Source organism: Scyliorhinus torazame, chromosome 2, assembly GCF_047496885.1.
Source record: "Scyliorhinus torazame isolate Kashiwa2021f chromosome 2, sScyTor2.1, whole genome shotgun sequence".
Lineage (NCBI taxonomy): Eukaryota > Metazoa > Chordata > Chondrichthyes > Carcharhiniformes > Scyliorhinidae > Scyliorhinus > Scyliorhinus torazame.
This window is the reverse complement of record NC_092708.1, coordinates 406,118,289-406,188,714: the sequence shown is the minus strand read 5'-3', so window position 1 is coordinate 406,188,714 and position 70,426 is coordinate 406,118,289. Positions and strand designations below refer to the sequence as shown.

General features: G+C 55.2%; 1 protein-coding gene across 1 annotated transcript; it reads left to right on the top strand.

Annotated features, from left to right (window-relative positions):
* The first annotated feature begins 29,568 nt into the window (after positions 1–29,568).
* ift43 (intraflagellar transport 43 homolog (Chlamydomonas)) lies at positions 29,569–64,191 on the top strand. Its single transcript, XM_072494641.1, has 5 exons — positions 29,569–29,721; positions 50,886–50,958; positions 54,290–54,365; positions 57,853–57,915; positions 63,939–64,191. The coding sequence occupies exons 2-5, from the start codon at positions 50,936–50,938 to the stop codon at positions 64,059–64,061; spliced, it is 285 nt and encodes a 94-aa protein (XP_072350742.1). The 5' UTR covers positions 29,569–29,721; positions 50,886–50,935; the 3' UTR covers positions 64,062–64,191.
* Positions 64,192–70,426: the final 6,235 nt, after the last annotated feature.

The following is a 70,426-nucleotide window of genomic DNA, read 5'->3' as shown; positions in this document are numbered from 1 at the left end:
ACAGCAGTGTTAACCTGGGTCCCTGGCACTGTGAGACAGCAGTGTTATACCGAGTCCCTGGCACTGTGAGACTGCTGTCTTAACCCGGGTCCCTGGCACTGTGAGACAGCAGTGTTAACCCGGGTCCCTGGCACTGTGAGACAGCATTGTTAACCTGGGTACCTGGCACTGTGAGACAGCAGTGTTATCCCGGATTCCTGGCACTGTGAGACAGCAGTGTTATCACCGGTCCCTGGCACTTTGAGGCAGCAGTGTTAACCCGGATCCCTGGCACTGTGAGACAGCAGTGTTAACCCGGGTCCCTGGCACTGTGAGGCAGCAGTGTTAACGCGGATCCCTGGCACTGTGAGACAGCAGTGTTAACCCGGGTCCCTGGCACTGTGAGGCAGCAGTGTTAACCCGGATCCCTGGCACTGTGAGACAGCAGTGTTAACCCGGATCCCTGGCACTGTGAGACAGCAGTGTTAACCCGGGTCCCTGGCACTGTGAGACAGCAGTGTTAACCCGGGTCCCTGGCACTGTGAGGCAGCAGTGTTAACCCGGGTCCCTGGTGCAGTGTGACAGCAGTGCCATCCTGGGTCACTGGCAGTGTGAGACAGCAGTGTTAACCCAGGTCCCTGGCACTGTGAGACAGCAGTGTTAACCCGGGTCCCTGGCAGTGTCAGGCAGCAGTGCTAACCCGGGTCCCTGGCGCTGTGAGACAGCATTGTTAACCTGGGTCCCTGGCACTGTGAGACAGCAGTGTTAACCCGGGTCCCTGGTACTGTGAGACAGCAGTGTTAACACGGGTCCCTGGGACTGTGAGACAGCAGTGTTAACCCGGGTCCCTGGTACTGTGAGGCAGCAGTGTTAACCCGGGTCCCTGGCACTGTGAGACAGCAGTGTTAACCCGAGTCCCTGGCACTGTGAGACAGCAGTGTTAACCCGGGTCCCTGGCACGTTGAGGCAGCAGTGTTAACCCGGTTCCCTGGCACTGTGAGACTACAGTGTTAACCCGGGTCGCTGGCACTGTGAGACAGCAGTATTAACCCGGGTCCTTGCCACTGTGAGGCAGCAGTGTTAACCCTGGTCCCTGCCACTGTGAGGCAGCAGTGTTAACCCGGGTCCCTGGCTCTGTGAGACAGCAGTGTTAACCCGGGTCCTTGCCACTGTGAGGCAGCAGTGTTAACCCTGGTCCCTGGCACTGTGAGGCAGCAGTGTTAACCCGGGTCCCTGGCTCTCTGAGACAACAGTGTTAACCCTGGGACCTGGCACTGTGAGGCAGCAGTGTTAACCCTGGTCCCTAGTACTGTGAAGGAGCAGTGTTAACCCGAGTCCCTGGCACTGTGAGGCAGCAGTGTTAACCCAGTACCCTGGCACTGTGAGACTGCAGTGTTAACCCGGGTCCCTGGCACTGTGAGAGAGCAGTGTTAACCCGGGTTCCTGGTGCTGTGAGACAGCAGTGTTAACCTGGGTCCCTGCTGCTGTGAGACAGCAGTGTTAACCCGGATCCCTGGCACTGTGAGACAGCAGTGTTAACCCGGGTCCCTGGCACTGTGAGACAGCAGTGTTAACCCGGGTCCCTGGCACTGTGAGGCAGCAGTGTTAAACCGGGTCCCTGGTGCTGTGTGACAGCAGTGCTAACCCGGGTCACTGGCAGTGTGAGACAGCAGTGTTAACCCAGGCCCCTGGCACTGTGAGACAGCAGTGTTAACCCGGGTCCCTGGCAGTGTCAGGCAGCAGTGCTAACCCGGGTCCCTGACGCTGTGAGACAGCAGTGTTAACCCCGGTCCCTGGGACTGTGAGACAGCAGTGTTAACCCGGGTCCCTGGTACTGTGAGGCAGCAGTGTTAACCCGCATCCCTGGTACTGTGAGGCAGCAGTGTTAACCCGGGTCCCTGGCACTGTGAGACAGCAGTGTTAACCCGGGTCCTTGCCACTGTGAGGCAGCAGTGTTAACCCTGGTCCTTGCCACTGTGAGGCAGCAGTGTTAACCCGGGTCCCTGGCACTGTGAGGCAGCAGTGTTAGCCAGGGTCCCTGGCTCTGTGAGACAGCAGTGTTAACCCGGGACCTTGCCACTGCGAGGCAGCAGTGTTAACCCTGGTCCTTGCCACTGTGAGACAGCAGTGTTAACCCGGGTCCTTGCTACTGTGAGGCAGCAGTGTTAACCCGGGTCCCTGGCGCTGTGAGACAGCAGTATTAACCCGGGACCCTGGCACTGTGGGACAGCAGTGTTAACCATGGTCCCTGGCACTGTGAGTCAGCAGTGTTAACACGGGTCCCTTGCACTGTGAGGCAGCAGTGTTAAACAGGGTCCCTGGCACTGTGAGGCAGCAGTGTTAACCCAGGTCCCTGGCACTGTGAGACAGCAGCGTTAACCTGGGTCCCTGGCACTCTGAGGCAGCAGTGTTAATCCGGTTCCCTGGCACTGTGAGACTGCAGTGTTCACCCGGGTCCCTGGCACTGTGAGACAGCAGTGTTAACCTGGGTCCCTGGCACTGTGAGACATCAGTGTTATCCCGGGTCCCTGGCACTGTGAGACAGCTGTGTTAACCCGGGTCCCTGGCACTGTGAGACAGCAGTATTAACCCGGGTCCCTGGCGCTGTGAGACAGCAGTGCTAACCCGGGTCCCTGGCACTGTGAGGCAGCAGTGTTAAACCGGGTCCCTGGTGCTGTGTGACAGCAGTGCTAACCCCGGTCACTGGCACTATGAGACAGCAGTGTTAACCCGGGTCCCTGGCACTGTGAGGCAGCAGTGTTAACCCGTGTCCCTGGCACTGTGAGACAGCAGTGCGAACCCGGGTCCCTGGCACTGTGAGACAGCAGTGTTAACCCGGGTCCTTGACACTGGGAGACAGCAGTGTTAACCCGGGTCCCTGGCACTGTGAGACAGCAGTGTTAACCCGGGTCCCTGGCACTGTGAGACAGCAGTGTTAACCCGGGTCCCTGGCACTGTGAGGCAGCAGTGTTAACCCGTGTCCCTGGCACTGTGAGACAGCAGTGCGAACCCGGGTCCCTGGCACTGTGAGACAGCAGTGTTAACCCGGGTCCTTGACACTGGGAGACAGCAGTGTTAACCCGGGTCCCTCGCACTGTGAGGCAGCAGTGTTAACCCGGGTCCCTGGCACTGTGATGCAGCAGTGTTAACCTGGGTCCCTGGCACTGTGAGACAGCAGTGTTAATCCGGGTCCCTGGAACTGTAAGACAGCAGTGTTAACCCGGGTCCTTGACACTGGGAGACAGCAGTGTTAACCCGGGTCCCCGGCACTGTGAGACAGCAGTGTTAACCCGGGTCCCTGGCGCTGTGAGACAGCAGTGTTAACCTGGGTCCGTGCTGCTGTGAGACAGCAGTGTTAACCCTGGTCCCTGGCACTGAGACAGCAGTGTTAACCCGGGCTCCTGGCATTGTGAGACAGCAGTGTTAAACCGGGTCCCTGGCACTGTGAGACAGCAGTGTTAACCCGGGTCCCTGGCACTGTGAGACAGCAGTGTTAACCCGGGTTCCTGGCTCTGTGAGGCAGCAGTGTTAACCCGGGTCCCTGGCACTGTGAGACAGCAGTGTTAACCCAGGTCCCTGGCACTGTGAGGCAGCAGTGTTTACCCGGGTTTCTGGCTCTGTGAGGCAGCAGTGTTAACCCGGGTCCCTGGCATTGTGACACGGCAGTGTTAACCCGGGTCCCTGGCACTGTGAGGCAGCAGTGTTAACCCGTGTCGCTGGCACTGTGAGACAGCAGTGCTAACCCGGGTCCCTGGCACTGTGAGACAGCAGTGTTAACCCGGGTCCTTGACACTGGGAGACAGCAGTGTTAACCCGGGTCCCTGGCACTGTGAGACAGCAGTGTTAACCCGGGTCCCTGGCACTGTGAGACAGAAGTGTTAACCTGGGTCCCTGCTGCTGTGAGACAGCAGTGTTAACCCGGGTCCCTGGCACTGTGAGACAGCAGTGTTAACCCGGGTCCCTGGCACTGTGAGACAGCAGTGTTAACCCGGGTCCCTGGCGCTGTGAGACAGCAGTGTTAAACCGGGTCCCTGGTGCTGTGTGACAGCAGTGCTAACCCGGGTCCCTGGCGCTGTGAGACAGCAGTGTTAACCCGGATCCTTGCCACTGTGAGGCAGCAGTGTTAACCCTGGTCCTTGCCACTGTCAGGCAGCAGTGTTAACCCGGGTCCATGGCGCTGTGAGGCAGCAGTGTTAACCCGGGTCCCTGGCACTGTGAGACAGCAGTGTTAACCCGGGTCTCTGGCACTGTGAGACAGCAGTGTTAACCCGGGTCCCTGGCGCTGTGAGACCGCAGTGTTAACCCGGGTCCTTGCCACTGCGAGGCAGCAGTGTTAACCCGGGTCCCTAGCACTGTGAGACAGCAGTGTTAAACCGGGTCCCTGGCACTGTGATGCAGCAGTGTTAACCTGGGTCCCTGGCACTGTCAGACAGTAGTGTTTACCCGGGTCCCTGCCACTGTGAGGCAGCAGTGTTAACCCGGGTCCTTGCCACTGTCAGGCAGCAGTGTTAACCAGGGTCCATGGCACTGTGAGGCAGCAGTGTTAACCCGGCTCCCTGGCACTGTGAGAGAGCAGTGTTAACCCGGGTCCCTGGCGCTGTGAGACAGCAGTGTTAACCCGGGTCCCTGGCACTGTGAGACAGAAGTTTTAACCTGGGTCCCTGCTGCTGTGAGACAGCAGTGTTAACCCGGGTCCCTGGCACTGTGAGACAGCAGTGTTAACCCGGGTCCCTGGCACTGTGAGACAGCAGTGTTAACCCGGGTCCCTGGCGCTGTGAAACAGCAGTGCTAACCCGGGTCCCTGGCGCTGTGAGACAGCAGTGTTAACCCAGGTCCCTGGCACTGTGAGACAGCAGTGTTAACCCGGGTCCCTGGCGCTGTGAAACAGCAGTGCTAACACGGGTCCCTGGCGCTGTGAGACAGCAGTGTTAACCCGGGTACCTGGCTCTGTGAGACAGCAGTGTTAACCCAGGTCCCTGGCACTGTGAGACAGCAGTGTTAACCCGGGTCCCTGGCACTGTGAGACAGCAGTGTTAACCCGGGTCCCTGGGACTGTGAGACAGCAGTGTTAACCCGGGTCCCTGGTACTGTGAGGCAGCAGTGTTAACCCGGGTCCCTGGTACTGTGAGGCAGCAGTGTTAACCCGGGTCCCTGGCACGGTGAGGCAGCAGTGTTAACCCCGTTCCCCGGCACTGTGAGACTGCAGTGTTAACCCGGGTCGCTGGCACTGTGAGACAGCAGTGTTAACCCGGGTCCTTGCCACTGCGAGGCAGCAGTGTTAACCCGGGTCCCTCGCACTGTGAGACGGCAGTGTTAACCCGGGTCCCTGGCACTGTGAGACAGAAGTGTTAACCTGGGTCCCTGCTGCTGTGAGACAGCAGTGTTAACCCGGGTCCCTGGCACTGTGAGACAGCAGTGTTAACCCGGGTCCCTGGCACTGTGAGACAGCAGTGTTAACCCGGGTCCCTGGCGCTGTGAAACAGCAGTGCTAACCCGGGTCCCTGGCGCTGTGAGACAGCAGTGTTAACCCAGGTCCCTGGCACTGTGAGACAGCAGTGTTAACCCGGGTCCCTGGCGCTGTGAAACAGCAGTGCTAACACGGGTCCCTGGCGCTGTGAGACAGCAGTGTTAACCCGGGTACCTGGCTCTGTGAGACAGCAGTGTTAACCCAGGTCCCTGGCACTGTGAGACAGCAGTGTTAACCCGGGTCCCTGGCACTGTGAGACAGCAGTGTTAACCCGGGTCCCTGGGACTGTGAGACAGCAGTGTTAACCCGGGTCCCTGGTACTGTGAGGCAGCAGTGTTAACCCGGGTCCCTGGTACTGTGAGGCAGCAGTGTTAACCCGGGTCCCTGGCACGGTGAGGCAGCAGTGTTAACCCCGTTCCCTGGCACTGTGAGACTGCAGTGTTAACCCGGGTCGCTGGCACTGTGAGACAGCAGTGTTAACCCGGGTCCCTGGCGCTGTGAGACAGCAGTGTTAACCCGGATCCTTGCCACTGTGAGGCAGCAGTGTTAACCCTGGTCCTTGCCACTGTGAGGCAGCAGTGTTAACGCTGGTCCTTGCCACTGTGAGGCAGCAGTGTTAAGCCGGGTCCCTGGCGCTGTGAGGCAGCAGTGTTAACCCGGGTCCCTGGCACTGTGAGACAGCAGTGTTAACCCTGGTCCTGGCGCTGTGAGACCGCAGTGTTAACCCGGGTCCTTGCCACTGCGAGGCAGCAGTGTTAACCCGGGTCCCTGGCACTGTGAGACAGCAGTGTTAACCCTGGTCCTTGCCACTGTGAGGCAGCAGTGTTAACCCTGGTCCTTGCCACTGTGAGGCAGCAGTGTTAAGCCGGGTCCCTGGCGCTGTGAGGCAGCAGTGTTAACCCGGGTCCCTGGCACTGTGAGACAGCAGTGTTAACCCTGGTCCTGGCGCTGTGAGACCGCAGTGTTAACCCGGGTCCTTGCCACTGCGAGGCAGCAGTGTTAACCCGGGTCCCTCGCACTGTGAGACAGCAGTGTTAACCCGGGTCCCTGCCACTGTGAGGCAGCAGTGTTAACCCGGGTCCTTGCCACTGTCAGGCAGCAGTGTTAACCAGGGTCCATGGCACTGTGAGGCAGCAGTGTTAACCCGGCTCCCTGGCACTGTGAGACAGCAGTGTTAAACCGGGTCCCTGGCACTGTGATGCAGCAGTGTTAACCTGGGTCCCTGGCACTGTGAGACAGCAGTGCTAACCCGGGTCCCTGGAACTGTGAGACAGCAGTGTTAACCCGGGTCCTTGACACTGGGAGACAGCAGTGTTAACCCGGGTCCCCGGCACTGTGAGACAGCAGTGTTAACCCGGGTCCCTGGCGCTGTGAGACAGCAGTGTTAACCTGGGTCCCTGCTGCTGTGAGACAGCAGTGTTAACCCTGGTCCCTGGCACTGTGAGACAGCAGTGTTAACCCGGGCTCCTGGCATTGTGAGACAGCAGTGTTAAACCGGGTCCCTGGCACTGTGAGACAGCAGTGTTAACCCGGGTCCCTGGCACTGTGAGACAGCAGTCTTAACCCGGGTTCCTGGCTCTGTGAGGCAGCAGTGTTAACCCGGGTCCCTGGCACTGTGAGACAGCAGTGTTAACCCAGGTCCCTGGCACTGTGAGGCAGCAGTGTTTACCCGGGTTTCTGGCTCTGTGAGGCAGCAGTGTTAACCCGGGTCCCTGGCATTGTGACACGGCAGTGTTAACCCGGGTCCCTGGCACTGTAAGGCAGCAGTGTTAACCCGTGTCCCTGGCACTGTGAGACAGCAGTGCTAACCCGGGTCCCTGGCACTGTGAGACAGCAGTGTTAACCCGGGTCCTTGACACTGGGAGACAGCAGTGTTAACCCGGGTCCCTGGCACTGTGAGACAGCAGTGTTAACCCGGGTCCCTGGCACTGTGAGACAGCAGTGTTAACCCGGGTCCCTGGTGCTGTGAGACAGCAGTGTTAACCCGGGTCCCTGGCGCTGTGAGACCGCAGTGTTAACCCGGGTCCTTGCCACTGCGAGGCAGCAGTGTTAACCCGGGTCCCTAGCACTATGAGGCAGCAGTGTTTACCCGTGTGCCTGCCACTGTGAGGCAGCAGTGTTAACCCGGGTCCTTGCCACTGTCAGGCAGCAGTGTTAACCAGGGTCCATGGCACTGTGAGGCAGCAGTGTTAACCCGGCTCCCTGGCACTGTGAGACAGCAGTGTTAACCCGGGTCCCTGGCACTGTGAGACAGCAGTGTTAACCCGGGTCCCTGGCACTGTGAGACAGAAGTGTTAACCTGGGTCCCTGCTGCTGTGAGACAGCAGTGTTAACCCGGGTCCCTGGCACTGTGAGACAGCAGTGTTAACCCGGGTCCCTGGCACTGTGAGACAGCAGTGTTAACCCGGGTCCCTGGCGCTGTGAAACAGCAGTGTTAACCCGGGTACCTGGCTCTGTGAGACAGCAGTGTTAACCCAGGTCCCTGGCACTGTGAGACAGCAGTGTTAACCCGGGTCCCTGGCAGTGTCAGGCAGCAGTGCTAACCCGGGTCCCTGGCGCTGTGAGACAGCAGTGTTAACCCGGGTCCCTGGGACTGTGAGACAGCAGTGTTAACCCGGGTCCCTGGTAGTGTGAGGCAGCAGTGTTAACCCGGGTCCCTGGTACTGTGAGGCAGCAGTGTTAACCCGGGTCCCTGGCACGGTGAGGCAGCAGTGTTAACCCCGTTCCCTGGCACTGTGAGACTGCAGTGTTAACCCGGGTCGCTGGCACTGTGAGACAGCAGTGTTAACCCGGGTCCCTGGCGCTGTGAGACAGCAGTGTTAACCCGGATCCTTGCCACTGTGAGGCAGCAGTGTTAACCCTGGTCCTTGCCACTGTGAGGCAGCAGTGTTAACCCTGGTCCTTGCCACTGTGAGGCAGCAGTGTTAAGCCAGGTCCCTGGCGCTGTGAGGCAGCAATGTTAACCCGGGTCCCTGGCACTGTGAGACAGCAGTGTTAACCCGGGTCTCTGGCGCTGTGAGACAGCAGTGTTGACCCGGATCCTTGCCACTGTGAGGCAGCAGTGTTAACCCTGGTCCTTGCCACTGTGAGGCAGCAGTGTTAACCCTGGTCCTTGCCACTGTGAGGCAGCAGTGTTAAGCCAGGTCCCTGGCGCTGTGAGGCAGCAGTGTTAACCCGGGTCCCTGGCACTGTGAGACAGCAGTGTTAACCCGGGTCTCTGGCACTGTGAGACAGCAGTGTTAACCCTGGTCCTGGCGCTGTGAGACAGCAGAGTTAAACCGGGTCCCTGGCACTGTGAGACAGCAGTGTTAACCCGGGTCCCTGGTGCTGTGTGACAGCAATGCTAACCCGGGTCCCTGGCACTCTGAGACAGCAGTGTTAACCCGGGTCCTTGACCCTGGTAGACAGCAGTGTTAACCCGGGTCCCTGGCACTGTGAGACAGCAGTGTTAACCCGGGTCCCTGGCACTGTGAGACAGCAGTGCTAACCCGGGTCCCTGGCACTGTGAGACAGCAGTGTTAACCCGGGTCCCTGGCAGTGTGAGGCAGCAGTGTTAACCCGGGTCCCTGGCACTGTGAGGCAGCAGTGTTAACCTGCTTCCTTGGCACTGTGAGACTGCAGTGTTAACCCGGGTCCCTGGCACTGTGAGAGAGCAGTGTTAACCCGGGTCCCTGGCGCTGTGAGACAGCAGTGTTAACCTGGGTCCCTGCTGCTGTGAGACAGCAGTGTTCACCCGGGTCCCTGGCACTGTGAGACAGCAGTGTTAACCCGGGTCCCTGGCACTGTGAGACAGAAGTGTTAACCTGTGTCCCTGCTGCTGTAAGGCAGCAGTGTTAACCCGGGTCCCTGGCACTGTGAGACAGCAGTGCTAACCCGGGTCCCTGGCACTGTGAGACAGCAGTGTTAACCCGGGTCCTTGACACTGGGAGACAGCAGTGTTAACCCGGGTCCCTGGCACTGTGAGACAGCAGTGTTAACCCGGGTCCCTGGCACTGTGAGACAGCAGTGTTAACCCGGGTCCCTGGTGCTGTGAGACAGCAGTGTTAAACCGGGTCCCTGGTGCTGTGTGACAGCAGTGCTAACCCGGGTCCCTGGCGCTGTTAGACAGCAGTGTTAACCCGGATCCTTGCCACTGTGAGGCAGCAGTGTTAACCCTGGTCCTTGCCACTGTCAGGCAGCAGTGTTAACCCGGGTCCATGGCGCTGTGAGGCAGCAGTGTTAACCCGGGTCCCTGGCACTGTGAGACAGCAGTGTTAACCCGGGTCTCTGGCACTGTGAGACAGCAGTGTTAACCCGGGTCCCTGGTGCTGTGAGACCGCAGTGTTAACCCGTGTCCTTGCCACTGCGAGGCAGCAGTGTTAACCCGGGTCCCTAGCACTATGAGGCAGCAGTGTTTACCCGTGTGCCTGCCACTGTGAGGCAGCAGTGTTAACCCGGGTCCTTGCCACTGTCAGGCAGCAGTGTTAACCAGGGTCCATGGCACTGTGAGGCAGCAGTGTTAACCCGGCTCCCTGGCACTGTGAGACAGCAGTGTTAACCCGGGTCCCTGGCACTGTGAGACAGCAGTGTTAACCCGGGTCCCTGGCACTGTGAGACAGAAGTGTTAACCTGGGTCCCTGCTGCTGTGAGACAGCAGTGTTAACCCGGGTCCCTGGCACTGTGAGACAGCAGTGTTAACCCGGGTCCCTGGCACTGTGAGACAGCAGTGTTAACCCGGGTCCCTGGCGCTGTGAAACAGCAGTGTTAACCCGGGTACCTGGCTCTGTGAGACAGCAGTGTTAACCCAGGTCCCTGGCACTGTGAGACAGCAGTGTTAACCCGGGTCCCTGGCAGTGTCAGGCAGCAGTGCTAACCCGGGTCCCTGGCGCTGTGAGACAGCAGTGTTAACCCGGGTCCCTGGCGCTGTGAGACAGCAGTGTTAACCCGGGTCCCTGGGACTGTGAGACAGCAGTGTTAACCCGGGTCCCTGGTAGTGTGAGGCAGCAGTGTTAACCCGGGTCCCTGGTACTGTGAGGCAGCAGTGTTAACCCGGGTCCCTGGCACGGTGAGGCAGCAGTGTTAACCCCGTTCCCTGGCACTGTGAGACTGCAGTGTTAACCCGGGTCGCTGGCACTGTGAGACAGCAGTGTTAACCCGGGTCCCTGGCGCTGTGAGACAGCAGTGTTAACCCGGATCCTTGCCACTGTGAGGCAGCAGTGTTAACCCTGGTCCTTGCCACTGTGAGGCAGCAGTGTTAACCCTGGTCCTTGCCACTGTTAGGCAGCAGTGTTAAGCCAGGTCCCTGGCGCTGTGAGGCAGCAGTGTTAACCCGGGTCCCTGGCACTGTGAGACAGCAGTGTTAACCCGGGTCTCTGGCGCTGTGAGACAGCAGTGTTAACCCGGATCCTTGCCACTGTGAGGCAGCAGTGTTAACCCTGGTCCTTGCCACTGTGAGGCAGCAGTGTTAACCCTGGTCCTTGCCACTGTGAGGCAGCAGTGTTAAGCCAGGTCCCTGGCGCTGTGAGGCAGCAGTGTTAACCCGGGTCCCTGGCACTGTGAGACAGCAGTGTTAACCCGGGTTTCTGGCACTGTGAACAGCAGTGTTAACCCTGGTCCTGGCGCTGTGAGACAGCAGAGTTAAACCGGGTCCCTGGCACTGTGAGACAGCAGTGTTAACCCGGGTCCCTGGTGCTGTGTGACAGCAATGCTAACCCGGGTCCCTGGCACTCTGAGACAGCAGTGTTAACCCGGGTCCTTGACCCTGGGAGACAGCAGTGTTAACCCGGGTCCCTGGCACTGTGAGACAGCAGTGTTAACCCGGGTCCCTGGCACTGTGAGACAGCAGTGCTAACCCGGGTCCCTGGCACTGTGAGACAGCAGTGTTAACCCGGGTCCCTGGCAGTGTGAGGCAGCAGTGTTAACCCGGGTCCCTGGCACTGTGAGGCAGCAGTGTTAACCTGCTTCCTTGGCACTGTGAGACTGCAGTGTTAACCCGGGTCCCTGGCACTGTGAGAGAGCAGTGTTAACCCGGGTCCCTGGCGCTGTGAGACAGCAGTGTTAACCTGGGTCCCTGCTGCTGTGAGACAGCAGTGTTCACCCGGGTCCCTGGCACTGTGAGACAGCAGTGTTAACCCGGGTCCCTGGCACTGTGAGACAGAAGTGTTAACCTGTGTCCCTGCTGCTGTGAGACAGCAGTGTTAAACCGGGTCCCTGGCACTGTGAGACAGCAGTGTTAACCCGGGTCCCTGGCGCTGTGAGACAGCAGTGCTAACCCGGGTCCCTGGCACTGCGAGGCAGCAGTGTTAAACCGGGTCCCTGGTGCTGTGTGACAGCAGTGCTATCCCCGGTCACTGGCAATGTGAGACAGCAGTGTTAACCCGGTCACTGGCAATGTGAGACAGCAGTGTTAACCCGGGTCCCTGGCACTGTGAGACAGCAGTGTTAACCCGGGTCCCTGGCGCTGTGAGACAGCAGTGTTAACCCGGGTCCCTGGCACTGTGAGGCAGCAGTGTTAACCCGTGTCCCTGGCACTGTGAGACAGCAGTGCTAACCCGGGTCCCTGGCACTGTGAGACAGCAGTGTTAACCCGAGTCCTTGACACTGGGAGACAGCAGTGTTAACCCGGGTCCCTGGCACTGTGAGACAGCAGTACTAACCCGGGTCACTGGCAATGTGAGACAGCAGTGTTAACCCGGGTTCCTGGCATTGTGAGACAGCAGTGTTAACCCTGGTCCCTGGCACTGTGAGGCAGCAGTGTTAACCCGGGTCCCTGGCACTGTGAGGCAGCAGTGTTAACCCGGGTCCCTGGCACTGTGAGACAGCAGTGTTAACCCGGGTCTCTGGCACTGTGAGACAGCAGTGTTAACCCGGGTCTCTGGCACTGTGAGACAGCAGTGTTAACCTTGGTCCCTGGCGCTGTGAGACAGCAGTGTTAAATCGGGTCCCTGGTGCTGTGTGACAGCAGTGCTAACCCGGGTCCCTGGCACTGTGAGACAGCAGTGTTAACCCGGGTCCCTGGCACTGTGAGGCAGCAGTGTTAACCCGGGTCACTGGCACTGTGAGGCAGCAGTGGTAAACCGGGTCCCTGGTGCTGTGTGACAGCAGTGCTAACCCGGGTCACTGGCAATGTGAGACAGCAGTGTTAACCCGGGTTCCTGGCATTGTGAGACAGCAGTGTTAACCCGGGTCCCTGGCGCTGTGAGACAGCAGTGTTAACCCGGGTACCTGGCTCTGTGAGACAGCAGTGTTAACCCAGGTCCCTGGCACTGTGAGACAGCAGTGTTAACCCGGGTCCCTGGCAGTGTCAGGCAGCAGTGCTAACCCGGGTCCCTGGCGCTGTGAGACAGCAGTGTTAACCCTGGTCCTGGCGCTGTGAGACAGCAGAGTTAAACCGGGTCCCTGGCACTGTGAGACAGCAGTGTTAACCCGGGTCCCTGGTGCTGTGTGACAGCAATGCTAACCCGGGTCCCTGGCACTCTGAGACAGCAGTGTTAACCCGGGTCCTTGACACTGGGAGACAGCAGTGTTAACCCGGGTCCCTGGCACTGTGAGACAGCAGTGTTAACCCGGGTCCCTGGCACTGTGAGACAGCAGTGCTAACCCGGGTCCCTGGCACTGTGAGACAGCAGTGTTAACCCAGGTCCCTGGCAGTGTGAGGCAGCAGTGTTAACCCGGGTCCCTGGCACTGTGAGGCAGCAGTGTTAACCTGCTTCCTTGGCACTGTGAGACTGCAGTGTTAACCCGGGTCCCTGGCACTGTGAGAGAGCAGTGTTAACCCGGGTCCCTGGCGCTGTGAGACAGCAGTGTTAACCTGGGTCCCTGCTGCTGTGAGACAGCAGTGTTAACCCGGGTTCCTGGCACTGTGAGACAGCAGTGTTAACCCGGGTCCCTGGCACTGCGAGGCAGCAGTGTTAAACCGGGTCCCTGGTGCTGTGTGACAGCAGTGCTAACCCCGGTCACTGGCAATGTGAGACAGCAGTGTTAACCCGGTCACTGGCAATGTGAGACAGCAGTGTTAACCCGGGTCCCTGGCACTGTCAGACAGCAGTGTTAACCCGGGTCCCTGGCGCTGTGAGACAGCAGTGTTAACCCGGGTCCCTGGCACTGTGAGGCAGCAGTGTTAACCCGTGTCCCTGGCACTGTGAGACAGCAGTGCTAACCCGGGTCCCTGGCACTGTGAGACAGCAGTGTTAACCCGAGTCCTTGACACTGGGAGACAGCAGTGTTAACCCGGGTCCCTGGCACTGTGAGACAGCAGTGCTAACCCGGGTCACTGGCAATGTGAGACAGCAGTGTTAACCAGGGTTCCTGGCATTGTGAGACAGCAGTGTTAACCCTGGTCCTTGCCACTGTCAGGCAGCAGTGTTAACCCGGGTCCCTGGCGCTGTGAGGCAGCAGTGTTAACCCGGGTCCCTGGCACTGTGAGACAGCAGTGTTAACCCGGGTCTCTGGCACTGTGAGACAGCAGTGTTAACCCGGGTCTCTGGCACTGTGAGACAGCAGTGTTAACCTTGGTCCCTGGCGCTGTGAGACAGCAGTGTTAAACCGGGTCCCTGGTGCTGTGTGACAGCAGTGCTAACCCGGGTCCCTGGCACTGTGAGACAGCAGTGTTAACCCGGGTCCCTGGCACTGTGAGACAGCAGTGCTAACTCGGTTCTCTGGCACTGTGAGACAGCAGTGCTAACCCGGGTCCCTGGCACTGTGAGGCAGCAGTGTTAACCCGGGTCACTGGCACTGTGAGGCAGCAGTGTTAAACCGGGTCCCTGGTGCTGTGTGACAGCAGTGCTAACCCGGGTCACTGGCAATGTGAGACAGCAGTGTTAACCCGGGTTCCTGGCATTGTGAGACAGCAGTGTTAACCCGGGTCCCTGGCGCTGTGAGACAGCAGTGTTAACCCGGGTACCTGGCTCTGTGAGACAGCAGTGTTAACCCAGGTCCCTGGCACTGTGAGACAGCAGTGTTAACCCGGGTCCCTGGCAGTGTCAGGCAGCAGTGCTAACCCGGGTCCCTGGCGCTGTGAGACAGCAGTGTTAACCCGGGTCCCTGGGACTGTGAGACAGCAGTGTTAACCCGGGTCCCTGGTACTGTGAGGCAGCAGTGTTTACCCGGGTCCCTGGCACGGCGAGGCAGCAGTGTTAACCCCGTTCCCTGGCACTGTGAGACTGCAGTGTTAACCCGGGTCGCTGGCACTGTGAGACAGCAGTGTTAACCCGGGTCCCTTGCGCTGTGAGACAGCAGTGTTAACCCGGATCCTTGCCACTGAGAGGCAGCAGTGTTAACCCTGGTCCTTGCCACTGTCAGGCAGCAGTGTTAACCCGGGTCCCTGGCGCTGTGAGGCAGCAGTGTTAACCCGGGTCCCTGGCACTGTGAGACAGCAGTGTTAACCCGGGTCTCTGGCACTGTGAGACAGCAGTGTTAACCCGGGTCTCTGGCACTGTGAGACAGCAGTATTAACCTTGGTCCCTGGCGCTGTGAGACCGCAGTGTTAACCCGGGTCCTTGCCACTGCGAGGCAGCAGTGTTAACCCGGGTCCCTAGCACTGTGAGGCAGCAGTGTTAACCCGGGTCCCTGCCACTGTGAGGCAGCAGTGTTAACCCGGGTCCCAGGCACTGTGAAGCAGCAGTGTTAACCCGGGACCCTGGCACTGTGAGACAGCAGTGTTAACCAGGGTCCATGGCACTGTGAGGCAGCAGTGTTAACCCGGCTTCCTGGCTCTGTGAGGCAGCAGTGTTAACCCGGGTCCCTGGCACTGTGAGACAGCAGTGTTAACCCGGGTCTCTGGCACTGTGAGACAGCAGTATTAACCTTGGTCCCTGGCGCTGTGAGACCGCAGTGTTAACCCGGGTCCTTGCCACTGCGAGGCAGCAGTGTTAACCCGGGTCCCTAGCACTGTGAGGCAGCAGTGTTAACCCGGGTCCTTGCCACTGCGAGGCAGCAGTGTTAACCCGGGTACCTAGCACTGTGAGGCAGCAGTGTTAACCCGGGTCCCTGCCACTGTGAGGCAGCAGTGTTAACCCGGGTCCCAGGCACTGTGAAGCAGCAGTGTTAACCCGGGACCCTGGCACTGTGAGACAGCAGTGTTAACCAGGGTCCATGGCACTGTGAGGCAGCAGTGTTAACCCGGCTTCCTGGCTCTGTGAGGCAGCAGTGTTAACCCGGGTCCCTGGCACTGTGAGACAGCAGTGTTAACCCGGGTCTCTGGCACTGTGAGACAGCAGTATTAACCTTGGTCCCTGGCGCTGTGAGACCGCAGTGTTAACCCGGGTCCTTGCCACTGCGAGGCAGCAGTGTTAACCCGGGTCCCTAGCACTGTGAGGCAGCAGTGTTAACCCGGGTCCCTGCCACTGTGAGGCAGCAGTGTTAACCCGGGTCCCAGGCACTGTGAAGCAGCAGTGTTAACCCGGGACCCTGGCACTGTGAGACAGCAGTGTTAACCAGGGTCCATGGCACTGTGAGGCAGCAGTGTTAACCCGGCTTCCTGGCTCTGTGAGGCAGCAGTGTTAACCCGGGTCCCTGGCACTGTGAGACAGCAGTGTTAACCAGGGTCCATGGCACTGTGAGGCAGCAGTGTTAACCCGGCTTCCTGGCTCTGTGAGATAGCAGTGTTAACCCGGGTCCCTGGCGCTGTGAGACAGCAGTGTTAACCCGTGTCCCTGGCACTGTGAGACGGCAGTGCTAACCCGTGTCCCTCACACTGTGAGACAGCAGTGTTAACCCGGGTCCTTGACACTGGGAGACAGCAGTGTTAACCCCGGTCCCTGGCACTGTGAGACAGCAGTGCTAACCCGGGTCACTGGCAATGTGAGACAGCAGTGTTAACCCGGGTTCCTGGCATTGTGAGACAGCAGTGTTAACCCTGGTCCTTGCCACTGTCAGGCAGCAGTGTTAACCCGGGTCCCTGGCGCTGTGAGGCAGCAGTGTTAACCCGGGTCCCTGGCACTGTGAGACAGCAGTGTTAACCCGTGTCTCTGGCGCTGTGAGACAGCAGTGTTAACCCGGGTCCCTGGCACTGTGAGACAGCAGTGTTAACCCGGGTCCCTGGCGCTGTGAGACAGCAGTGTTAACCCGGGTCTCTGGCACTGTGAGACAGCAGTGTTAACCTTGGTCCCTGGCGCTGTGAGACAGCAGTGTTAACCCGGGTCTCTGGCACTGTGAGACAGCAATGTTAACCCGGGTCTCTGGCACTGTGAGACAGCAGTGTTAACCTTGGTCCCTGGCGCTGTGAGACAGCAGTGTTAAACCGGGTCCCTGGTGCTGTGTGACAGCAGTGCTAACCCGGGTCCCTGGCACTGTGAGACAGCAGTGTTAACCCGGGTCCCTGGCACTGTGAGACAGCAGTGCTAACTCGGGTCCCTGGCACTGTGAGACAGCAGTGCTAACCCGGGTCACTGGCAATGTGAGACAGCAGTGTTAACCAGGGTTCCTGGCATTGTGAGACAGCAGTGTTAACCCTGGTCCTTGCCACTGTCAGGCAGCAGTGTTAACCCGGGTCCCTGGCGCTGTGAGGCAGCAGTGTTAACCCGGGTCCCTGGCACTGTGAGACAGCAGTGTTAACCCGGGTCTCTGGCACTGTGAGACAGCAGTGTTAACCCCGGTCTCTGGCACTGTGAGACAGCAGTGTTAACCTTGGTCCCTGGCGCTGTGAGACAGCAGTGTTAAACCGGGTCCCTGGTGCTGTGTGACAGCAGTGCTAACCCGGGTCCCTGGCACTGTGAGACAGCAGTGTTAACCCGGGTCCCTGGCACTGTGAGACAGCAGTGCTAACTCGGTTCTCTGGCACTGTGAGACAGCAGTGCTAACCCGGGTCCCTGGCACTGTGAGGCAGCAGTGTTAACCCGGGTCACTGGCACTGTGAGGCAGCAGTGTTAAACCGGGTCCCTGGTGCTGTGTGACAGCAGTGCTAACCCGGGTCACTGGCAATGTGAGACAGCAGTGTTAACCCGGGTTCCTGGCATTGTGAGACAGCAGTGTTAACCCGGGTCCCTGGCGCTGTGAGACAGCAGTGTTAACCCGGGTACCTGGCTCTGTGAGACAGCAGTGTTAACCCAGGTCCCTGGCACTGTGAGACAGCAGTGTTAACCCGGGTCCCTGGCAGTGTCAGGCAGCAGTGCTAACCCGGGTCCCTGGCGCTGTGAGACAGCAGTGTTAACCCGGGTCCCTGGGACTGTGAGACAGCAGTGTTAACCCGGGTCCCTGGTACTGTGAGGCAGCAGTGTTAACCCGGGTCCCTGGTACTGTGAGGCAGCAGTGTTAACACGGGTCCCTGGCACGGTGAGGCAGCAGTGTTAACCCCGTTCCCTGGCACTGTGAGACTGCAGTGTTAACCCGGGTCGCTGGCACTGTGAGACAGCAGTGTTAACCCGGGTCCCTGGCGCTGTGAGACAGCAGTGTTAACCAGGATCCTTGCCACTGAGAGGCAGCAGTGTTAACCCTGGTCCTTGCCACTGTCAGGCAGCAGTGTTAACCCGGGTCCCTGGCGCTGTGAGGCAGCAGTGTTAACCCGGGTCCCTGGCACTGTGAGACAGCAGTGTTAACCCGGGTCTCTGGCACTGTGAGACAGCAGTATTAACCTTGGTCCCTGGCGCTGTGAGACCGCAGTGTTAACCCGGGTCCTTGCCACTGCGAGGCAGCAGTGTTAACCCGGGTCCCTAGCACTGTGAGGCAGCAGTGTTAACCCGGGTCCCTGCCACTGTGAGGCAGCAGTGTTAACCCGGGTCCCAGGCACTGTGAAGCAGCAGTGTTAACCCGGGACCCTGGCACTGTGAGACAGCAGTGTTAACCAGGGTCCATGGCACTGTGAGGCAGCAGTGTTAACCCGGCTCCCTGGCTCTGTGAGGCAGCAGTGTTAACCCGTGTCCCTGGCACTGTGAGACAGCAGTGCTAACCCGTGTCCCTGGCACTGTGAGACAGCAGTGTTAACCCGGGTCCTTGACACTGGGAGACAGCAGTGTTAACCCCGGTCCCTGGCACTGTGAGACAGCAGTGCTAACCCGGGTCACTGGCAATGTGAGACAGCAGTGTTAACCCGGGTTCCTGGCATTGTGAGACAGCAGTGTTAACCCTGGTCCTTGCCACTGTCAGGCAGCAGTGTTAACCCGGGTCCCTGGCGCTGTGAGGCAGCAGTGTTAACCCGGGTCCCTGGCACTGTGAGACAGCAGTGTTAACCCGTGTCTCTGGCGCTGTGAGACAGCAGTGTTAACCCGGGTCCCTGGCACTGTGAGACAGCAGTGTTAACCCGGGTCCCTGGCGCTGTGAGACAGCAGTGTTAACCCGGGTCTCTGGCACTGTGAGACAGCAGTGTTAACCTTGGTCCCTGGCGCTGTGAGACAGCAGTGTTAACCCGGGTCTCTGGCACTGTGAGACAGCAATGCTAACCCGGGTCTCTGGCACTGTGAGACAGCAGTGTTAACCTTGGTCCCTGGCGCTGTGAGACAGCAGTGTTAAACCGGGTCCCTGGTGCTGTGTGACAGCAGTGCTAACCCGGGTCCCTGGCACTGTGAGACAGCAGTGTTAACCCGGGTCCCTGGCACTGTGAGACAGCAGTGCTAACTCGGGTCCCTGGCACTGTGAGACAGCAGTGCTAACCCGGGTCCCTGGCACTGTGAGGCAGCAGTGTTAACCCGGGTCACTGGCACTGTGAGGCAGCAGTGTTAAACCGGGTACCTGGTACTGTGAGGCAGCAGTGTTAACCCGGGTCCCTGGTACTGTGAGGCAGCAGTGTTAACCCGGGTCCCTGGCACGGTGAGGCAGCAGTGTTAACCCCGTTCCCTGGCACTGTGAGACTGCAGTGTTAACCCGGGTCGCTGGCACTGTGAGACAGCAGTGTTAACCCGGGTCCCTGGCGCTGTGAGACAGCAGTGTTAACCCGGATCCTTGCCACTGTGAGGCAGCAGTGTTAACCCTGGTCCTTGCCACTGTCAGGCAGCAGTGTTAACCCGGGTCCCTGGCGCTGTGAGGCAGCAGTGTTAACCCGGGTCCCTGGCACTGTGAGACAGCAGTGTTAACCCGGGTCTCTGGCACTGTGAGACAGCAGTGTTAACCCGGGTCCTTGCCACTGCGAGGCAGCAGTGTTAACCCGGGTCCCTAGCACTGTGAGGCAGCAGTGTTAACCCGGGTCCCTGCCACTGTGAGGCAGCAGTGTTAACCCGGGTCCCAGGCACTGTGAGACAGCAGTGTTAAGCCGGCTCCCTGGCACTGTGAGACAGAAGTGTTAACCTGGGTCCCTGCAGCTGTGAGACAGCAGTGTTAACCCGGGTCCCTGGCACTGTGAGACAGCAGTGTTAACCCGGGTCCCTGGCACTGTGAGACAGCAGTGTTAACCCGGGTCCCTGGCGTTGTGAGACAGCAGTGTTAACCCGGGTACCTGGCTCTGTGAGACAGCATTGTTAACCCAGGTCCCTGGTACTGTGAGACAGCAGTGTTAACCCGGGTCCCTGGCAGTGTCAGGCAGCAGTACTAACCCGGGTCCCTGGCGCTGTGAGACAGCAGTGTTAACCCGGGTCCCTGGCGCTGTGAGACAGCAGTGTTAACCCGGATCCTTGCCACTGTGAGGCAGCAGTGTTAACCCTGGTCCTTGCCACTGTGAGGCAGCAGTGTTAACCCTGGTCCTTGCCACTGTGAGGCAGCAGTGTTAACCCGGGTCCCTGGCACTGTGAGACAGCAGTGTTAACCCGGGTCTCTGGCACTGTGAGACAGCAGTGTTAACCTGGGTCTCTGGCACTGTGAGACAGCAGTATTAACCCTGGTCCTGGCGCTGTGAGACCGCAGTGTTAACCCGGGTCCTTGCCACTGCGAGGCAGCAGTGTTAACCCGGGTCCCTAGCACTGTGAGGCAGCAGTGTTAACCCGGGACCCTGCCACTGTGAGGCAGCAGTGTTAACCCGGGTCCTTGCCACTGTCAGGCAGCAGTGTTAACCAGGGTCCATGGCACTGTGAGGCAGCAGTGTTAACCCGGCTCCCTGGCACTGTGAGACAGCAGTGTTAACCCGGGTCCCTGGGACTGTGAGACAGCAGTGTTAACCCGGGTCCCTGGCACTGTGAGACAGCAGTGTTAACCAGGGTCCATGGCACTGTGAGGCAGCAGTGTTAACCCGGCTCCCTGGCACTGTGAGACAGCAGTGTTAACCCGGGTCCCTGGTACTGTGAGGCAGCAGTGTTAACCCGGGTCCCTGGTACTGTGAGGCAGCAGTGTTAACCCGGGTCCCTGGCACGGTGAGGCAGCAGTGTTAACCCCGTTCCCTGGCACTGTGAGACTGCAGTGTTAACCCGGGTCGCTGGCCCTGTGAGACAGCAGTGTTAACCCGGATCCTTGCCACTGTGAGACAGCAGTGTTAACCCGGGTCCCTGGCGCTGTGAGACAGCAGTGTTAACCCGGATCCTTGCCACTGTGAGGCAGCAGTGTTAACCCTGGTCCTTGCCACTGTCAGGCAGCAGTGTTAACCCGGGTCCCTGGCGCTGTGAGGGAGCAGTGTTAACCCGGGTCCCTGGCACTGTGAGACAGCAGTGTTAACCCGGGTCTCTGGCACTGTGAGACAGCAGTGTTAACCCGGGTCCTTGCCACTGCGAGGCAGCAGTGTTAACCCGGGTCTCTGGCACTGTGAGACAGCAGTGTTAACCCGGGTCCTTGCCACTGCGAGGCAGCAGTGTTAACCCGGGTCCCTAGCACTGTGAGGCAGCAGTGTTAACCCGGGTCCCTGCCACTGTGAGGCAGCAGTGTTAACCCGGGTCCTAGGCACTGTGAAGCAGTAGTGTAAACCCGGGACCCTGGCACTGTGGGACAGCAGTGTTAACCAGGGTCCATGGCACTGTGAGGCAGCAGTGTTAACCCGGCTCCCTGGCACTGTGAGAGAGCAGTGTTAACCCGGGTCCCTGGGACTGTGAGACAGCAGTGTTAACCCGGGTCCCTGGTACTGTGAGGCAGCAGTGTTAACCCGGGTCCCTGGCACTGTGAGACAGCAGTGCTAACTCGGGTCCCTGGCACTGTGAGACAGCAGTGCTAACCCGGGTCCCTGGCACTGTGAGGCAGCAGTGTTAACCCGGGTCACTGGCACTGTGAGGCAGCAGTGTTAAACCGGGTACCTGGTACTGTGAGGCAGCAGTGTTAACCCGGGTCCCTGGTACTGTGAGGCAGCAGTGTTAACCCGGGTCCCTGGCACGGTGAGGCAGCAGTGTTAACCCCGTTCCCTGGCACTGTGAGACTGCAGTGTTAACCCGGGTCGCTGGCACTGTGAGACAGCAGTGTTAACCCGGGTCCCTGGCGCTGTGAGACAGCAGTGTTAACCCGGATCCTTGCCACTGTGAGGCAGCAGTGTTAACCCTGGTCCTTGCCACTGTCAGGCAGCAGTGTTAACCCGGGTCCCTGGCGCTGTGAGGCAGCAGTGTTAACCCGGGTCCCTGGCACTGTGAGACAGCAGTGTTAACCCGGGTCTCTGGCACTGTGAGACAGCAGTGTTAACCCGGGTCCTTGCCACTGCGAGGCAGCAGTGTTAACCCGGGTCCCTAGCACTGTGAGGCAGCAGTGTTAACCCGGGTCCCTGCCACTGTGAGGCAGCAGTGTTAACCCGGGTCCCAGGCACTGTGAGACAGCAGTGTTAAGCCGGCTCCCTGGCACTGTGAGACAGAAGTGTTAACCTGGGTCCCTGCAGCTGTGAGACAGCAGTGTTAACCCGGGTCCCTGGCACTGTGAGACAGCAGTGTTAACCCGGGTCCCTGGCACTGTGAGACAGCAGTGTTAACCCGGGTCCCTGGCGTTGTGAGACAGCAGTGTTAACCCGGGTACCTGGCTCTGTGAGACAGCATTGTTAACCCAGGTCCCTGGTACTGTGAGACAGCAGTGTTAACCCGGGTCCCTGGCAGTGTCAGGCAGCAGTACTAACCCGGGTCCCTGGCGCTGTGAGACAGCAGTGTTAACCCGGGTCCCTGGCGCTGTGAGACAGCAGTGTTAACCCGGATCCTTGCCACTGTGAGGCAGCAGTGTTAACCCTGGTCCTTGCCACTGTGAGGCAGCAGTGTTAACCCTGGTCCTTGCCACTGTGAGGCAGCAGTGTTAACCCGGGTCCCTGGCACTGTGAGACAGCAGTGTTAACCCGGGTCTCTGGCACTGTGAGACAGCAGTGTTAACCTGGGTCTCTGGCACTGTGAGACAGCAGTATTAACCCTGGTCCTGGCGCTGTGAGACCGCAGTGTTAACCCGGGTCCTTGCCACTGCGAGGCAGCAGTGTTAACCCGGGTCCCTAGCACTGTGAGGCAGCAGTGTTAACCCGGGTCCCTGCCACTGTGAGGCAGCAGTGTTAACCCGGGTCCTTGCCACTGTCAGGCAGCAGTGTTAACCAGGGTCCATGGCACTGTGAGGCAGCAGTGTTAACCCGGCTCCCTGGCACTGTGAGACAGCAGTGTTAACCCGGGTCCCTGGGACTGTGAGACAGCAGTGTTAACCCGGGTCCCTGGCACTGTGAGACAGCAGTGTTAACCAGGGTCCATGGCACTGTGAGGCAGCAGTGTTAACCCGGCTCCCTGGCACTGTGAGACAGCAGTGTTAACCCGGGTCCCTGGTACTGTGAGGCAGCAGTGTTAACCCGGGTCCCTGGTACTGTGAGGCAGCAGTGTTAACCCGGGTCCCTGGCACGGTGAGGCAGCAGTGTTAACCCCGTTCCCTGGCACTGTGAGACTGCAGTGTTAACCCGGGTCGCTGGCCCTGTGAGACAGCAGTGTTAACCCGGATCCTTGCCACTGTGAGACAGCAGTGTTAACCCGGGTCCCTGGCGCTGTGAGACAGCAGTGTTAACCCGGATCCTTGCCACTGTGAGGCAGCAGTGTTAACCCTGGTCCTTGCCACTGTCAGGCAGCAGTGTTAACCCGGGTCCCTGGCGCTGTGAGGGAGCAGTGTTAACCCGGGTCCCTGGCACTGTGAGACAGCAGTGTTAACCCGGGTCTCTGGCACTGTGAGACAGCAGTGTTAACCCGGGTCCTTGCCACTGCGAGGCAGCAGTGTTAACCCGGGTCTCTGGCACTGTGAGACAGCAGTGTTAACCCGGGTCCTTGCCACTGCGAGGCAGCAGTGTTAACCCGGGTCCCTAGCACTGTGAGGCAGCAGTGTTAACCCGGGTCCCTGCCACTGTGAGGCAGCAGTGTTAACCCGGGTCCTAGGCACTGTGAAGCAGTAGTGTAAACCCGGGACCCTGGCACTGTGGGACAGCAGTGTTAACCAGGGTCCATGGCACTGTGAGGCAGCAGTGTTAACCCGGCTCCCTGGCACTGTGAGAGAGCAGTGTTAACCCGGGTCCCTGGGACTGTGAGACAGCAGTGTTAACCCGGGTCCCTGGTACTGTGAGGCAGCAGTGTTAACCCGGGTCCCTGGTACTGTGAGGCAGCAGTGTTAACACGGGTCCCTGGCACGGTGAGGCAGCAGTGTTAACCCCGTTCCCTGGCACTGTGAGACTGCAGTGTTAACCCGGGTCGCTGGCACTGTGAGACAGCAGTGTTAACCCGGGTCCCTGGCGCTGTGAGACAGCAGTGTTAACCCGGATCCTTGCCACTGAGAGGCAGCAGTGTTAACCCTGGTCCTTGCCACTGTCAGGCAGCAGTGTTAACCCGGGTCCCTGGCGCTGTGAGGCAGCAGTGTTAACCCGGGTCCCTGGCACTGTGAGACAGCAGTGTTAACCCGGGTCTCTGGCACTGTGAGACAGCAGTGTTAACCCGGGTCTCTGGCACTGTGAGACAGCAGTATTAACCTTGGTCCCTGGCGCTGTGAGACCGCAGTGTTAACCCGGGTCCTTGCCACTGCGAGGCAGCAGTGTTAACCCGGGTCCCTAGCACTGTGAGGCAGCAGTGTTAACCCGGGTCCCTGCCACTGTGAGGCAGCAGTGTTAACCCGGGTCCCAGGCACTGTGAAGCAGCAGTGTTAACCCGGGACCCTGGCACTGTGAGACAGCAGTGTTAACCAGGGTCCATGGCACTGTGAGGCAGCAGTGTTAACCCGGCTCCCTGGCTCTGTGAGGCAGCAGTGTTAACCCGTGTCCCTGGCACTGTGAGACAGCAGTGCTAACCCGTGTCCCTGGCACTGTGAGACAGCAGTGTTAACCCGGGTCCTTGACACTGGGAGACAGCAGTGTTAACCCCGGTCCCTGGCACTGTGAGACAGCAGTGCTAACCCGGGTCACTGGCAATGTGAGACAGCAGTGTTAACCCGGGTTCCTGGCATTGTGAGACAGCAGTGTTAACCCTGGTCCTTGCCACTGTCAGGCAGCAGTGTTAACCCGGGTCCCTGGCGCTGTGAGGCAGCAGTGTTAACCCGGGTCCCTGGCACTGTGAGACAGCAGTGTTAACCCGTGTCTCTGGCGCTGTGAGACAGCAGTGTTAACCCGGGTCCCTGGCACTGTGAGACAGCAGTGTTAACCCGGGTCCCTGGCGCTGTGAGACAGCAGTGTTAACCCGGGTCTCTGGCACTGTGAGACAGCAGTGTTAACCTTGGTCCCTGGCGCTGTGAGACAGCAGTGTTAACCCGGGTCTCTGGCACTGTGAGACAGCAATGCTAACCCGGGTCTCTGGCACTGTGAGACAGCAGTGTTAACCTTGGTCCCTGGCGCTGTGAGACAGCAGTGTTAAACCGGGTCCCTGGTGCTGTGTGACAGCAGTGCTAACCCGGGTCCCTGGCACTGTGAGACAGCAGTGTTAACCCGGGTCCCTGGCACTGTGAGACAGCAGTGCTAACTCGGGTCCCTGGCACTGTGAGACAGCAGTGCTAACCCGGGTCCCTGGCACTGTGAGGCAGCAGTGTTAACCCGGGTCACTGGCACTGTGAGGCAGCAGTGTTAAACCGGGTCCCTGGTACTGTGAGGCAGCAGTGTTAACCCGGGTCCCTGGTACTGTGAGGCAGCAGTGTTAACCCGGGTCCCTGGCACGGTGAGGCAGCAGTGTTAACCCCGTTCCCTGGCACTGTGAGACTGCAGTGTTAACCCGGGTCGCTGGCACTGTGAGACAGCAGTGTTAACCCGGGTCCCTGGCGCTGTGAGACAGCAGTGTTAACCCGGATCCTTGCCACTGTGAGGCAGCAGTGTTAACCCTGGTCCTTGCCACTGTCAGGCAGCAGTGTTAACCCGGGTCCCTGGCGCTGTGAGGCAGCAGTGTTAACCCGGGTCCCTGGCACTGTGAGACAGCAGTGTTAACCCGGGTCGTTGGCACTGTGAGACAGCAGTGTTAACCCGGGTCCTTGCCACTGCGAGGCAGCAGTGTTAACCCGGGTCCCTAGCACTGTGAGGCAGCAGTGTTAACCCGGGTCCCTGCCACTGTGAGGCAGCAGTGTTAACCCGGGTCCCAGGCACTGTGAGACAGCAGTGTTAAGCCGGCTCCCTGGCACTGTGAGACAGAAGTGTTAACCTGGGTCCCTGCAGCTGTGAGACAGCAGTGTTAACCCGGGTCCCTGGCACTGTGAGACAGCAGTGTTAACCCGGGTCCCTGGCACTGTGAGACAGCAGTGTTAACCCGGGTCCCTGGCGTTGTGAGACAGCAGTGTTAACCCGGGTACCTGGCTCTGTGAGACAGCATTGTTAACCCAGGTCCCTGGTACTGTGAGACAGCAGTGTTAACCCGGGTCCCTGGCAGTGTCATGCAGCAGTACTAACCCGGGTCCCTGGCGCTGTGAGACAGCAGTGTTAACCCGGGTCCCTGGCGCTGTGAGACAGCAGTGTTAACCCGGATCCTTGCCACTGTGAGGCAGCAGTGTTAACCCTGGTCCTTGCCACTGTGAGGCAGCAGTGTTAACCCTGGTCCTTGCCACTGTGAGGCAGCAGTGTTAACCCGGGTCCCTGGCGCTGTGAGGCAGCAGTGTTAACCCGGGTCCCTGGCACTGTGAGACAGCAGTGTTAACGCGGGTCTCTGGCACTGTGAGACAGCAGTGTTAACCTGGGTCTCTGGCACTGTGAGACAGCAGTATTAACCCTGGTCCTGGCGCTGTGAGGCAGCAGTGTTAACCCGGGTCCCTAGCACTGTGAGGCAGCAGTGTTAACCCGGGTCCCTGCCACTGTGAGGCAGCAGTGTTAACCCGGGTCCTTGCCACTGTCAGGCAGCAGTGTTAACCAGGGTCCATGGCACTGTGAGGCAGCAGGGTTAACCCGGCTCCCTGGCACTGTGAGACAGCAGTGTTAACCCGGGTCCCTGGCACTGTGAGACAGCAGTGTTAACCAGGGTCCATGGCACTGTGAGGCAGCAGTGTTAACCCGGCTCCCTGGCACTGTGAGACAGCAGTGTTAACCCGGGTCCCTGGTACTGTGAGGCAGCAGTGTTAACCCGGGTCCCTGGTACTGTGAGGCAGCAGTGTTAACCCGGGTCGCTGGCCCTGTGAGACAGCAGTGTTAACCCGGATCCTTGCCACTGTGAGACAGCAGTGTTAACCCGGGTCCCTGGCGCTGTGAGACAGCAGTGTTAACCCGGATCCTTGCCACTGTGAGGCAGCAGTGTTAACCCTGGTCCTTGCCACTGTCAGGCAGCAGTGTTAACCCGGGTCCCTGGCGCTGTGAGGGAGCAGTGTTAACCCGGGTCCCTGGCACTGTGAGACAGCAGTGTTAACCCGGGTCTCTGGCACTGTGAGACAGCAGTGTTAACCCGGGTCCTTGCCACTGCGAGGCAGCAGTGTTAACCCGGGTCTCTGGCACTGTGAGACAGCAGTGTTAACCCGGGTCCTTGCCACTGCGAGGCAGCAGTGTTAACCCGGGTCCCTAGCACTGTGAGGCAGCAGTGTTAACCCGGGTCCCTGCCACTGTGAGGCAGCAGTGTTAACCCGGGTCCTAGGCACTGTGAAGCAGTAGTGTAAACCCGGGACCCTGGCACTGTGAGACAGCAGTGTTAACCAGGGTCCATGGCACTGTGAGGCAGCAGTGTTAACCCGGCTCCCTGGCACTGTGAGAGAGCAGTGTTAACCCGGGTCCCTGGCACTGTGAGACAGCAGTGTTAAGCCGGGTCCCTGGCACTGTGAGACAGAAGTGTTAACCTGGGTCCCTGCTGCTGTGAGACAGCAGTGTTAACCCGGGTCCCTGGCACTGTGAGACAGCAGTGTTAACCCGGGTCCCTGGCACTGTGAGACAGCAGTGTTAACCCGGGTCCCTGGCGCTGTGAGACAGCAGTGCTAACCCGGGTCCCTGGCGTTGTGAGACAGCAGTGTTAACCCGGGTACCTGGCTCTGTGAGACAGCATTGTTAACCCAGGTCCCTGGCATGTGAGACAGCAGTGTTAACCCGGGTCCCTGGCAGTGTCAGGCAGCAGTACTAACCCGGGTCCCTGGCGCTGTGAGACAGCAGTGTTAACCCGGGTCCCTGGCGCTGTGAGACAGCAGTGTTAACCCGGATCCTTGCCACTGTGAGGCAGCAGTGTTAACCCTGGTCCTTGCCACTGTGAGGCAGCAGTGTTAACCCTGGTCCTTGCCACTGTGAGGCAGCAGTGTTAACCCGGGTCCCTGGCGCTGTGAGGCAGCAGTGTTAACCCGGGTCCTTGGCACTGTGAGACAGCAGTTTTAACCCGGGTCTCTGGCACTGTGAGACAGCAGTGTTAACCTGGGTCTCTGGCACTGTGAGACAGCAGTATTAACCCTGGTCCTGGCGCTGTGAGACCGCAGTGTTAACCCGGGTCCTTGCCACTGCGAGGCAGCAGTGTTAACCCGGGTCCCTAGCACTGTGAGGCAGCAGTGTTAACCCGGGTCCCTGCCACTGTGAGGCAGCAGTGTTAACCCGGGTCCTTGCCACTGTCAGGCAGCAGTGTTAACCAGGGTCCATGGCACTGTGAGGCAGCAGTGTTAACCCGGCTCCCTGGCACTGTGAGACAGCAGTGTTAAACCGGGTCCCTGGCACTGTGAGACAGCAGTGTTAACCCGGGTCCCTGGCGCTGTGAGGCAGCAGTGTTAACCCGGGTCCTTGGCACTGTGAGACAGCAGTTTTAACCCGGGTCTCTGGCACTGTGAGACAGCAGTGTTAACCTGGGTCTCTGGCACTGTGAGACAGCAGTATTAACCCTGGTCCTGGCGCTGTGAGACCGCAGTGTTAACCCGGGTCCTTGCCACTGCGAGGCAGCAGTGTTAACCCGGGTCCCTAGCACTGTGAGGCAGCAGTGTTAACCCGGGTCCCTGCCACTGTGAGGCAGCAGTGTTAACCCGGGTCCTTGCCACTGTCAGGCAGCAGTGTTAACCAGGGTCCATGGCACTGTGAGGCAGCAGTGTTAACCCGGCTCCCTGGCACTGTGAGACAGCAGTGTTAAACCGGGTCCCTGGCACTGTGAGACAGCAGTGTTAACCCGGGTCCCTGGCACTGTGAGGCAGCAGTGTTAACCTGGGTCCCTGGTACTGTGAGACAGCAGTGTTAACCCGGGTCCCTGGCGCTGTGAGACAGCAGTGCTAACTCGGGTCCCTGGCACTGTGAGACAGCAGTGCTAACCCGGGTCCCTGGCACTGTGAGGCAGCAGTGTTAACCCGGGTCACTGGCACTGTGAGGCAGCAGTGTTAAACCGGGTCCCTGGTGCTGTGTGACAGCAGTGCTAACCCGGGTCACTGGCAATGTGAGGCAGCAGTGTTAACCCGGGTCGCTGGCACTGTGAGGCAGCAGTGTTAACCCGGGTCCCTGGCTTTCTGAGACAGCAGTGTTAACCTGGGTCCCTGGCACTGTGAGGCAGCAGTGTTAACCCGGGTCCCTGGCTCTGTGAGACAGCAGTGTTAACCCGGGTCCCTGACAGTGTGAGGCAGCAGTGTTAACCCGTGTCCCTGGCACTGTGAGACTGTAGTGTTAACCCGGGTCCCTGGCTCTGTGAGACAGTAGTGTTAACCCGGGTCCCTGACTGTGAGGCAGCAGTGTTAACCCGGGTCCCTGACAGTGTGATGCAGCAGTGTTAACCCGGGTCCCTGGCACTGTGAGACAGTAGTGTTAACCCGGGTCCCTGACAGTGTGAGGCAGCAGTGTTAACCCGGGTCCCTGGCACTGTGAGACAGCAGTGTTAACCCGGGTCCCTGGCAGTGTGAGGCAGCAGTGTTAACCCGGGTCCCTGGCACTGTGAGACAGTAGTGTGAACCCGGGTCCCTGGCTCTGTGACACAGCAGTGTTAACCCGGGTCCCTGGCAGTGTGAGGCAGCAGTGCTAACCGCCCAGTTAGGCTGTTGGTATTTGAAGGGGTTCATTTCTGTCAAGTGCACTTGTGTTTATAAAGCTGGCTGGCACAGACGCCTGTCTCTGTACGATGTTAATCTCACACTTCCTCTTCCCCCCACCCTCCCCTGCAGCAGCAGGCTGAGACCCAGGAGCCCCGAGGACTCGGACGATGGCGGAGGTGAGCTTTTCGATGTGATGTTGACCAGGGGTTCGGTTGCGCTGATTAAGCTGAACAGCACAATCTGGCAATGCTGATAGTGCCGGAGTTAGATATAATTGTTCAATTTTCTCTCTGCATCAACAGGGGGAAATAAGTTGCAAGCAGCTGAATCCATGCTGCAAATAACACATTACCATCAAGAGCACGTCATTTCCACACTTTAATTTGCCGCGTATTTACTGATAAGGCCCTGCTATATATCAATCAATATTTGTGAGATGGAATTTTCGTTTGTGTTTCTAGCTGCAGGGATTGTCTTGCCTCAATTCCGTCTGATAGATGTTCGGAGGGGGAGGGGCTGGTGCTACAATCATGGAAGGAATGGAAGAAAGCTTTTCATAAAGTGGGTCGGAATGAGATTTAAATTTGTGACCTGATGCAAATTGGTTGGCATCTAACACAAGGAAGGCATCTGTCTTCGGAGCGAGAGATGACACTTGTGTCAAGTGTGGGGCTGAAGTGCTAAACTCGAGTGATGAAGAGATTTGATGAGATTAAATGCTGGATATAGGCAGAGAGAGAGAGCGGGAGAATCTGGGGCCTGCCATACATCGGGACCTTCGGGAGCTGAAGGTGTATTCCTGATGATCAGACCCGAGGCTGAGGGCCTGCTTTCACCCTGAACCCATGGTCACAATTCACTGGCGACGTCACCACCATTGAGCTTTACTTCAAACGGCAATCCTTTACCTTCCATTGATTGTGGAGTCAGGAGCTTTACTCTGTATCTAACCCCGTGCTGTACCTGTCCTGGGAGTGTTTGATGGGGACAGTGTAGAGGGAGCTTTACTCTGTATCTAACCCCGTGCTGGACCTGTCCTGTGAGTGTTTGATGGGGACAGTGTAGAGGGAGCTTTACTCTGTATCAAACCCCGTGTTGTACCTGTCCTGTGAGTGTTTGATGGGGACAGTGTAGAGGGAGCTTTACTCTGTATCGAACCCCGTGCTGTACCTGTCCTGGGAGTGTTTGATGGGGACAGTGTAGAGGGAGCTTTACTCTGTATCGAACCCCGTGCTGTACCTGTCCTGGGAGTGTTTGATGGGGACAGTGTAGAGGGAGCTTTACTCTGTATCAAACCCCGTGTTGTACCTGTCCTGTGAGTGTTTGATGGGGACAGTGTAGAGGGAGCTTTACTCTGTATCGAACCCCGTGCTGTACCTGTCCTGGGAGTGTTTGATGGGGACAGTGTAGAGGGAGCTTTACTCTGTATCTAACCCCGTGCTGTACCTGTCCTGGGAGTGTTTGATGGGGACAGTGTAGAGGGAGCTTTACTCTGTATCAAACCCCGTGTTGTACCTGTCCTGTGAGTGTTTGATGGGGACAGTGTAGAGGGAGCTTTACTCTGTATCGAACCCCGTGCTGTACCTGTCCTGGGAGTGTTTGATGGGGACAGTGTAGAGGGAGCTTTACTCTGTATCTAACCCCGTGCTGTACCTGTCCTGGGAGTGTTTGATGGGGACAGTGTTGAGGGAGCTTTACTCTGTATCTAACCCCGCGCTGCACCTGTCCTGGGAGTGTTTGATGGGGACAGTGTAGAGGGAACTTTACTCTGTATCTAACCCCGTGCTGTACCTGTCCTGGGAGTGTTTAATGGGGACATTGTAGAGGGAGCTTTACTCTGTATCTAACCCCATGTTGTATCTGTCCTGGGAGTGTTTGATGGGGACAGTGTAGAGGGAGCTTTACTCTGTATCTAACCCCGTGCTGTACCTGTCCTGGGAGTGTTTAATGGGGACAGTGTAGAGGGAACTTTACTCTGTATCTAACCCCATGCTGTATCTGTCCTGTGAGTGTTTGATGGGGACAGTGTAGAGGGAGCTTTACTCTGTATCTAACCCTGTGCTGTACCTGTCCTGGGAGTGTTTGATGGGGACAGTGCAGAGGGAGCTTTACTCTGTATCTAACCCCGTGCTGTACCTGTCCTGGGAGTGTTTGATGGGGACAGTGTAGAGGGAGGTTTACTCTGTATCTAACCCCGTGCTGTACCTGTCCTGGGAGTGTTTGATGGGGACAGTGTAGAGGGAGCTTTACTCTGTATCTAACCCCGTGCTGTACCTGCCCTGGGAGTGTTTGATGGGGACAGTGTAGAGGGAGCTTTACTCTGTATCTAACCCCGTGCTGTACCTGTCCTGGGAGTGTTTGATGGGGACAGTGTAGAGGGAGCTTTACTCTGTATCTAACCCCGTGCTGTACCTGCCCTGGGAGTGTTTGATGGGGACAGTGTAGAGGGAGCTTTACTCTGTATCTAACACTGTGCTGTACCTGTCCTGGGAGTGTTTGATGGGGATAGTGTAGAGGGAGATTTACTCTGTATCTAACCCCGTGCTGTACCTGCCATGGGAGTGTTTGATGGGGACAGTGTAGAGGGAGCTTTACTCTGTATCTAACCCCGTGCTGTACCTGTCCTGGGAGTGTTTGATGGGGACAGTGTAGAGGGAGCTTTACTCTGTATCTAACCCCGTGCTGTACCTGTCCTGGGAGTGTTTGATGGGCACAGTGTAGAGGGAGCTTTACTCTGTATCTAACCCCGTGCTGTACCTGTCCTGGGAGTGTTTGATGGGGACAGTGTAGAGGGCGCTTTACTCTGTATCTAACTCCGTGCTGTACCTGCCCTGGGAGTGTTTGATGGGGACAGTGTAGAGGGAGATTTACTCTGTATCTAACCCCGTGCTGTACCTGCCCTGGGAGTGTTTGATGGGGACAGTGTAGAGGGAGCTTTACTCTGTATCTAACCCCGTGCTGTACCTGTCCTGGGAGTGTTTGATGGGGACAGCATAGAGGGAGCTTTACTCTGTATCGAACCCCGTGCTGTACCTGTCCTGGGAGTGTTCATAGGGACAGTGTAGAGGGAGCTTTACTCTGTATCTAACCCCGTGCTGTACCTGTCCTGGGAGTGTTTGATGGGGACAGTGTAGAGGGAGCTTTACTCTGTATCTAACCCCGTGCTGTCCCTGTCCTGGGAGTGTTTGATGGGGACAGTGTAGAGCGAGCTTTCCTCTCTATCTAACACTGTGCTGTATCTGTCCTGGGAGTGTTTGATGGGGATAGTGTAGAGGGAGCTTTACTCTGTATCTAACCCCGTGCTGTACCTGCCCTGGGAGTGTTTGATGGGGACAGTGTAGAGGGAGCTTTACTCTGTATCTAACCCCGTGCTGTACCTGTCCTGGGAGTGTTTGATGGGGACAGTGTAGAGGGAGCTTTACTCTGTATCTAACCCCGTGCTGTACCTGTCCTGGGAGTGTTTGATGGGCACAGTGTAGAGGGAGCTTTACTCTGTATCTAACCCCGTGCTGTACCTGTCCTGGGAGTGTTTGATGGGGACAGTGTAGAGGGAGCTTTACTCTGTATCTAACCCCGTGCTGTACTTGTCCTGGGAGTGTTTGATGGGCACAGTGTAGAGGGAGCTTTACTCTGTATCTAACCCCGTGCTGTACCTGTCCTGGGAGTGTTTGATGGGGACAGTGTAGAGGGAGCTTTACTCTGTATCTAACTCCGTGCTGTACCTGTCCTGGGAGTGTTTGATGGGGACAGTGTAGAGGGAGCTTTACTCTGTATCTAACCCCGTGCTGTACCTGTCCTGGGAGTGTTTGATGGGGACAGTGTAGAGGGAGCTTTACTCTGTATCTAACTCCGTGCTGTACTTGCCCTGGGAGTGTTTGATGGGGACAGTGGAGAGGGAGCTTTACTCTGTATCTAACCCCGTGCTGTACCTGTCCTGGAAGTGTTTGAAGGGGACAGTGTAGAGGGAGCTTTACTCTGTATCTAACCCCGTGCTGTACCTGTCCTGGGAGTGTTTGATGGGGACAGCATAGAGGGAGCTTTACTCTATATCTAATCCCGTGCTGCACCTGTCCTGGGAGGGTTTGATGGGGACAGCGTAGAGGGAGCTTTACTCAGTATCTAACCCCGTGCTGTACCTGCCCTGGGAGTGTTTGATGGGGACAGCATAGAGGGAGCTTTACTCTGTATCTAACCCCGTGCTGTACCTGTCCTGGGAGTGTTTGATGGGGACAGTGTAGAGGAAGCTTTACTCTGTATCTAACCCCGTGCTGTACCTGTCCTGGGAGGGTTTGATGGGGACAGTGTAGAGGGAGCTTTGCTCTGTATCTAACCCCGTGCTGTACCTGTCCTGGGAGTGTTTGATAGGGACAGTGTAGAGGGAGCTTTACTCCGTATCTAACCCCGTGCTGTACCTGTCCTGGGAGTGTTTGATGGGGACAGTGTAGAGGGAGCTTTACTCTGTATCTAACCCCGTGCTGTCCCTGTCCTGGGGGTGTTTGATGGGGACAGTGTAGAGGGAGCTTTACTCTGTATCTAACCCCGTGCTGTCCCTGTCCTGGGAGTGTTTGATGGGGACAGTGTAGAGGGAGCTTTACTCTGTATCTAACCCCGTGCTGTACATGTCCTGGGAGTGTTTGATGGCGACAGTGTAGGGGGAGCTTTACTCTGTATCTAACCCCGTGCTGTACCTGTCCTGGGAGTGTTTGATGGGGACAGTGTTGAGGGAGCTTTACTCTGTATCTAACCCCGTGCTGTCCCTGTCCTGGGAGAGTTTGATGGGGACAGTGTAGATGGAGCTTTACTCTGTATCTAACCCCGTGCTGTACCTGTCCTGGGAGTGTTTGATGGGGACAGTGTAGAGGGAGCTTTACTCTGTATCTAACCCCGTGCTGTCCCTGTCCTGGGAGTGTTTGATGGGGACAGTGTAGAGCGAGCTTTCCTCTCTATCTAACACTGTGTTGTATCTGTCCTGGGAGTGTTTGATGGGGATAGTGTAGAGGGAGCTTTACTCTGTATCTAACCCCGTGCTGTACCTGCCCTGGGAGTGTTTGATGGGGACAGTGTAGAGGGAGCTTTACTCTGTATCTAACCCCGTGCTGTACCTGTCCTGGGAGTGTTTGATGGGGACAGTGTAGAGGGAGCTTTACTCTGTATCTAACCCCGTGCTGTACCTGTCCTGGGAGTGTTTGATGGGCACAGTGTAGAGGGAGCTTTACTCTGTATCTAACCCCGTGCTGTACCTGTCCTGGGAGTGTTTGATGGGGACAGTGTAGAGGGAGCTTTACTCTGTATCTAACCCCGTGCTGTACTTGTCCTGGGAGTGTTTGATGGGCACAGTGTAGAGGGAGCTTTACTCTGTATCTAACCCCGTGCTGTACCTGTCCTGGGAGTGTTTGATGGGAACAGTGTAGAGGGAGCTTTACTCTGTATCTAACTCCGTGCTGTACCTGTCCTGGGAGTGTTTGATGGGGACAGTGTAGAGGGAGCTTTACTCTGTATCTAACCCCGTGCTGTACCTGTCCTGGGAGTGTTTGATGGGGACAGTGTAGAGGGAGCTTTACTCTGTATCTAACTCCGTGCTGTACTTGCCCTGGGAGTGTTTGATGGGGACAGTGGAGAGGGAGCTTTACTCTGTATCTAACCCCGTGCTGTACCTGTCCTGGGAGTGTTTGAAGGGGACAGTGTAGAGGGAGCTTTACTCTGTATCTAACCCCGTGCTGTACCTGTCCTGGGAGTGTTTGATGGGGATAGTGTAGAGGGAGCTTTACTCTGTATCTAACCCCGTGCTGTACCTGCCCTGGGAGTGTTTGATGGGGACAGTGTAGAGGGAGCTTTACTCTGTATCTAACCCCGTGCTGTACCTGTCCTGGGAGTGTTTGATGGGGACAGTGTAGAGGGAGCTTTACTCTGTATCTAACCCCGTGCTGTACCTGTCCTGGGAGTGTTTGATGGGCACAGTGTAGAGGGAGCTTTACTCTGTATCTAACCCCGTGCTGTACCTGTCCTGGGAGTGTTTGATGGGGACAGTGTAGAGGGAGCTTTACTCTGTATCTAACCCCGTGCTGTACTTGTCCTGGGAGTGTTTGATGGGCACAGTGTAGAGGGAGCTTTACTCTGTATCTAACCCCGTGCTGTACCTGTCCTGGGAGTGTTTGATGGGGACAGTGTAGAGGGAGCTTTACTCTGTATCTAACTCCGTGCTGTACCTGTCCTGGGAGTGTTTGATGGGGACAGTGTAGAGGGAGCTTTACTCTGTATCTAACCCCGTGCTGTACCTGTCCTGGGAGTGTTTGATGGGGACAGTGTAGAGGGAGCTTTACTCTGTATCTAACTCCGTGCTGTACTTGCCCTGGGAGTGTTTGATGGGGACAGTGGAGAGGGAGCTTTACTCTGTATCTAACCCCGTGCTGTACCTGTCCTGGGAGTGTTTGAAGGGGACAGTGTAGAGGGAGCTTTACTCGGTATCTAACCCCGTGCTGTACCTGTCTTGGGAGTGTTTGATGGGGACAGCATAGAGGGAGCTTTACTCTGTATCTAATCCCGTGCTGCACCTGTCCTGGGAGGGTTTGATGGGGACAGCGTAGAGGGAGCTTTACTCAGTATCTAACCCCGTGCTGTACCTGCCCTGGGAGTGTTTGATGGGGACAGCATAGAGGGAGCTTTACTCTGTATCTAACCCCGTGCTGTACCTCTCCTGGGAGTGTTTGATGGGGACAGTGTAGAGGAAGCTTTACTCTGTATCTAACCCCGTGCTGTACCTGTCCTGGGAGGGTTTGATGGGGACAGTGTAGAGGGAGCTTTGCTCTGTATCTAACCCCGTGCTGTACCTGTCCTGGGAGTGTTTGATGGGGACAGTGTAGAGGAAGCTTTACTCTGTATCTAACCCCGTGCTGTACCTGTCCTGGGAGGGTTTGATGGGGACAGTGTAGAGGGAGCTTTGCTCTGTATCTAACCCCGTGCTGTACCTGTCCTGGGAGTGTTTGATGGGGACAGTGTAGAGGGAGCTTTACTCTGTATCTAACCCTGTGCTGTACCTGTCCTGGGAGTGTTTGATGGGGACAGTGTAGAGGGAGCTTTACTCTGTATCTAACCCCGTGCTGTACCTGTCCTGGGAGGGTTTGATGGGGACAGTGTAGAGGGAGCTTTGCTCTGTATCTAACCCCGTGCTGTACCTGTCCTGGGAGTGTTTGATGGGGACAGTGTAGAGGGAGCTTTACTCTGTATCTAACCCTGTGCTGTACCTGTCCTGGGAGTGTTTGATGGGGACAGTGTAGAGGGAGCTTTACTCTGTATCTAACCTCGTGCTGTACCTGTCCTGGGAGTGTTTGATGGGGACAGTGTAGAGGGAGCTTTACTCTGTATCTAACCCCGTACTGTACCTGTCCTGGGAGTGTTTGATGGCGACAGTGTAGAGGGAGCTTTACTCTGTATCTAACCCCGTGCTGTACCTGTCCTGGGAGTGTTTGATGGCGACAGTGTAGAGGGAGCTTTACTCTGTATCTAACCCCGTGCTGTACCTGTCCTGGGAGTGTTTGATGGGGACAGTGTAGAGGGAGCTTTACTCTGTATCTAACCCCGTGCTGTACATGTCCTGGGAGTGTTTGATGGGGACAGTGTAGAGGGAGCTTTACTCTGTATCTAACCCGTGCTGTACCTGTCCTGGGAGTGTTTGATGGGGACAGTGTAGAGGGAGCTTTACTCTGTATCTAACCCTGTGCTGTACCTGTCCTGGGAGTGTTTGATGGGGACAGTGTAGAGGGAGCTTTACTCTGTATCTAACCTCGTGCTGTACCTGTCCTGGGAGTGTTTGATGGGGACAGTGTAGAGGGAGCTTTACTCTGTATCTAACCCCGTACTGTACCTGTCCTGGGAGTGTTTGATGGCGACAGTGTAGAGGGAGCTTTACTCTGTATCTAACCCCGTGCTGTACCTGTCCTGGGAGTGTTTGATGGGCACAGTGTAGAGGGAGCTTTACTCTGTATCTAACCCCGTGCTGTACCTGTCCTGGGAGTGTTTGATGGGAACAGTGTAGAGGGAGCTTTACTCTGTATCTAACTCCGTGCTGTACCTGTCCTGGGAGTGTTTGATGGGGACAGTGTAGAGGGAGCTTTACTCTGTATCTAACCCCGTGCTGTACCTGTCCTGGGAGTGTTTGATGGGGACAGTGTAGAGGGAGCTTTACTCTGTATCTAACTCCGTGCTGTACTTGCCCTGGGAGTGTTTGATGGGGACAGTGGAGAGGGAGCTTTACTCTGTATCTAACCCCGTGCTGTACCTGTCCTGGGAGTGTTTGAAGGGGACAGTGTAGAGGGAGCTTTACTCTGTATCTAACCCCGTGCTGTACCTGTCCTGGGAGTGTTTGATGGGGATAGTGTAGAGGGAGCTTTACTCTGTATCTAACCCCGTGCTGTACCTGCCCTGGGAGTGTTTGATGGGGACAGTGTAGAGGGAGCTTTACTCTGTATCTAACCCCGTGCTGTACCTGTCCTGGGAGTGTTTGATGGGGACAGTGTAGAGGGAGCTTTACTCTGTATCTAACCCCGTGCTGTACCTGTCCTGGGAGTGTTTGATGGGCACAGTGTAGAGGGAGCTTTACTCTGTATCTAACCCCGTGCTGTACCTGTCCTGGGAGTGTTTGATGGGGACAGTGTAGAGGGAGCTTTACTCTGTATCTAACCCCGTGCTGTACTTGTCCTGGGAGTGTTTGATGGGCACAGTGTAGAGGGAGCTTTACTCTGTATCTAACCCCGTGCTGTACCTGTCCTGGGAGTGTTTGATGGGGACAGTGTAGAGGGAGCTTTACTCTGTATCTAACTCCGTGCTGTACCTGTCCTGGGAGTGTTTGATGGGGACAGTGTAGAGGGAGCTTTACTCTGTATCTAACCCCGTGCTGTACCTGTCCTGGGAGTGTTTGATGGGGACAGTGTAGAGGGAGCTTTACTCTGTATCTAACTCCGTGCTGTACTTGCCCTGGGAGTGTTTGATGGGGACAGTGGAGAGGGAGCTTTACTCTGTATCTAACCCCGTGCTGTACCTGTCCTGGGAGTGTTTGAAGGGGACAGTGTAGAGGGAGCTTTACTCGGTATCTAACCCCGTGCTGTACCTGTCTTGGGAGTGTTTGATGGGGACAGCATAGAGGGAGCTTTACTCTGTATCTAATCCCGTGCTGCACCTGTCCTGGGAGGGTTTGATGGGGACAGCGTAGAGGGAGCTTTACTCAGTATCTAACCCCGTGCTGTACCTGCCCTGGGAGTGTTTGATGGGGACAGCATAGAGGGAGCTTTACTCTGTATCTAACCCCGTGCTGTACCTCTCCTGGGAGTGTTTGATGGGGACAGTGTAGAGGAAGCTTTACTCTGTATCTAACCCCGTGCTGTACCTGTCCTGGGAGGGTTTGATGGGGACAGTGTAGAGGGAGCTTTGCTCTGTATCTAACCCCGTGCTGTACCTGTCCTGGGAGTGTTTGATGGGGACAGTGTAGAGGAAGCTTTACTCTGTATCTAACCCCGTGCTGTACCTGTCCTGGGAGGGTTTGATGGGGACAGTGTAGAGGGAGCTTTGCTCTGTATCTAACCCCGTGCTGTACCTGTCCTGGGAGTGTTTGATGGGGACAGTGTAGAGGGAGCTTTACTCTGTATCTAACCCTGTGCTGTACCTGTCCTGGGAGTGTTTGATGGGGACAGTGTAGAGGGAGCTTTACTCTGTATCTAACCCCGTGCTGTACCTGTCCTGGGAGGGTTTGATGGGGACAGTGTAGAGGGAGCTTTGCTCTGTATCTAACCCCGTGCTGTACCTGTCCTGGGAGTGTTTGATGGGGACAGTGTAGAGGGAGCTTTACTCTGTATCTAACCCTGTGCTGTACCTGTCCTGGGAGTGTTTGATGGGGACAGTGTAGAGGGAGCTTTACTCTGTATCTAACCTCGTGCTGTACCTGTCCTGGGAGTGTTTGATGGGGACAGTGTAGAGGGAGCTTTACTCTGTATCTAACCCCGTACTGTACCTGTCCTGGGAGTGTTTGATGGCGACAGTGTAGAGGGAGCTTTACTCTGTATCTAACCCCGTGCTGTACCTGTCCTGGGAGTGTTTGATGGCGACAGTGTAGAGGGAGCTTTACTCTGTATCTAACCCCGTGCTGTACCTGTCCTGGGAGTGTTTGATGGGGACAGTGTAGAGGGAGCTTTACTCTGTATCTAACCCCGTGCTGTACATGTCCTGGGAGTGTTTGATGGGGACAGTGTAGAGGGAGCTTTACTCTGTATCTAACCCGTGCTGTACCTGTCCTGGGAGTGTTTGATGGGGACAGTGTAGAGGGAGCTTTACTCTGTATCTAACCCTGTGCTGTACCTGTCCTGGGAGTGTTTGATGGGGACAGTGTAGAGGGAGCTTTACTCTGTATCTAACCTCGTGCTGTACCTGTCCTGGGAGTGTTTGATGGGGACAGTGTAGAGGGAGCTTTACTCTGTATCTAACCCCGTACTGTACCTGTCCTGGGAGTGTTTGATGGCGACAGTGTAGAGGGAGCTTTACTCTGTATCTAACCCCGTGCTGTACCTGTCCTGGGAGTGTTTGATGGGGACAGTGTAGAGGGAGCTTTACTCTGTATCTAACCCCGTGCTGTACCTGTCCTGGGAGTGTTTGATGGGGACAGTGTAGAGGGAGCTTTACTCTGTATCTAACCCCGTGCTGTACCTGTCCTGGGAGTGTTTGATGGGGACAGTGTAGAGGGAGCTTTACTCTGTATCTAACCCCGTGCTGTACCTGTCCTGGCAGTGTTTGATGGCGACAGTGTAGAGGGAGCTTTACTCTGTATCTAACCCCGTGCTGTACCTGTCCTGGGAGTGTTTGATGGGGACAGTGTAGAGGGAGCTTTACTCTGTATCTAACCCCGTGCCGTACCTGTCCTGGGAGTGTTTGATGGGGACAGTGTAGAGGGAGCTTTACTCTGTATCTAACCCTGTGCTGTACCTGTCCTGGGAGTGTTTGATGGGGACAGTGTAGAGGGAGCTTTACTCTGTATCTAACCTCGTGCTGTACCTGTCCTGGGAGTGTTTGATGGGGACAGTGTAGAGGGAGCTTTACTCTGTATCTAACCCCGTACTGTACCTGTCCTGGGAGTGTTTGATGGCGACAGTGTAGAGGGAGCTTTACTCTGTATCTAACCCCGTGCTGTACCTGTCCTGGGAGTGTTTGATGGGGATAGTGTAGAGGGAGCTTTACTCTGTATCTAACCCCGTGCTGTACCTGTCCTGGGAGTGTTTGATGGGGACAGTGTAGAGGGAGCTTTACTCTGTATCTAACCCCGTGCTGTACCTGTCCTGGGAGTGTTTGATGGGGACAGTGTAGAGGGAGCTTTACTCTGTATCTAACCCGTGCTGTACCTGTCCTGGGAGTGTTTGATGGGGACAGTGTAGAGGGAGCTTTACTCTGTATCTAACCCCGTGCTGTACCTGTCCTGGGAGTGTTTGATGGGGACAGTGTAGAGGGAGCTTTACTCTGTATCTAACCCCGTGCTGTACCTGTCCTGGGAGGGTTTGATGGGGACAGCGTAGAGGGAGCTTTACTCAGTATCTAACCCCGTGCTGTACCTGCCCTGGGAGTGTTTGATGGGGACAGCATAGAGGGAGCTTTACTCTGTATCTAACCCCGTGCTGTACCTGTCCTGGGAGTGTTTGATGGGGACAGTGTAGAGGAAGCTTTACTCTGTATCTAACCCCGTGCTGTACCTGTCCTGGGAGGGTTTGATGGGGACAGTGTAGAGGGAGCTTTGCTCTGTATCTAACCCCGTGCTGTACCTGTCCTGGGAGTGTTTGATGGGGACAGTGTAGAGGGAGCTTTACTCTGTATCTAACCCTGTGCTGTACCTGTCCTGGGAGTGTTTGATGGGGACAGTGTAGAGGGAGCTTTACTCTGTATCTAACCTCGTGCTGTACCTGTCCTGGGAGTGTTTGATGGGGACAGTGTAGAGGGAGCTTTACTCTGTATCTAACCCCGTGCTGTACCTGTCCTGGGAGGGTTTGATGGGGACAGTGTAGAGGGAGCTTTGCTCTGTATCTAACCCCGTGCTGTACCTGTCCTGGGAGTGTTTGATGGGGACAGTGTAGAGGGAGCTTTACTCTGTATCTAACCCTGTGCTGTACCTGTCCTGGGAGTGTTTGATGGGGACAGTGTAGAGGGAGCTTTACTCTGTATCTAACCTCGTGCTGTACCTGTCCTGGGAGTGTTTGATGGGGACAGTGTAGAGGGAGCTTTACTCTGTATCTAACCCCGTACTGTACCTGTCCTGGGAGTGTTTGATGGCGACAGTGTAGAGGGAGCTTTACTCTGTATCTAACCCCGTGCTGTACCTGTCCTGGGAGTGTTTGATGGCGACAGTGTAGAGGGAGCTTTACTCTGTATCTAACCCCGTGCTGTACCTGTCCTGGGAGTGTTTGATGGGGACAGTGTAGAGGGAGCTTTACTCTGTATCTAACCCCGTGCTGTACATGTCCTGGGAGTGTTTGATGGGGACAGTGTAGAGGGAGCTTTACTCTGTATCTAACCCGTGCTGTACCTGTCCTGGGAGTGTTTGATGGGGACAGTGTAGAGGGAGCTTTACTCTGTATCTAACCCCGTGCCGTACCTGTCCTGGGAGTGTTTGATGGGGACAGTGTAGAGGGAGCTTTACTCTGTATCTAACCCTGTGCTGTAGCTGTCCTGGGAGTGTTTGATGGGGACAGTGTAGAGGGAGCTTTACTCTGTATCTAACCTCGTGCTGTACCTGTCCTGGGAGTGTTTGATGGGGACAGTGTAGAGGGAGCTTTACTCTGTATCTAACCCCGTACTGTACCTGTCCTGGGAGTATTTGATGGCGACAGTGTAGAGGGAGCTTTACTCTGTATCTAACCCCGTGCTGTACCTGTCCTGGGAGTGTTTGATGGGGACAGTGTAGAGGGAGCTTTACTCTGTATCTAACCCCGTGCTGTACCTGTCCTGGGAGTGTTTGATGGGGACAGTGTAGAGGGAGCTTTACTCTGTATCTAACCCCGTGCTGTACCTGTCCTGGGAGTGTTTGATGGGGACAGTGTAGAGGGAGCTTTACTCTGTATCTAACCCCGTGCTGTACCTGTCCTGGCAGTGTTTGATGGGGACAGTGTAGAGGGAGCTTTACTCTGTATCTAACCCCGTGCTGTACCTGTCCTGGGAGTGTTTGATGGGGACAGTGTAGAGGGAGCTTTACTCTGTATCTAACCCCGTGCTGTACATGTCCTGGGAGTGTTTGATGGGGACAGTGTAGAGGGAGCTTTACTCTGTATCTAACCCGTGCTGTACCTGTCCTGGGAGTGTTTGATGGGGACAGTGTAGAGGGAGCTTTACTCTGTATCTAACCCTGTGCTGTACCTGTCCTGGGAGTGTTTGATGGGGACAGTGTAGAGGGAGCTTTACTCTGTATCTAACCCCGTGCTGTACCTGTCCTGGGAGTGTTTGATGGGGACAGTGTAGAGGGAGCTTTACTCTGTATCTAACCCCGTGCTGTACCTGTCCTGGGAGTGTTTGATGGGGACTGTGTGGAGGGAGATTGTGAGACAACTGTAAAGTTTGGATGAGCTGGCGTCCGGTTCAGTTTGAGCTGATGGGTGTTTCTTGATGTTGTCCATTCCCGGTACCTGTGGCTGTGTAACGAGCCCTGTCGATCGACATGCCAGCTCAGTGCTGGTGACTCACTTGCTCTTAACCGGCTGTAAATGGGAACATTTACTGCACATAAACTGTTGATTTTTCCATTTTCCAAAATCCATTTCCCATTACGAGGCCCCCATATCGCCGATCACGGCCCTGAACCTCCCTTGTGACGCCTGTCACCAGATTTCTCTGCACACATTAACTGCCGAGGACTGTTTGCTCCCTGCACAGTGCTGTTACTTAGTTTGTGCTGCTCGATCTCTTGTTTGTAAAACACATTCGCAGCCCCTGTTGTCACTGCTAAAGCAATCTGTCACTTCAAACAGTTACTCCTCACCTGTCAGCGGCGACCCAGCGCGTGCTGCGAGACGGGAAGGCTCCTGGTGTGGCCAGTTTGTGCCTTTGCCCTCTGTACATTTTTAACTTCTGAATGAGTGACAGTGCCCAATTAAAACCACACGCTGAGGGCAGCATGGGTTTGGTTGCTGGACTGACTGACACAATAGATGTGATGGGTGACATGTGGGGAGGAGATTTGCTGAACAGGGCCCTTTGTAAATGGAAGGCCTTACTGTCTGAGTCACTGAAGCAGGTGGGTGTGCGTGTCTGTGTTGTCCTGGCCTCCGGTCTCCTGCCCAAAGCCAAATCCCCATTTAACATTGGCTCCAAACACCAAACATCACCTCTTTTCAGAGATCCTCAGTACTGACCCTCTGACAGTGCGGCACTCCCTCAGTACTGACCTTCTGACAGTGCAGCACTCCCTCAGTACTGACCCTCTGACAGTGCAGCACTCCCTCAGTACTGACCCTCTGACAGTGCGGCACTCCCTCAATACTGACCCTCTGACAGTGCAGCACTCCCTCAGTCCTGACCCTCTGACAGTGCGGCACTCCCTCAGTACTGACCCTCTGACAGTGCAGCACTCCCTCAGTACTGACCCTCTGACAGTGCGGCACTCCCTCAGTACTGACCCTCTGACAGTGCAGCACTCCCTCAGTACTGACCCTCTGATAGTGCAGCACTCCCTCAGTACTGACCCTCTGACAGTGCGGCACTCCCTCAGTACTGACCCTCTGACAGTGCAGCACTCCCTCAGTACTGACCCTCTGACAGTGCCGCACTCCCTCAGTACTGACCCCCTGACAGTGCAGCACTCCCTCAGTACTGACCCTCTGACAGTGCAGCATTCCCTCAGTACTGACCCTCTGACAGTGCAGCACTCCCTCAGTACTGACCCTCTGACAGTGCGGCACTCCCTCAGTACTGACCCTCTGACAGTGCGGCACTCCCTCAGTACTGACCCTCTGACAGTGCAGCACTCCCTCAGTACTGACCCTCTGACAGTGCGACACTCCCTCAGTACTGACCCTCTGACAGTGCAGCACTCCCTCAGTACTGACCCTCTGACAGTGCAGCACTCCCTCATTACTGACCCTCTGACAGTGGCACTCCCTCAGTACTGACCCTCTGACAGTGCAGCACTCCCTCAGTACTGACCCTCTGATAGTGCAGCACTCCCTCAGTACTGACCCTCTGACAGTGCGGCACTCCCTCAGTACTGACCCTCTGACAGTGCAGCACTCCCTCAGTACTGACCCTCTGACAGTGCCGCACTCCCTCAGTACTGACCCTCTGACAGTGCAGCACTCCCTCAGTACTGACCCTCTGACAGTGCAGCATTCCCTCAGTACTGACCCTCTGACAGTGCAGCACTCCCTCAGTACTGACCCTCTGACAGTGCGGCACTCCCTCAGTACTGACCCTCTGACAGTGCGTCACTCCCTCAGTACTGACCCTCTGACAGTGCAGCACTCCCTCAGTACTGACCCTCTGACAGTGCGGCACTCCCTCAGTACTGACCCTCTGACAGTGCAGCACTCCCTCAGTACTGACCCTCTGACAGTGCAGCACTCCCTCATTACTGACCCTCTGACAGTGTGGCACTCCCTCAGTACTGACCCTCTGACAGTGCTGCACTCCCTCAGTACTGACCCTCTGACAGTGCGGCACTCCCTCAGTACTGACCCTCTGACAGTGCAGCACTCCCTCAGTACTGACCCTCTGACAGTGCAGCACTCCCTCAGTACTGACCCTCTGACAGTGCAGCACTCCCTCAGTACTGACCCTCTGACAGTACGGCACTCCCTCAGTACTGACCCTCCGACAGTGCAGCACTCCCTCAGTACTGACCCTCTGACAGTGCAGCACTCCCTCAGTACTGACCCTTTAACAGTGCGGCACTCCCTCAGTACTGACCCTCTGACAGTGCGGCACACCCTCAGTACTGACCCTCTGACAGTGCAGCACTCCCTCAGTACTGACCCTCTGACAGTGCGGCGCTCCCTCAGTACTGACCCTCTGACAGTGCAGCACTCCCTCAGTACTGACCCTCTGACAGTGCGGCACTCCCTCAGTACTGATCCTCTGACAGTGCAGCACTCCCTCAGTACTGACCCTCTGACAGTGCGGCACTCCCTCAGTACTGACCCTCTGACAGTGCAGAACTCCCTCAGTGCTGCCCCTCTGACAGTGCGGCACTCCCTCAGTGCTGACCCTCTGACAGTGCGGCACTACCTCAGGACCGACCCTCTGACAGTGCAGCACACCCTCAGTACTGACCCTCTGACAGTGTGGCACTCCCTCAGTACTGACCCTCCGACAGTGCGGCACTCCCACAGTACTGACCCTCTGACAGTGCAGTGCACCCATAGTACTGACCCTCTGACAGTGCGGCACTCCTTCAATACTGATCCTCTGACAGTGCGGCACTCCCTCAGTCCTGTCCCTCTGACAGTGCAGCACTCCATCAGTACTGACCCTCTGACAGTGCGGCACTCCCTCAGTACTGACCTTCTGACAGTGCGGCACTCAGTCAGTACTGACCCTCTGACAGTGCAGCACTCACTCAGTACTGACCCTCTGACAGTGCAGCACTCCCTCAGTACTGACTCTCTGACAGTGCAGCACTCCTTCAGTCCTGATCCTCTGACAGTGTGGCACTCCCTCAGTTCTGACCCTCCGACAGTGCAGCACTCCCTCAGTACTGACCCTCTGACAGTGTGGCACTCCCTCAGTACTGACCCTCTGACAGTGCGGCACTCCCTCAGTACTGACCCTTTAACAGTGCAGCACTCCCTCAGTACTGAGCCTCTGACAGTGCGGCACTCCCTCAGTACTGACCCTCTGACAGTGCAGCACTCCCTCAGTACTGACCCTCTGACAGTGCGGCACTCCCTCAGTACTGACCCTCTGACAGTGCAGCACTTCCTCAGTACTGACCCTCTGACAGTGCAGCACTCCCTCAGTACTGACCCTCTGACAGTGCAGCACTCCCTCAGTACTGACCCTCTGACAGTGCAGCACTCCCTCAGTACTGACCCTCTGACAGTGCAGCACTCCCTCAGTACTGACCCTCTGACAGTGCAGCACTCCCTCAGTACTGACCCTCTGACAGTGCGGCACTCCCTCAGTACTGACCCTCTGACAGTGCGGCACTCCCTCAGTACTGACCCTCTGACAGTGCGGCACTCCCTCGGTACTGACCCTCTGACAGTGCGGCACTCCCTCAGTACTGACCCTCTGACAGTGCGGCACTCCCTCGGTACTGACCCTCTGACAGTGCGGCACTCCCTCGGTACTGGCCCTCTGACAGTGCGGCACTCCCTCGGTACTGACCCTCTGACAGTGCGGCACTCCCTCGGTACTGACCATCTGACAGTGCGGCACTCCCTCAGTACTGACCCTCTGACAGTGCAGCACTCCCTCAGTACTGACCCTCTGACAGTGCGGCACTCCCTCAGTACTGAACCTCTGACAGTGCAGCACTCCCTCAGTACTGACCCTCTGACAGTGCGGCACTCCCTCAGTACTGTCCCTCTGACAGTGCAGCACTCCCTCAGTACTGACCCTCTGACAGTGCAGCACTCCCTCAGTACTGACCCTCTGACAGTGCAGCACTCCCTCAGTACTGACCCTCTGACACTGTGGCACTCCCTCAGTACTGACCCTCTGACAGTGCGGCACTCCCTCAGTGCTGATCCTCTGACAGTGCGGCACTACCTCAGGACCGACCCTCTGACAGTGCAGCACACGCTCAGTACTGACCCTCTGACAGTGTGGCACTCCCTTCGTTCTGACCCTCCGACAGTGCAGCACTCCCTCAGTACTGACCCTCTGACAGTGCGGCACTCCCACAGTACTGACCCTCTGACAGTGCAGTGCACCCATAGTACTGACCCTCTGACAGTGCGGCACTCTTTCAGTACTGATCCTCTGACAGTGCGGCACTCCCTCAGTACTGTCCCTCTGACAGTGCAGCACTCCATCAGTACTGACCCTCTGACAGTGCGGCACTCCCTCAGTACTGACCTTCTGACAGTGCGGCACTCAGTCAGTACTGACCCTCTGACAGTGCAGCACTCCCTCAGTCCTGACCCTCTGACAGTGCAGCACTCCCTCAGTACTGACCCTCTGACTGTGCAGCACTCCCTCAGTACTGACTCTCTGACAGTGCAGCACTCCCTCAGTACTGATCCTCTGACAGTGTGGCACTCCCTCAGTACTGACCCTCTGACAGTGCAGCACGCCCTCAGTACTGACCCTCTGACAGTGCAGCACTCCCTCAGTACTGACCCTCTGACAGTGCAGCACTCCCTCAGTACTGACCCTCTGACAGTGCAGCAATCACTCAGTACGGACCCTCTGACAGTGCAGCACTCCCTCAGTACTGACCCTCTGACTGTGCAGCACGCCCTCAGTACTGACCCTCTGACAGTGCAGCACTCCCTCAGTACTGACCCTCTGACAGTGCAGCATTCCCTCAGTACTGACCCTCTGACAGTGCAGCACTCCCTCAGTACTGACCCTCTGACAGTGCGGCACTCCCTCAGTACTGACCCTCTGACAGTGCGGCACTCCCTCAGTACTGACCCTCTGACAGTGCGGCACTCCCTCAGTACTGACCCTCTGACAGTGCGGCACTCCCTCAGTACTGACCCTCTGACAGTGCGGCACTCCCTCAGTACTGACCCTCTGACAGTGCGGCACTCCCTCAGTACTGACCCTCTGACAGTGCGGCACTCCCTCGGTACTGACCCTCTGACAGTGCGGCACTCCCTCGGTACTGGCCCTCTGACAGTGCGGCACTCCCTCGGTACTGACCCTCTGACAGTGCGGCACTCCCTCGGTACTGACCATCTGACAGTGCGGCACTCCCTCAGTACTGACCCTCTGACAGTGCAGCACTCCCTCAGTACTGACCCTCTGACAGTGCGGCACTCCCTCAGTACTGAACCTCTGACAGTGCAGCACTCCCTCAGTACTGACCCTCTGACAGTGCGGCACTCCCTCAGTACTGTCCCTCTGACAGTGCAGCACTCCCTCAGTACTGACCCTCTGACAGTGCAGCACTCCCTCAGTACTGACCCTCTGACAGTGCAGCACTCCCTCAGTACTGACCCTCTGACACTGTGGCACTCCCTCAGTACTGACCCTCTGACAGTGCGGCACTCCCTCAGTGCTGATCCTCTGACAGTGCGGCACTACCTCAGGACCGACCCTCTGACAGTGCAGCACACGCTCAGTACTGACCCTCTGACAGTGTGGCACTCCCTTCGTTCTGACCCTCCGACAGTGCAGCACTCCCTCAGTACTGACCCTCTGACAGTGCGGCACTCCCACAGTACTGACCCTCTGACAGTGCAGTGCACCCATAGTACTGACCCTCTGACAGTGCGGCACTCTTTCAGTACTGATCCTCTGACAGTGCGGCACTCCCTCAGTACTGTCCCTCTGACAGTGCAGCACTCCATCAGTACTGACCCTCTGACAGTGCGGCACTCCCTCAGTACTGACCTTCTGACAGTGCGGCACTCAGTCAGTACTGACCCTCTGACAGTGCAGCACTCCCTCAGTCCTGACCCTCTGACAGTGCAGCACTCCCTCAGTACTGACCCTCTGACTGTGCAGCACTCCCTCAGTACTGACTCTCTGACAGTGCAGCACTCCCTCAGTACTGATCCTCTGACAGTGTGGCACTCCCTCAGTACTGACCCTCTGACAGTGCAGCACGCCCTCAGTACTGACCCTCTGACAGTGCAGCACTCCCTCAGTACTGACCCTCTGACAGTGCAGCACTCCCTCAGTACTGACCCTCTGACAGTGCAGCACTCACTCAGTACGGACCCTCTGACAGTGCAGCACTCCCTCAGTACTGACCCTCTGACTGTGCAGCACGCCCTCAGTACTGACCCTCTGACAGTGCAGCCCTCCCTCAGTACTGTCCCTCTGACAGTACGGCACTCCCTCAGTACTGACCCTCCGACAGTGCAGCACTCCCTCAGTACTGACCCTCTGACAGTGCAGCACTCCCTCAGTACTGACCCTCTGACAGTGCAGCATTCCCTCAGTACTGACCCTCTGACAGTGCAGCACTCCCTCAGTACTGACCCTCTGACAGTGCGGCACTCCCTCAGTACTGACCCTCTGACAGTGCGGCACTCCCTCAGTACTGACCCTCTGACAGTGCAGCACTCCCTCAGTACTGACCCTCTGACAGTGCGGCACTCCCTCAGTACTGACCCTCTGACAGTGCAGCACTCCCTCAGTACTGACCCTCTGACAGTGCAGCACTCCCTCATTACTGACCCTCTGACAGTGTGGCACTCCCTCAGTACTGACCCTCTGACAGTGCTGCACTCCCTCAGTACTGACCCTCTGACAGTGCGGCACTCCCTCAGTACTGACCCTCTGACAGTGCAGCACTCCCTCAGTACTGACCCTCTGACAGTGCAGCACTCCCTCAGTACTGACCCTCTGACAGTGCGGCACTCTCTCAGTACTGACCCTCTGACAGTGCAGCACTCCCTCAGTACTGACCCTCTGACAGTGCAGCCCTCCCTCAGTACTGTCCCTCTGACAGTACGGCACTCCCTCAGTACTGACCCTCCGACAGTGCAGCACTCCCTCAGTACTGACCCTCTGACAGTGCAGCACTCCCTCAGTACTGACCCTTTAACAGTGCGGCACTCCCTCAGTACTGACCCTCTGACAGTGCGGCACACCCTCAGTACTGACCCTCTGACAGCGCAGCACTCCCTCAGTACTGACCCTCTGACAGTGCGGCGCTCCCTCAGTACTGACCCTCTGACAGTGCAGCACTCCCTCAGTACTGACCCTCTGACAGTGCGGCACTCCCTCAGTACTGATCCTCTGACAGTGCAGCACTCCCTCAGTACTGACCCTCTGACAGTGCGGCACTCCCTCAGTACTGACCCTCTGACAGTGCAGAACTCCCTCAGTGCTGCCCCTCTGACAGTGCGGCACTCTCTCAGTGCTGACCCTCTGACAGTGCGGCACTACCTCAGGACCGACCCTCTGACAGTGCAGCACACCCTCAGTACTGACCCTCTGACAGTGTGGCAGTCCCTCAGTACTGACCCTCTGACAGTGCGGCACTCCCTCAGTACTGACCCTCTGACTGTGCAGCACGCCCTCAGTCAACTGTGTGTGTCTCACTCGCAGTGCTGGGCGCTGTCATGAACGCCCCTCCTTCTCAACCTTGCATGGTGACCCTCAGGATAAGTCTCCACCAGTCAGCTCTCCGGGACCGTGGCGACTTTACCGAACCTGTTCTGTCTCGTGGAGCTTTTACTGATTGTGAATTTCCACCCTGCTCCAGATATTCCCATTATCCCAGACCTCGAGGAAGTACAGGAGGACGATCTTGCCATGCAGGTCGCAGTTCCCCCCAGGTAAGCACTGGTTCAAAGGTCAGGGTTGGGTCAGGGTGTGGGTGGGTGCAGGGTGAGGATGGGGTCAGGGGTCAGTGTGGGTGGGGGTTGGTGCAGGGTGGGGATGGGGTCAGGTGTGGGTGGGGATGGGGTCAGGGGTCAGTGGGTGGGGGTTGGTGCAGCGTGGGGATGGGGTCAGTGTGGGTGGGGATGGGGGTCAGGGGTCACTGGATGGTGGTTGGTGCAGGGTGGGGATGGGTTCAGGGGTCAGTGTGGATGGGGGTTGGTGCAGGGTGGGGATGGGGGTCAGGGGTCACTGTGGATGGGGGTTGGTGCAGGGTGGGGATGGGGTCAGTGGTCAGTGTGGATGGGGGTTGGTGCAGGGTGGGGATGGGGTCAGGGGTCACTGTGGATGGGGGTTGGTGCAGGGTGGGGATGGGGTCAGGGGTCACTGTGGATGGGGGTTGGTGCAGGGTGGGGATGTGGTCAGGGGTCAGTGTGGGTGGGGGTTGGTGCAGGGTGGGGATGGGGTCAGATGTCAGTGTGGGTGGGGATGGGGTCAGGGGTCACTGTGGATGGGGGTTGGTGCAGGGTGGGGATGTGGTCAGGGGTCAGGGGTCAGTGGGTGGGGGTTGGTGCAGGGTGGGGATGGGGTCAGTGTGGGTGGGGATGGGGGTCAGGGGTCACTGTGGATGGGGGTTGGTGCAGGGTGGGGATGGGGTCAGGGGTCACTGTGGATGGGGGTTGGTGCAGGGTGGGGATGGGGTCAGGGGTCACTGTGGATGGGGGTTGGTGCAGGGTGGGGATGGGGTCAGTGTGGGTGGGGTTGGTGCAGGGTGAGGATGGGGTCGGGGGTCAGGGGTCAGTGTGGATGGGGGTTGGTGCAGGGTGGGGATGGGGTCAGGGGTCAGTGTGGGTGGGGATGTGGTCAGGGGTCAGTGTGGGTGGGGTTGGTGCAGGGTGAGGATGGGGTCAGGGGTCAGTGTGGGTGGGGTTTTTGCAGGGTGGGGAGGGGGTTGGACTCCAGAATGGGTATAAGGGGATATAAACTTTGGGACTGCCTGGCATTGGCGTGTTGGGTTACAAATTCACCAAAGATTGTCCTCGATTCTCCTTGACACTGCTGTGAGCAAGCTCAGAAAGAAGCACTGTGTACAGAGGGAGTGTCCTGGTGCATCAGTCACAAAACGTTAGTTTGTGGTAACAGTGAGTGATATTGGGATGGGAAATGCAATGTTTGCGTTTATTGCAAAGTGAATGGAATAAGATTGTTTTGCTACAGTTCGAAAGAGCATTGGTGCAACCACACCTGGAGCACTGTACAAGCTTGGCTCTTTCGTTAAGAAAGTATATAATTGCATCGTAAACATTTCCAAGAAGGTTCTCTCGACTGATCCTGGGATGCACAGGGATTAGCTTCTGAGCAAAGGTTGGACCGATTGGGTGGGTGTCCATTGGAGTTTACAGAACAAGAGGCGATCTTGTTGAAAGCTGTGATATCCCGAGGGGACAGGACAGGGTGGATGCTGAAAGGATGTTTTCCCTGTGGGAGAGACTAGAACCAGGGGCACAGGTTAAAAATATGGGCTCTTCCTTTTTCCCCCCTCAGAGAGTCAGGAGTCTGTGCAATTCTCTTGGCCAGAGTGGTACCGGCAGGATCAATGAATATATTGAAGGCAGAGTTATACAGATCCTTGCTTGGCAAAGGGAGTCAGAGGGTATCGGGGTCGGCAGAAATGTGGAGATGAGGCAGTCAGGCCAGCCACGATCTCCTCGCATGGCGGAGCAGGCTCGAATCTCCTCGCATGGCGGAGCAGGCTCGAATCTCCTCGCATGGCGGAGCAGGCTCGAATCTCCTCGCATGGCGGAGCAGGCTCGAATCTCCTCGCATGGCGGAGCAGGCTCGAATCTCCTCGCATGGCGGAGCAGCCACGATCTCCTCGCATGGCGGAGCAGGCTCGAATCTCCTCGCATGGCGGAGCAGGCTCGAATCTCCTCGCATGGCGGAGCAGGCTCGAATCTCCTCGCATGGCGGAGCAGGCTCGAATCTCCTCGCATGGCGGAGCAGGCTCGAATCTCCTCGCATGGCGGAGCAGGCTCGAATCTCCTCGCATGGCGGAGCAGGCTCGAATCTCCTCGCATGGCGGAGCAGGCTCGAATCTCCTCGCATGGCGGAGCAGGCTCGAATCTCCTCGCATGGCGGAGCAGCCACGATCTCCTCGCATGGCGGAGCAGGCTCGAATCTCCTCGCATGGCGGAGCAGCCACGATCTCCTCGCATGGCGGAGCAGGCTCGAATCTCCTCGCATGGCGGAGCAGGCTCGAATCTCCTCGCATGGCGGAGCAGGCTCGAATCTCCTCGCATGGCGGAGCAGCCACGATCTCCTCGCATGGCGGAGCAGGCTCGAATCTCCTCGCATGGCGGAGCAGCCACGATCTCCTCGCATGGCGGAGCAGGCTCGAATCTCCTCGCATGGCGGAGCAGGCTCGAATCTCCTCGCATGGCGGAGCAGGCTCGAATCTCCTCGCATGGCGGAGCAGGCTCGAATCTCCTCGCATGGCGGAGCAGGCTCGAACCTCCTCGCATGGCGGAGCAGCCACGATCTCCTCGCATGGCGGAGCAGGCTCGAATCTCCTCGCATGGCGGAGCAGGCTCGAATCTCCTCGCATGGCGGAGCAGGCTCGAAGGGCCAATCATCCTCCTCCGGGTCCTCATTTGTGAGTCAGTAAGAAATTTGTTTTTTTTATTCTTTCATTTGGTAGTTATAAAAACATTGGAGCTGGGAACAAATGGTTGAAATATCCAATCAAGTAACATAGTTTATAAACTTTCTGATTGGCTGGGTAAGAGGAACATTGAAACAGTGGACATGTTGCAATGACCAATGGAGGGGAGTGTGGGACTGGGTGGGGTAGGTGGAGGTGATGTGGGGAAAGCTCCAGCTATTGGCAATCTTCACCAAGGCAGGTCAGGGGTTGGAGTCAGCCCTGGGATTCATTAGGTAGATTGTGATGGTTTGAGATTGGAATGTGGAGTTGGCATGTGAGGCTGGGGTGGTATTGGAGTGAGGGAGGTGAAGTGGGTTGGAGCGGGAATTCGGGAATAGACTGTGCAGGGATTGATAAGGGATCTTGGCAGCGTTTGTGTTCTGATGAATGTTATTTGAAAATTAGCTAGAAACCTCCAACAATCAGTTCATCCAAACAACCCCCCCAGCCCATGTTGAAAACTGCAACAACATCAGACTGCAGGAGCAATCCCTCACACAGCTCACAAGGTCATGAGAAATTGGAGCAACTGAAAAAAAACTCTGCACAGGGAATGAGCTTAAATCCCTTCTCCTCCTTCACAGTATTCAGGTCAACCGAGTGATGACGTATCGAGACCTGGACAATGACTTAATGAAGTACGGAGCTTTCCAGACCCTGGTGAGTGTCAGGGCCACTGTGATACAGAGGGGAGTGTAGCTCAGGCCAAGGTTATTCCAACTTTCTCCTTTCTCCAGACTGCCCTCTCATCTTGTACCCTCTATGTACTTGAGCTCACCCAAAACCCTGCTGCCTGTATCCTAACCTCTGCCTGTTCACCCATCATCCTTTACAAAAACCAGTACCAGGATGTGAGTGTCACTAGCCAAGGCCCAGCATTTATTGCCCATTCCTCATTGCCCTTGCGAAGGAGGTGGTGAGCTGCCTTCTTGAACCGCTGTCGTCCCTGAGGTGTAGGTGAACCCACAGTGCCGTTAGGGAGGGAGTTCCAGGATTTTGACCCAGAGACAGTGAAGGAGCAACGCTATAGTTCCAAGTCAGGAATGTCTGTGGCTCAGAGGGGAACCTCCAGGTGGTAGGGTTCACGTGAGGTCTGCTGCCCTTGTCCATCTCAGTGGTTCACTGATCTACATTGGCTCCCAATCCAGCCATACTCAATGTTATCTTACCTGTTATGTACAGTGTATCATTTTTAAGTTGAATATATTATATATTTGTGTGTTAAGAAAGAGCAAATGGTTTCAGTTTCATTTAGGTTGTTTGTGAGTCTTGGTGCCTGGGAGTCTGGGTATATATATATTTTTATACATTTTAATGAGGTTTTACAACCCCTGAAGGTAAAGAGATGGATTAAATGTTTGTGGGGAGGACAAAAAGTAGAAAAAACTTTACTGTTGCCTAACCACTGATCCAGTGACACACAGACAGAACAGAGACAGAAGAGAGAGTTCAGTGTGTGTCAGAGAGTGAAGACGGAGATTTTCAGCTCTCTGAGAATATAACATTATCAGGCTATTGGGACAGCCGATGACTGAATAGTCAGTTACAGAACTCAGTAAAGTGATCAGTTTCATAGAGGTGCTATTGGTAAACTGAGTTTAGAGTGCGGTTTTTGGCGGTCTCGGCAGGGATAGGAGTTGGGTGAAAAGCATTGAGTGAATGCTCAGGAATTCACCGGGAGAAAACCATTTGCAAACATGCCAGTCCCGTGTGTCTCAAACAATTGGTAACTGTTAGAAAAGCAAAGCACTGCAGATTCTGGGAATCTGAAATCAAAACAGAAAACGCTGGATAAACACTACAGGTTTGGCAGCTACTGTGGAGAGAAAGAGAGTCACCATTTCAAATCCATTGACGGAACTGTATGTATGTATGAAGTGGTAACCCTTCACTGGTTTATGTGTCTAAAGATATTGTTGGCGTAAGTGAATTTCAAGCGTCTTTTGTCTGTAGTGAGATTTTCCAACCTTTTTATCTGTTGTAATGTTTTCCATTTTTCCTGTTTAATGGATATTTTATTCTTTGTGTTAGACGTTCATCAGCAGATTCCTGTGAATTTGTTCAGTAGCTCTTCTCGCTTTCTAAAAAAAAACAGTTCTGATGTATCAAGCCAGGTTTCACTTTGGGATTTGACTTGCCCAGTATTAACATCAACTGGGATCGTAACATGTCCCTGTTTCCAAACCCCTCCATGGTCTAACCCCTCCCTGTCTCTATAGAACATAGAACATAGAACAATACAGCGCAGTACAGGCCCTTCGGCCCACGATGTTGCACCGAAACAAAAGCCATCTAACCTACACTATACCATTATCATCCATATGTTTATCCAATAAACTTTTAAATGCCCTCAATGTTGGCGAGTTCACTACTGTAGCAGGTAGGGCATTCCACGGCCTCACTACTCTTTGCGTAAAGAACCTACCCCTGACCTCTGTCCTATATCTATTACCCCTCAGTTTAAGGCTATGTCCCCTTGTGCTAGCCATTTCCATCCGCGGGAGAAGGCTCTCACTGTCCACCCTATCTATCCCTCTGATCATTTTGTATGCCTCTATTAAGTCTCCTCTTAACCTTCTTCTCTCTAACGAAAACAACCTCAAGTCCATCAGCCTTTCCTCATAAGATTTTCCCTCCATACCAGGCAACATCCTGGTAAATCTCCTCTGCACCCGTTCCAAAGCCTCCACGTCCTTCCTATAATGCGGTGACCAGAACTGTACGCAATACTCCAAATGCGGCCGTACCAGAGTTCTGTCCAGCTGCAACATGACCTCCTGACTCCGGAACTCAATCCCTCTACCGATAAAGGCCAACACTCCATAGGCCTTCTTCACCACCCTATCAACCTGGGTGGCAACTTTCAGGGATCTATGTACATGGACACCTAGATCCCTCTGCTCATCCACACTTTCAAGAACTTTTCCATTAGCCAAATATTCCACATTCCTGTTATTCCTTCCAAAGTGAATCACCTCACACTTCTCTACATTAAACTCCATTTGCCACCTCTCAGCACAGCTCTGCAGCTTATCTATATCCCTCTGTAACCTGCTACATCCTTCCACACTATCGACAACACCACCGACTTTAGTATCGTCTGCAAATTTACTCACCCACCCTTCTGCGCCTTCCTCTAGGTCATTGATAAAAATGACAAACAGCAACGGCCCCAGAACAGATCCTTGTGGTACTCCACTTGTGACTGTACTCCATTCTGAACATTTCCCATCAACCACCACCCTCTGTCTTCTTTCAGCTAGCCAATTTCTGATCCACATCTCTAAATCACCCTCAATCCCCAGCCTCCGTATTTTTTGCAGTAGCCTACCGTGGGGAACCTTATCAAACGCTTTGCTGAAATCCATATACACCACATCAACTGCTCTACCCTCGTCTACCTGTTCAGTCACCTTCTCAAAGAACTCAATAAGGTTTGTGAGGCATGACCTACCCTTCACAAAGCCATGCTGACTATCCCTGATCATATTATTCCTATCTAGATGATTATAAATCTTGTCTCTTATAATCCCCTCCAAGACTTTACCCACTACAGACGTGAGGCTCACCGGTCTATAGTTGCCGGGGTTGTCTCTGCTCCCCTTTTTGAACAAAGGGACCACATTTGCTATCCTCCAGTCCTCTGGCACTATTCCTGTATCCAATGATGACATAAAAATCAAAGCCAAAGGTCCAGCAATCTCTTCCCTGGCCTCCCATAGAATCCTAGGATAAATCCCATCAGGTCCCGGGGACCTATAATCTCCTCCAGCTTGATGTCCCTCCAAGGTCTCTGTACTCTAATCCCAGCCTCTTGAGCACCATCAGTTTATTTGATGTATTATTGCTGACTGTGCCTCGAGCTGCCTGGGCTCGAAGCACTGGAATTCGCTACTTAAATATTGCCTCCTATCGACTTCTCCTGATGCTCCTTAAATCTCACCTCTTTGACCAAGCATTTGGTCAGATAATATTTACTCACGTCGCTCAGTGACAAATTGTTTTGACAATGCCGCTGTGAAACATTGTGGGACATTTGACGATGCTAATGCGCTATTTAAATGGAAGTAGTTGTTCTAATGCACTGTTCCAACGCTACTTTGCTGTTTGTACGCAACTTACCTGGTGGTATGTGTGTTTTTAACAGGACGGAGATATTGATCTGAAACTGCTGACTCGCGTGTTATCAGCGGAGCAGGAGGTCAGAGAGGTGAGATTGAGCAGACATGAAGTGTCAAAAACCCAAACTGGACTATGAGCAGAGAAGGGGTGTAAGGTGAGGAATGGACAGGAGCATCACCTTCACACTGACCAAGAGAGATGCACAGGAGTTCAACCATACCCACCATTCCTGTCAGTTCAGAGAGAGGGCAGCACGTCAAACACATGGGCAAGGAGCAGGAGGAGGCCATTCACCTCCACACGGCTCCGCCATTGAAATAACATCATGGCTGACCTGACACTGACCTCACATCTGCAACAATCTGGCCACCTCTGCCTTAAAATTAGGTAAAGACTTTGCTTCCACCAACTTTTCAAGAAGAGAGTTCCAAAGATTCACAGCCCTCTGAGAGAAAGCATTTCTCCACACCCACCCTGTCAATACCCCTCACCATCTTAAATGTTCCAATCATGTCTCCTCTCAATCTTCTAAACTGCAGCAGATACAAGCTGAGCCTATCGAGCCTTTCCTCAGAAAACAACCTGCGCAATCCAGGTATTCATCTGGAAAATTACTAATGGACTGAGAGCAATTGGGCAATAATCCCTGGATTCCTTTGCAGAAAGCGTACTGTCCTCACTGGGATACGGATTACAGTCTCAATTTGTTCTCTGTATCTAACACCGTGCTGTACCTGTCCTGGGAGTGTTTGATGGGGACAGTGTAGAGGGAGCTTTACTCTGTATCTAACCCCATGCTGTACCTGTCCTGGGAGTGTTTGATGGGGACAGTGTAGAGGGAGCTTTACTCTGTATCTAACCCCATGCTGTACCTGTCCTGGGAGTGTTTGATGGGGACAGTGCAGAGGGAGCTTTACTCTGTATCTAACCCCATGCTGTACCTGTCCTGGGAGTGTTTGATGGGGACAGTGCAGAGGGAGCTTTACTCTGTATCTAACCCCGTGCTGTACCTGTCCTGGGAGTGTTTGATGGGGACAGTGTAGAGGGAGCTTTACTCTGTATCTAACTCCGTGCTGTACCTGTCCTGGGAGTGTTTGATGGGGACCGTGTAGAGGGAGCTTTACTCTGTATCTAACCCCGTGCTGGACCTGTCCTGGGAGTGTTTGATGGGGATAGTGTAGAGGGAGCTTTACTCTGTATCTAACCCCGTGCTGTACCTGTCCTGGGAGTGTTTGATGGGGATAGTGTAGAGGGAGCTTTACTCTGTATCTAACCCCGTGCTGTACCTGTCCTGGGAGTGTTTGATGGGACAGTGTAGAGGGAGCTTTACTCTGTATCTAACCCCGTGCTGTACCTGTCCTGGGAGTGTTTGATGGGGACAGTGCAGAGGGAGCTTTACTCTGTATCTAACCCCGTGCTGTACCTGTCCTGGGAGTGTTTGATGGGACAGTGCAGAGGGAGCTTTACTCTGTATCTAACCCCGTGCTGTACCTGTCCTGGGAGTGTTTGATGGGACAGTGTAGAGGGAGCTTTACTCTGTATCTAACCCCGTGCTGTACCTGTCCTGGGATTGTTTGATGGGGACAGTGTAGAGGGAGCTTTACTCTGTATCTAACTCCGTGCTGTACCTGTCCTGGGAGTGTTTGATGGGGACCGTGTAGAGGGAGCTTTACTCTGTATCTAACCCCGTGCTGGACCTGTCCTGGGAGTGTTTGATGGGGATAGTGTAGAGGGAGCTTTACTCTGTATCTAACCCCGTGCTGTACCTGTCCTGGGAGTGTTTGATGGGGATAGTGTAGAGGGAGCTTTACTCTGTATCTAACCCCGTGCTGTACCTGTCCTGGGAGTGTTTGATGGGGACAGTGTAGAGGGAGCTTTACTCTGTATCTAACCCCGTGCTGTACGTGTCCTGGGAGTGTTTGATGGAGACAGTGTAGTGGGAGCTTTACTCTGTATCTAACCCCGTGCTGTACCTGTCCTGGGAGTGTTTGATGGGACAGTGTAGAGGGAGCTTTACTCTGTATCTAACCCCGTGCTGTACCTGTCCTGGGAGTGTTTGATGGGGACAGTGTAGAGGGAGCTTTACTCTGGATCTAACCCCGTGCTGTACCTTTCCTGGGAGTGTTTGATGGGGACAGTGCAGAGGGAGCTTTACTCTGTATCTAACCCCGTGCTGTACCTGTCCTGGGAGTGTTTGATGGGGACAGTGTAGAGGGAGCTTTACTCTGTATCTAACCCCGTGCTGTACGTGTCCTGGGAGTGTTTGATGGAGACAGTGTAGTGGGAGCTTTACTCTGTATCTAACCCCGTGCTGTACCTGTCCTGGGAGCTATTGATGGGGACAGTGTAGAGGGAGCTTTACTCTGTATCTAACCCCGTGCTGTACCTGTCCTGGGAGTGTTTGATGGGGACAGTGTGGAGGGAGCTTTACTCTGTATCTAACCCCGTGCTGTACCTGTCCTGGGAGTGTTTGATGGGACAGTGTAGAGGGAGCTTTACTCTGTATCTAACCCCGTGCTGTACCTGTCCTGGGAGTGTTTGATGGGACAGTGTAGAGGGAGCTTTACTCTGTATCTAACCCCGTGCTGTACCTGTCCTGGGAGTGTTTGATGGGGACAGTGTAGAGGGAGCTTTACTCTGTATCTAACCCCGTGCTGTACCTGTCCGGGGAGTGTTTGATGGGGACAGTGTAGAGGGAGCTTTACTCTGTATCTAACCCCGTGCTGTACCTGTCCTGGGAGCTATTGATGGGGACAGTGTAGAGGGAGCTTTACTCTGTATCTAACCCCGTGCTGTACCTGTCCTGGGAGTGTTTGATGGGGACAGTGTGGAGGGAGCTTTACTCTGTATCTAACCCCGTGCTGTACCTGTCCTGGGAGTGTTTGATGGGACAGTGTAGAGGGAGCTTTACTCTGTATCTAACCCCGTGCTGTACCTGTCCTGGGAGTGTTTGATGGGACAGTGTAGAGGGAGCTTTACTCTGTATCTAACCCCGTGCTGTACCTGTCCTGGGAGTGTTTGATGGGACAGTGTAGAGGGAGCTTTACTCTGTATCTAACCCCGTGCTGTACCTGTCCTGGGAGTGTTTGATGGGACAGTGTAGAGGGAGCTTTACTCTGTATCTAACCCCGTGCTGTACCTGTCCTGGGAGTGTTTGATGGGGACAGTGTAGAGGGAGCTTTACTCTGTATCTAACCCCATGCTGTACCTGTCCTGGGAGTGTTTGATGGGGACAGTGTAGAGGGAGCTTTACTCTGTATCTAACCCCATGCTGTACCTGTCCTGGGAGTGTTTGATGGGGACAGTGCAGAGGGAGCTTTACTCTGTATCTAACCCCATGCTGTACCTGTCCTGGGAGTGTTTGATGGGGACAGTGCAGAGGGAGCTTTACTCTGTATCTAACCCCGTGCTGTACCTGTCCTGGGAGTGTTTGATGGGGACAGTGTAGAGGGAGCTTTACTCTGTATCTAACTCCGTGCTGTACCTGTCCTGGGAGTGTTTGATGGGGACCGTGTAGAGGGAGCTTTACTCTGTATCTAACCCCGTGCTGGACCTGTCCTGGGAGTGTTTGATGGGGATAGTGTAGAGGGAGCTTTACTCTGTATCTAACCCCGTGCTGTACCTGTCCTGGGAGTGTTTGATGGGGATAGTGTAGAGGGAGCTTTACTCTGTATCTAACCCCGTGCTGTACCTGTCCTGGGAGTGTTTGATGGGACAGTGTAGAGGGAGCTTTACTCTGTATCTAACCCCGTGCTGTACCTGTCCTGGGAGTGTTTGATGGGGACAGTGCAGAGGGAGCTTTACTCTGTATCTAACCCCGTGCTGTACCTGTCCTGGGAGTGTTTGATGGGACAGTGCAGAGGGAGCTTTACTCTGTATCTAACCCCGTGCTGTACCTGTCCTGGGAGTGTTTGATGGGACAGTGTAGAGGGAGCTTTACTCTGTATCTAACCCCGTGCTGTACCTGTCCTGGGAGTGTTTGATGGGGACAGTGTAGAGGGAGCTTTACTCTGTATCTAACTCCGTGCTGTACCTGTCCTGGGAGTGTTTGATGGGGACCGTGTAGAGGGAGCTTTACTCTGTATCTAACCCCGTGCTGGACCTGTCCTGGGAGTGTTTGATGGGGATAGTGTAGAGGGAGCTTTACTCTGTATCTAACCCCGTGCTGTACCTGTCCTGGGAGTGTTTGATGGGGATAGTGTAGAGGGAGCTTTACTCTGTATCTAACCCCGTGCTGTACCTGTCCTGGGAGTGTTTGATGGGGACAGTGTAGAGGGAGCTTTACTCTGTATCTAACACCGTGCTGTACGTGTCCTGGGAGTGTTTGATGGAGACAGTGTAGTGGGAGCTTTACTCTGTATCTAACCCCGTGCTGTACCTGTCCTGGGAGTGTTTGATGGGACAGTGTAGAGGGAGCTTTACTCTGTATCTAACCCCGTGCTGTACCTGTCCTGGGAGTGTTTGATGGGGACAGTGTAGAGGGAGCTTTACTCTGGATCTAACCCCGTGCTGTACCTTTCCTGGGAGTGTTTGATGGGGACAGTGCAGAGGGAGCTTTACTCTGTATCTAACCCCGTGCTGTACCTGTCCTGGGAGTGTTTGATGGGGACAGTGTAGAGGGAGCTTTACTCTGTATCTAACCCCGTGCTGTACGTGTCCTGGGAGTGTTTGATGGAGACAGTGTAGTGGGAGCTTTACTCTGTATCTAACCCCGTGCTGTACCTGTCCTGGGAGCTATTGATGGGGACAGTGTAGAGGGAGCTTTACTCTGTATCTAACCCCGTGCTGTACCTGTCCTGGGAGTGTTTGATGGGGACAGTGTGGAGGGAGCTTTACTCTGTATCTAACCCCGTGCTGTACCTGTCCTGGGAGTGTTTGATGGGACAGTGTAGAGGGAGCTTTACTCTGTATCTAACCCCGTGCTGTACCTGTCCTGGGAGTGTTTGATGGGACAGTGTAGAGGGAGCTTTACTCTGTATCTAACCCCGTGCTGTACCTGTCCTGGGAGTGTTTGATGGGGACAGTGTAGAGGGAGCTTTACTCTGTATCTAACCCCGTGCTGTACCTGTCCTGGGAGTGTTTGATGGGGACAGTGTTGAGGGAGCTTTACTCTGTATCTAACCCGTGCTGTACCTGTCCTGGGAGTGTTTGATGGGGACAGTGTAGAGGGAGCTTTACTCTGTATCTAACCCGTGCTGTACCTGTCCTGGGAGTGTTTGATGGGGACAGTGTAGAGGGAGCTTTACTCTGTATCTAACCCTGTGCTGTCCCTGTCCTGGGGGTGTTTGATGGGGACAGTGTAGAGGGAGCTTTACTCTGTATCTAACCCCGTGCTGTACCTGTCCTGGGAGTGTTTGATGGGGACAGTGTAGAGGGAGCTTTACTCTGTATCTAACTCTGTGCTGTACCTGTCCGGGGAGGGGAGTGTTTGATGGGGATAGTGTCGTTGGAGCCCTGTCCAACTCTGAAGCAGCAAACGTCTCGTCTCCGCTCATCAGCTGGGAAAGCTTCGCAGAGACGTACCCGGTTGGCCCTGAGCCCTCGTCTCCCTCCAGCAGACCCCCCAGCCTCCGGTTCATGCGCCTGGCCCTGTTTTGCAAGTTGTGTAGTTTTGCCTCGAGGCCTTTGTTTCTGTTGCCGACAAGCATTGTTTTGTTTCCAGCAGCATGAGTTCCACGTGCTGGCGCGAGGCCTCCTCGACGCCTTTCACCTTCCCAGCTGCTCCCTAATCTCGCTGTAAATGACACCCTCGTGTCCGGGTCCTACCTCTCGTCCATCTCCCCACCGAACTTCTCCAGTTCTTTTGCCATCACCCCCGCCACCATACCCAGGGTGATGGTCGCGGCCGCTTCCCAACTTTGCCGAATCTTTGGTTGGGCCCGGCGTTTTTTATTTCCCTCCTCCGCCTCTCTTCGACATCGGCCTCGACATCCCCCGATTCAACCTGACTCACTCTGCCGCTCCGCCGGGTTAGAGCCTGACATACGGGGACCTGCTCGGGAAGCACCTCCGGTGTGACTGGCTGTCACAGGCCACCCGCCGCCCAGGAAGCAGGCACTCGGGGTATTCCTGCAATATCTCTGTTCACTCTGTTGTTTTGCCTTTGAGCAGGAGGATGAATGCTGGAGTTGGGATCATCTGTTCACTGAGGTGTCCTCCGAGCTGCTGACTGAATCTGAGCATTGTGTTGGGCAGGAGGAGGAGGAAGGCAAGTTCCTGTCTGCACCAGCCTAACTGGAAGAGGAATCGCTGCACTTCATCAACGACTGTTTCTGTTTCTTCAATGAGCTGATATTTTCTCTGAATATTAATGTTAAAGTGCCAGAGCTTTGTAAAATAAAAAGTGTTTTTATATCTGTTCCAATTCCCTGTTTTTTAAAATTGTATTACTTGGGTGGCGATGAGTAATGGAGATGGCTGTGTGTACATGGAGCTGGTACACTCACCACGTAATGAGCAATGGAGATTGCTGTGTGTACATGGAGCTGGTGCACTCACCAAGTAATGAGCAATGGAGATGGCTGTGTGTACATGGAGCTGGTACACTCACCACGTAATGAGTAATGGAGATGGCTGTGTGTACATGGAGCTGGTACACTCACCAAGTAATGAGCAATGGAGATGGCTGTGTGTACATGGAGCTGTTACACTCACCAAGTAATGAGCAATGGAGATGACTGTGTGTACATGGAGCTGTTACACTCACCACGTAATGAGCAATGGAGATGGCTGTGTGTACATGGAGCTGGTACACTCACCACGTAATGAGCAATGGAGATGGCTGTGTGTACATGGAGCTGGTACACTCACCAAGTAATGAGCAATGGAGATGGCTGTGTGTACATGGAGCTGGTACACTCACCAAGTAATGAGCAATGGAGATGGCTAAGTGTACATGGAGCTGGTACACTCACCAAGTAATGAGCAATGGAGATGGCTGTGTGTACATGGAGCTGGTACACTCACCAAGTAATGAGCAATGGAGATGGCTGTGTGTACATGGAGCTGGTACACTCACCACGTAATGAGCAATGGAGATGGCTGTGTGTACATGGAGCTGGTACACTCACCAAGTAATGAGTAATGGAGATGGCTGTGTGTACATGGAGCTGGTGCACTCACCACGTAATGAGTAATGGAGATGGCTGTGTGTACATGGAGCTGGTACACTCACCAAGTAATGAGCAATGGAGATGGCTGTGTGTACATGGAGCTGGTACACTCACCAAGTAATGAACAATGGAGATGGCTGTGTGTACATGGAGCTGGTACACTCACCAAGTAATGAGTAATGGAGATTGCTGTGTGTACATGGAGCTGGTACACTCACCAAGTAATGAGCAATGGAGATTGCTGTGTGTGTACATGGAGCTGGTACACTCACCAAGTAATGAGCAATGGAGATGGCTGTGTGTACATGGAGCTGGTACACTCACCAAGCAATGAGCAATGGAGATGGCTGTGTGTACATGGAGCTGGTACACTCACCACGTAATGAGTAATGGAGATGGCTGTGTGTACATGGAGCTGGTACACTCACCAAGTAATGAGTAATGGAGATTGCTGTGTATACATGGAGCTGGTACACTCACCAAGTAATGAGCAATGGAGATTGCTGTGTGTGTACATGGATCTGGTACACTCACCACGTAATGAGCAATGGAGATGGCTGTGTGTACATGGAGCTGTTACACTCACCACGTAATGAGCAATGGAGATGGCTGTGTGTACATGGAGCTGGTACACTCACCACGTAATGAGCAATGGAGATGGTTGTGTGTACATGGAGCTGTTACACTCACCAAGTAATGAGTAATGGAGATGGCTGTGTGTACATGGAGCTGGTACACTCACCACGTAATGAGCAATGGAGATTGCTGTGTGTACATGGAGCTGGTACACTCACCAAGTAATGCGTAATGGAGATGGCTGTGTGTACATGGAGCTGTTACACTCACCAAGTAATGAGCAATGGAGATGGCTGTGTGTACATGGAGCTGTTACACTCACCAAGTAATGAGCAATGGAGATGGCTGTGTGTACATGGAGCTGGTACACTCACCACGTAATGAGCAATGGAGATGGCTGTGTGTACATGGAGCTGTTACACTCACCAAGTAATGAGCAATGGAGATGGCTGTGTGTACATGGAGCTGTTACACTCACCAAGTAATGAGCAATGGAGATGGCTGTGTGTACATGGAGCTGTTACACTCACCATGTAATGAGCAATGGAGATGGCTGTGTGTACATGGAGCTGTTACACTCACCAAGTAATGAGCAATGGAGATGGCTGTGTGTACATGGAGCTGGTACACTCACCAAGTAATGAGCAATGGAGATGGCTGTGTGTACATGGATCTGGTACACTCACCACGTAATGAGCAATGGAGATGGCTGTGTGTACATGGAGCTGGTACACTCACCACGTAATGAGCAATGGAGATTGCTGTGTGTACATGGAGCTGGTACACTCACCAAGTAATGCGTAATGGAGATGGCTGTGTGTACATGGAGCTGGTACACTCACCACGTAATGAGCAATGGAGATTGCTGTGTGTACATGGAGCTGGTACACTCACCAAGTAATGCGTAATGGAGATGGCTGTGTGTACATGGAGCTGGTACACTCACCACGTAATGAGCAATGGAGATTGCTGTGTGTACATGGAGCTGGTACACTCACCAAGTAATGCGTAATGGAGATGGCTGTGTGTACATGGAGCTGGTACACTCACCAAGTAATGAGCAATGGAGATTGCTGTGTGTGTACATGGAGCTGGTACACTCACCAAGTAATGAGCAATGAAGGAGGCTGTGTGTGTACATGGAGCTGTTACACTCACCACGTAATGAGCAATGGAGATGGCTGTGTGTACATGGAGCTGTTACACTCACCACGTAATGAGCAATGGAGATTGCTGTGTGTACATGGAGCTGGTACACTCACCAAGTAATGAGCAATGGAGATGGCTGTGTGTACATGGAGCTGTTACACTCACCAAGTAATGAGCAATGGAGATTGCTGTGTGTGTACATGGAGCTGGTACACTCACCAAGTAATGAGCAATGGAGATGGCTGTGTGTACATGGAGCTGGTACACTCACCACGTAATGAGTAATGGAGATGGCTGTGTGTACATGGAGCTGGTACACTCACCAAGTAATGAGCAATGGAGATGGCTGTGTGTACATGGAGCTGTTACACTCACCAAGTAATGAGCAATGGAGATGACTGTGTGTACATGGAGCTGTTACACTCACCACGTAATGAGCAATGGAGATGGCTGTGTGTACATGGAGCTGGTACACTCACCAAGTAATGAGCAATGGAGATGGCTGTGTGTACATGGAGCTGGTACACTCACCAAGTAATGAGCAATGGAGATGGCTAAGTGTACATGGAGCTGGTACACTCACCAAGTAATGAGCAATGGAGATGGCTGTGTGTACATGGAGCTGGTACACTCACCAAGTAATGAGCAATGGAGATGGCTGTGTGTACATGGAGCTGGTACACTCACCACGTAATGAGCAATGGAGATGGCTGTGTGTACATGGAGCTGGTACACTCACCAAGTAATGAGTAATGGAGATGGCTGTGTGTACATGGAGCTGGTGCACTCACCACGTAATGAGTAATGGAGATGGCTGTGTGTACATGGAGCTGGTACACTCACCAAGTAATGAGCAATGGAGATGGCTGTGTGTACATGGAGCTGGTACACTCACCAAGTAATGAGCAATGGAGATGGCTGTGTGTACATGGAGCTGGTACACTCACCAAGTAATGAGTAATGGAGATTGCTGTGTGTACATGGAGCTGGTACACTCACCAAGTAATGAGTAATGGAGATGGCTGTGTGTACATGGAGCTGGTGCACTCACCACGTAATGAGTAATGGAGATGGCTGTGTGTACATGGAGCTGGTACACTCACCAAGTAATGAGCAATGGAGATGGCTGTGTGTACATGGAGCTGGTACACTCACCAAGTAATGAGCAATGGAGATGGCTGTGTGTACATGGAGCTGGTACACTCACCAAGTAATGAGTAATGGAGATTGCTGTGTGTACATGGAGCTGGTACACTCACCAAGTAATGAGCAATGGAGATTGCTGTGTGTGTACATGGAGCTGGTACAGTCACCAAGTAATGAGCAATGGAGATGGCTGTGTGTACATGGAGCTGGTACACTCACCAAGTAATGAGCAATGGAGATGGCTGTGTGTACATGGAGCTGGTACACTCACCACGTAATGAGTAATGGAGATGGCTGTGTGTACATGGAGCTGGTACACTCACCAAGTAATGAGTAATGGAGATTGCTGTGTATACATGGAGCTGGTACACTCACCAAGTAATGAGCAATGGAGATTGCTGTGTGTGTACATGGATCTGGTACACTCACCACGTAATGAGCAATGGAGATGGCTGTGTGTACATGGAGCTGTTACACTCACCACGTAATGAGCAATGGAGATGGCTGTGTGTACATGGAGCTGTTACACTCACCAAGTAATGAGCAATGGAGATTGCTGTGTGTACATGGAGCTGTTACACTCACCAAGTAATGAGCAATGGAGATGGCTGTGTGTACATGGAGCTGGTACACTCACCACGTAATGAGCAATGGAGATGGCTGTGTGTACATGGAGCTGTTACACTCACCAAGTAATGAGCAATGGAGATGGCTGTGTGTACATGGAGCTGTTACACTCACCAAGTAATGAGCAATGGAGATGGCTGTGTGTACATGGAGCTGTTACACTCACCAAGTAATGAGCAATGGAGATGGCTGTGTGTACATGGAGCTGTTACACTCACCAAGTAATGAGCAATGGAGATGGCTGTGTGTACATGGAGCTGGTACACTCACCAAGTAATGAGCAATGGAGAAGGCTGTGTGTACATGGATCTGGTACACTCACCACGTAATGAGCAATGGAGATGGCTGTGTGTACATGGAGCTGTTACACTCACCAAGTAATGAGCAATGGAGATGGCTGTGTGTACATGGAGCTGGTACACTCACCACGTAATGAGCAATGGAGATGGCTGTGTGTACATGGAGCTGTTACACTCACCAAGTAATGAGCAATGGAGATGGCTGTGTGTACATGGAGCTGGTACACTCACCACGTAATGAGCAATGGAGATGGCTGTGTGTACATGGAGCTGGTACACTCACCACGTAATGAGCAATGGAGATGGCTGTGTGTACATGGAGCTGGTACAGTCACCACGTAATGAGCAATGGAGATTGCTGTGTGTACATAGAGCTGGTGCACTCACCACGTAATGAGCAATGGAGATGGCTGTGTGTACATGGAGCTGGTACACTCACCAAGTAATGAGCAATGGAGATGGCTGTGTGTACATGGAGCTGTTACACTCACCAAGTAATGAGCAATGGAGATGGCTGTGTGTACATGGAGCTGTTACACTCACCACGTAATGAGCAATGGAGATGGCTGTGTGTACATGGAGCTGGTACACTCACCACGTAATGAGCAATGGAGATGGCTGTGTGTACATGGAGCTGTTAAACTCACCACGTAATGAGCAATGGAGATGGCTGTGTGTACATGGAGCTGGTACACTCACCAAGTAATGAGCAATGGAGATGGCTGTGTGTACATGGAGCTGGTACACTCACCACGTAATGAGTAATGGAGATGGCTGTGTGTACATGGAGCTGGTACACTCACCAAGTAATGAGCAATGGAGATGGCTGTGTGTACATGGAGCTGTTACACTCACCAAGTAATGAGCAATGGAGATGGCTGTGTGTACATGGAGCTGGTACACTCACCAAGTAATGAGCAATGGAGATGGCTGTGTGTACATGGAGCTGGTACACTCACCACGTAATGAGTAATGGAGATGGCTGTGTGTACATGGAGCTGGTACACTCACCAAGTAATGAGCAATGGAGATGGCTGTGTGTACATGGAGCTGGTACACTCACCACGTAATGAGCAATGGAGATGGCTGTGTGTACATGGAGCTGGTACACTCACCAAGTAATGAGCAATGGAGATGGCTGTGTGTACATGGAGCTGGTACACTCACCACGTAATGAGCAATGGAGATTGCTGTGTGTGTACATGGAGCTGTTACACTCACCAAGTAATGAGCAATGGAGATGACTGTGTGTACATGGAGCTGTTACACTCACCACGTAATGAGCAATGGAGATGGGTGTGTGTACATGGAGCTGGTACACTCACCACGTAATGAGCAATGGAGATGGCAGTGTGTATATGGAGCTGGTACACTCACCAAGTAATGAGCAATGGAGATGGCTGTGTGTACATGGAGCTGGTACACTCACCAAGTAATGAGCAATGGAGATGGCTGTGTGTACATGGAGCTGGTACACTCACCAAGTAATGAGCAATGGAGATGGCTGTGTGTACATGGAGCTGGTACACTCACCACGTAATGAGCAATGGAGATGGCTGTGTGTACATGGAGCTGGTACACTCACCAAGTAATGAGTAATGGAGATGGCTGTGTGTACATGGAGCTGGTGCACTCACCACGTAATGAGTAATGGAGATGGCTGTGTGTACATGGAGCTGGTACACTCACC

Excerpts from the sequence above, each read along its gene's own strand:
- ift43 (XM_072494641.1), top strand. The coding sequence starts at position 50,936 with ATGCAGGTCGCAGTTCCCCCCAG. Across the intron at positions 54,366-57,852 it reads ACGGAGCTTTCCAGACCCTG|GACGGAGATATTGATCTGAA; the intron begins GTGAGTGTCAGG and ends TGTTTTTAACAG. Across the intron at positions 57,916-63,938 it reads CGGAGCAGGAGGTCAGAGAG|GAGGATGAATGCTGGAGTTG; the intron begins GTGAGATTGAGC and ends GCCTTTGAGCAG.